The sequence below is a fragment of the Anolis sagrei genome, chromosome 3 (genome assembly GCF_037176765.1).
Source record: "Anolis sagrei isolate rAnoSag1 chromosome 3, rAnoSag1.mat, whole genome shotgun sequence".
Lineage (NCBI taxonomy): Eukaryota > Metazoa > Chordata > Lepidosauria > Squamata > Dactyloidae > Anolis > Anolis sagrei.
This window is the reverse complement of record NC_090023.1, coordinates 165,838,844-165,910,932: the sequence shown is the minus strand read 5'-3', so window position 1 is coordinate 165,910,932 and position 72,089 is coordinate 165,838,844. Positions and strand designations below refer to the sequence as shown.

Below are 72,089 nucleotides of genomic sequence, written 5' to 3'. Positions count from 1 at the left end.
TGAGAAGAAGAGAAATATAGACTTACTTTTCTTTGAATTATATTAAAATGTATTTACAAGAAGGATACTTGCTCTGGATTTTGTAGGCTACTGAACTGCGTTATAATGAAATACAAACCAAGTCTATTGTGAGTCTCATTTTAGGACTGAGGCTAGGCATAGTAGCTCCTTGTGACACTACTATGCTACAAGTTCATATCACTGGTCACTTATGACCTCATCATACAGGCTAATTAGCCCATTATAAGCTGGTTGCTCCCCTTTTGCTATGAAGCCCATCCTACTATGCCTTATATCTACTTCTAGCAGGGCTCTGTGGCAAAAGACGAAAGGAAGCAGCATACTTCATTGATGTGGCAACACGGAAGGCTTCTCTGTTACATTTGAAACAATGGGGGAAGCTAGGTAGTAGATGTTTTCCTCCGTGGGATGGGGCCAAGGATAACTTGGGCAATGCGGGATGTGGGCCGATGGGTTCCCTATGCCTCTTGCTGGGCTCCTACAGATTCGGCACAATGCGTGGTGAATCCATTGGTTAAAGTGATAAGGTCATTAGTAAAAAGTCTTACCTTTTAAGGTTTTCAAAAAGACAACATATACCCTAAACCAGACCCGTAGCCAGGATTTTGATTCGGGGGTGGGGAGGGGTGAGTTTGGTTCGGGGGGGAAGGGGCTGAGTCTGAGTGAAAGAGGGTCTACCCTAGCAAACCTTTTGTATCGTTACCCCAATAGCCCCATGCATATGGGTTATATTGAGTATGGTGATCAGGTCATGATATGAATAAACATAACAGTTTAAAAAATGTACCAGTAAGGCCTACTTGCGGACCACCATGAGAATTTCGGGGGGGGGGCTGAAGCCCCACAAGCCCCCCCCCCCCTGGCTACATGTCTGCCCTGAACAATTGCATGTCCTTTATACAAAGTTTAAAAACTTAGCATTCTATCATATGTGATGCCATGATTAGGAGCAGGAGAATTTGGGAAGATTTTTTTTTTGTCGTGTCAGGAGTGACTTGAGAAACTCCAAGTTGCTTCTGGTGTGAGAGAATTGGCCGTCTGCAAGGACGTTGCCCAGGGGATGCCCGGATGTTTTTGATATTTTTACCATCCTTGTGGGAGGCTTCTCTCATGTCCCCGCATGAGTAGCTGGAGCTGATAGAGGGAGCTCATCCGCACTCTTCCCGGATTCGAACCTGCGACCTGTTGGTCTTCAGTCCTGCTGGCACAGCGGTTTAACCCACTGCACCACTGGGGGCTCCTATTTGGGAAGATAAACACTTTTGGGTTGTTGTAGGGTTTTTTCGGGCTACATGGCCATGTTCTAGAGGCATTTCTCTTGACATTTCGCCTGCATCTATGGCAAGCATCCTCAGAAGTAGTGAGGTCTGTTGGAACTAGGAAAAAAAGGTTTATATATCTGTGGAATGACCAGGGTGAGACAAAGGACTCTTGTCTTCTGGAGCTAGGTGTGAATGTTTCAACTGACCACCTTGATTAGCATTTGATTGCCTGGCAGTGCCTGGAGCAATCTTTTGTTGAGAGGTGATTAGATGTCCTTGTTTGTTTACTCTCTGTTGTTGTGCTGTTCTAATTTTAGAGTTTTTTAATACTGGTAGCCAGATTTTGTTCATTTTCATGGTTTCCTCCTTCTGTTGAAATTGTCCACATGCTTGTGGATTTCAATGGCTTCTCTGTGTAGTCTGACATGGTGGTTGTTAGAGTGGTCCAGCATTTCTGTATTCTCGAATAAAATGCTATGTCCAGGTTGGTTCATCAGGTGCTCTGCTATGGCTGACTTCTCTGGTTGAAGTAGTCTGCAGTGCCTTTCATGTTCCTTGATTCGTGTTTGGGCAATGCTGCGTTTGGTGGTCCCTATGTAGACTTGTTCACAGCTGCATGGTATACCTTAGACTCCTGCAGAAGCGAGAGGATCCCTCTTGTCCTTTACTGAACATAGCATTTGCTGGATTTTCTTGGTGGGTCTGTAGATAATTTGTATGTTGTGTTTCCTCACCAGCTTCCCAATGCAGTCAGTGGTTCCCTTGATGTATGGCAAGAACACTTATCATCTGGATGGATCTTTGTCTTTACTCCTTCGAGTAAGCCTTTGACAATACAATAAACACTTTTCATTGAGAGTATAGGAAGATAACTACTTAAATATTTCTCTTATTAAAGTCTGATTGCAATGTATGCTTTTAATTTTAGGTCACCTTGAATCCCTATCATTGGGGAAGGTGGCTAGAACTGAAGAGGAGGAGCAGGAGGAGGAATCCTTGCCCAGAACATTCCTGATCCACATCATAAATGCCACCCTCAGTAGAGAAAGAAAACTCAATTGGTCCAGGAGTTTTAGAGTTTGGAGAGGAATAATTTTGTGATAAGGTACTAAAAAATGAAGCAGCAGGATTACAAGATTGGGGTTTTCTGTTCTGAAACAGTGAATGATCTCTAAAGAACAGCTTTCATGCTCAGAACCTTTCAACAAAGGTATGCTATGATTCCTAAAGGGAATCATACAAAACATTCTTGAGGCTCAGTTAGAAGAAAATCTGCTTTGTATATATTAACAGATAAAAACAAAATACACCCCAATGGCAATACAATGGCATTAATCATGATTTCTGTATTAAATTGCATGACACAGATTATTGTCAAAATGCTGTTCCAAATCTGGATTGTACAGTGGCATATCATGTTGTGCTGTTTTCGTGCACTAAGTGTTAGTTTTCATTGGATATATTTTGAACTTTTATTCCTACAGAGAAGAATGGGCGGGGGCAGGCATGTAGCCAGGGGGGGCCCTCGGGGGGCTTCAGCCCCCCCCCCCGAAATTCTCATGTTGGCTCGCGAAAAGGCCTTACTGGTGCATTACTTAAACTGTTATGTTTATTCATATTATGATCTGATCACCATAGTCAATATATCCCATATGCATGGGGATATTGGGGTAATGATACAAAAGGTTTGCTAGGGTAGACCCTCTTTCACTCAGACTCAGCCCCCCACCCCGAAACTCCCCCTGAAAAAAATTCAGCCCCCCCCCCCCCCGAAACAAAATCCTGGCTACGGGCCTGGCGGGGGAGAGAAGAAATACTTTAAAATGTTCTATATATGGGATAGAATTTATAGCGATATTACCTTTACAATGGCAGGGAGTGAGACTAGATAGCTTAATAGCTTAATTGTGGAACTCTCTCCTAAGGGAAACTGTACTGCTTCCGTTCTTGTTGAATATGCAACAGTCAATCAAACTACATTATTTTGTCAGCCTTTGAGTAGAGATTGGTGGTTCCCATGTCACTGCATCAACAAATATCCTCTGTATTTTAGCTTGGACTTTAGATGAGTGATGCAAACGGCTGAACTACTGCTTTTCTGGGCTGCACATAGAAGCTGTCTAGACACCCAGCATCTTTCAATGGCCACTAAATGGCTGCCCTCACTCTCCCCGGAGAGTCAGCTGGTCTGAAACCTAATGGCTAGGGAAGTAGATGTTTGCTCTTTGAGCAACTGAGTCTCGAGGGAGACATTGTGCAAGAGTATACTGGATACTCCCTCTTGGAAATAAATTAAAGAGATATGCAGTATACAGACATAACTAAAGGTTATGTACACATACTGTAGATCAAAGAGAGGATCCTAGGCCTGATCAAATTTGTGTTCTGCTTTTATATTATTTCCTGTTATTATTATTTTTTTGAGTGTAGGACATAGATTGTAGGGCTGGGCGGTTTCGTTTCATTAATTCGTAATTCGTTAATAATTCGTTAATTTTTTCAATTACAAAACGATAACGAACCAATTATTTAAAAAAAACGAATTTTCAAAAACGTTTTGTAAATGCTTCGTATTTCGATATTGTATTCGTTTCGTTATTGTTTTGAGGTCATTTCGTTATTATTTCCGCATGTCTGGGCCAGTTTTATGGTTTAATTAGTGAAAAAAATTATAATATCACACCAACAGTCAACAACAGAGGGAGAGGGAAGCTTCAGAAGGTTTTGGAGGTTTTTTAGCGTATTTCGCGGTCGCGTCCGCCATTAACGAATCGATTCGTTATTGTTTCGGAAATCGATTCGTTAATTTTTTACCATTTACGAAATTTCGTAAATATCGAACTTTTGAAAAGGAAAATTTTGTAATTATTTTAAATATCGAAACAAAAAAAACCCCCAAATACAAATCGATTTTAGAAACAAATTTTTCCATTGTTACCCAGGCCTAATAGATTGCTTTAGTTGTTGTCTTGTGTTCAAATTTGTTGTCAATTCGTCCAGTGGTTTCTGAGTTCTGTTAATCCCACAAACGAACATTACATTTTTATTTATATAGATTGGGTAAATTCCACAGAAATTGCTGAGCATCACAGACAAAGACATACAGATTTGTAGATCCTGAGCATGATTTGTAATAGGCTTGCAGAGAAAGTATCTCCCATGCCTTTGCATGTGAATGGGAATATATGTGTGTGATTTTTTTCCTGCTTTCACAACGTGTAACTTCAAGGTTCTTTTCCTTTTGCTTATATAGAAATTTATTTTTAAAAAGTGCTTCTGGACTGAAAGAAAATCTCTCTAATTTTCACTTTCCAAATTCAACTCTTTGCATCACAAAGAGGACTGGGTTATATCTGTTTACTATAGAAATGTTAAAGGTAAGGAAGCTGTCAGAAAAAAGAGAGGTCTACATGCACAAAGATCCAGAATCAGGCTTTTAAGAGTTAAACACCCAAAACCTTGAACTTGCACAAATGCCACATTTGGATTTTTTCCCATCCACACATCCCAAGAAGGTGTTTTTGGAGTATCATTCCCAGCTTTCCTTACCATTGGTTATGTTGGCTAGGGCCCCTGAGACTTGTAATCCAACAACATGGAGCATTCATACCCTGATTTGTACCCTGATTCATACCCTGATAATAGCCTACTACTAGTCCTGCTGACTTGGACATTCTAGAAGCTGTGTTCTGAAAAATATAACCTTTTAAAGCTCCCAATTACCTAGTTGGGATTATAGAGCCATAGAGTTGGAAGTGATCTTGAAAATCATCTAGTCCTACCTTCTACTTAATGCAGTCCTTGGAAGGGCAGATGCAACTAAAGCATTCCTGCTAGATGGCCACCCAGACACCTCTAGATGGATATTTGGCATATCCATCTAAAAGATAGTCTGTTCCACAGTCAAACAGTTCTTAGTATTAGGTCTATTTCTCCTAATGTTTTGCTTAAATCTATCTGCATTTTCTGCTCATTAGTTCTAGTCCTGCTGTCTGAAGAAACAGGGAACAAGCCTCTTCTTCTTCCTCTTGGCAGGCCTTCAGATAATTTAAACTGTGTCAGTCTAACCAATTGGACATTCTGGTTACGATAAGAATTGTAGTCAAACTTATCTGGAAGTCACCAGGAAGAATGACTGAAGATTATCTTGTAGGAAAATATAGTTAAGCGGCAAGAGTCCAGAGCAGACATCCCTATTGTGTTACGAAAATATCCCACACAACAGTGCTGTGTGAATACCTAAAGCAAAAAAAGGTAACCACATTTTTTTTGCTTTGCACCATTGGTTGCTGACCATAATATAGGATGTCCACATATGTTTTATGCAGTAACATTTAATAATAATAATAATAATAATAATAATAATAATAATCTTTATTTATACCCGCCACCATCTCCCCAAGGGGACTCGGGGCGGTTTACATGAGGCCAAGCCCAACAAAATACATCAGTAAAAACAACAAAGCAAACAAGCAAGAAAAACATAATACCAATATTATAAATAACATATAAGCAGTAACACACAAGAAATTTACAACACTTTGGGCAGGGCCAGATGTAGAAGATTAAAAAATTTAAAACACTGGGTGTGAACAGAAGTAGGGTATGTTTCTGTCATTTACAGAGAATACAATAAATTAGGGTATTTGGCACACAATGTCCTCGGTTTAATCTCAGGTACTTTCAATGATTTCATGATTTGGGCATTCTTGTGAATCCTGTGATATCCCAAAGATCTTTTCCAGAACTTAATTAGAATAATGAGTTGGAGCCACAACAAGCTAATTCAACATGCAAACAACCTCTTTTTGGTAGACAAATCATGAAATAAAATTGAATTTATTCAGGCAAGGGGCTAGCCATATTTTCAGCATACCTTCATCGCCATTCCAAACATCTCAGGGTTGTGGCAGGGAAGGAAGAGTCAAAGCATAGAAGTAATGTGGAAGCAGCATTTGTGAGAATTGGAGTCATCATGCATGGGTTTTGTACTAGAAATTAGAAATGTTACTGTAGGGGACCCCCTGCTTGGGGTCCTTGCTGAGTCCGTCACAGAGGGCAGCAAAATGAAGAGAGTCTAGTCTCCAGAGGTAAAGCAGAAATCTCTTTATTTCAAGTGTGGCCACACAGGGAGAAACAACCAAGACAAACCAGTGTCTTCAAAAAAGGCTGTCTCTGATATTTGGATATTTCAGTCACCTTATATACATGTCTTTTCACTGTGTCATGGGCACACACCTCTCTTATCGGATCAACCATTCAAAAACATGTTTTTCTCATATTTTGCCACTTCAGTGTCTTTCACTGCTAACCTTCTACAAACTACGTAAACACACACATTATTGTTACAGATAAGCATTTTGGGTGTTAACCCACCCTGAGTACTCCCTAGGCGAACTTGACAATACAGTATCTTGTGTCTTCCAGATTCATTATCTCCTCTTAGCTTTTGGTCTTCTGCAGGCCAGAGGAGAGGGACAAGCCTCTCTTTAGGTTTGCATTTCAGCACTTAAACACTTCTAAGTTCTGTTAACCTTTTCACTCCTCCCTTTTCTTTTTGCGAAAGCTGATCATACAGAAGCTGAAGCAAGATCAATATCTAGTTATAACATTTTTACGATACCCTGGCATTTGGGAACCGCACTTGTGGTGAACTTATAACACATCTTCATGATGATGGGAAATCACAATTATAAAAAATACAATAATCAACAGGACAATACCCAGGAACAATCCCTTTAGCCATCCGAAATCTGGTAACCCTGAGGTTAGCCAATTCCACCAACTTTCACCTGTTGGGGAGTAGATAGATTGTACCATAGCAACAATCTTCTCACAGGTGGGGTAATGTCCTAAATGTGTACTAACAGCAACTGTAGTATTTAGAGTCACACAAGTTCCTTCTTGGCACAGGTATGTCATCAGGATGCTACAGCCCAAGTCATAGAATCATATCAGAATCACATCAAGGAGAGCTCTCGTGCACACACACATTCATTCATACTCACACACACAGGCCTCCTCCGGCGAAGATGATCAGTCTTTTCTGAGGAAGCGTGGACGCTCCATTGTTGCAGTTCAGGAAGCGTGGAGATTGTCAGGGGTCCCCTGCATTTATAGGCCAAAATCCATTTTTCTTCATTTCAACAGTCAGGTTTCTCTGTCCTCTTATTAAAGGACACTATGTCTTTGTTCTCTCCAAAGTTCAAGACATTCGCATTCCAGGCCTCATGACTTATGGGGTACCTCCTGCACGTATCCTGCACTCCTTACATGCTCGGCCGCACACCTCATTGTCCATTGTTGTTCAGTTATGCCTTACTGCCTCCTCGCTTCGACTGCCAAGTTCGTCCCATATCATAACTCCACGTTGGTTTTTCTTCAGGCCTGTTTCTTCTCTTTTCCATGCATTCAAACATTCATTCCTCACATATTCCTCCCCTTGATACATAAATGCTAATTTATTGTATCACATACATGATCCATACATGATAAGCAATTCAGTGTTGGTTATACTTATAATCAAACTAGATTAAGTGTAGAGTATATATGTTTAGGTTAATATTGAACTTGTATGATTAATCAAACATCATAGTTCATAATTGTGTTTCTAAACACGTTAACTTGTTTTCAAATATAGATAATTGATTTGTCAATCCTGTCATTCGTCTAAGAGGCCATAAGATCCAAATGATTAGCAGCAATATAAGTATCCCTTTACATACTATTGGATGTATCCTGTGAAGATATCATACCAGTGGTGTTCTGTTTGTGTTTCCCCATCAGACCAATATAAATCATTAGGTGATATAACACATAGGCATTATATTCCATTGTCATATACCATGGTTTTGGGCTTTAGCTTTTGTAACCTGCAGATTGCATCTGCCATTTCCAATGCACATGGTTCAACTTGTTTTACTGTTAAAGGACATACATATCCCATTTCTCATTTATTGCATCTATCAATATCAATTGTTTCATTCAAATTTGTATATTTGGACCTTGTGCATATGGTTTTCTTGGATAACAAATATGGAACCCAGAACCATTTCCCCACATGCATAGGCATAGGAACTATATCACAAACCAAATTTTCTTCAATATTGACCATTTTTCCCAAGGTTTCCAGTTCCAATCTTAGTATATCATCTTCCCAAGAACATTTGACAAGCTTACTTCATCCTTTATAATCTGTTCTTAACCAATAATGTAATTTTGTTAATTCTAGGAAGGCTTCTGAGTGTCCTCCCATTATTAACATCAACATTTTTCTCTCCAATCTCTCAAATTTATTTCCATAGTCAAACAACTCATAGACTTACTTATTTGTTGTAAGGTTTCATTTTTAGCTTTCATTAAAGCAACCAAGGATGATTCAGCTGGTCAAATATACTTAATTGCAATCCGGCAGTAATCCCATGAGTCCTGAATGTTCCCACAAACATTTGCTGGGGGACATGAGAGAAGCCTCCTCGCAGGATTGCAAGACATCTGGGCGTCCCCTGGGCAACGTCTTCGTAGACGGCCGATTCTCTCAACCCAGAAGCAACCAGAGACGACCAGGATTACCACCTCACCCGCCTCATAGGAAACCTGCTACAAAACAGGAGCTTCTTTGTTGAGTTCCAGGGCCAGAGAAGCAGATGGCGGAAACAGAAGAATGGCCTGCCTCAGGGGAGCGTGCTTGCTCCATCCATGTTCAACATCTACACAAATGACCAGCCACTGCCAGAAGGGACAGAAAGTTTCATCTATGCTGATGATCTTGCCATTACTGCTCAAGCAGGGAGCTTTGAGATGGTAGAACAGAAGCTTTCCGAAGCTCTAGGTGCTCTTACTGCCTATTACAGGGAAAACCAACTGATCCCTAATCCATCTAAAACACAGACATGCGCCTTTCACCTTAAGAACAGACAAGCTTCCCGAGCTCTGAGGATTACCTGGGAAGGAATCCCACTGGAGCATTGCAGCACACCCAAATACCTGGGAGTCACTTTGGACCGTGCTCTGACCTACAAGAAGCACTGCCTGAACATCAAACAAAAAGTGGGTGCTAGAAACAACATCATACGAAAGCTGACTGGCACAACCTGGGGATCACAACCAGACACAGTGAAGACATCTGCCCTTGCGCTATGCTACTCTGCTGCTGAGTATGCATGCCCAGTGTGGAACACATCTCTCCACACTAAAACAGTAGATGTGGCTCTTAATGAGACATGCCGCATTATCACAGGGTGTCTGCGACCCACACCACTGGAAAAATTACACTGCTTAGCCACGAGTCGCCTTTGGGCTGAGAGTGGCGGTTAATAAGTGCAAATAATAAATAAATAAATTAGCCGGTATTGCACCACCTGACATCCACCGGGAAGTAGCAGCCAATAGTGAAAGGACCAAGGCAGAGACATCTCCAGCTCATCCACTATTTGGCTATCAGCCAGCACGTCAATGACTTAAATCAAGACATAGTTTTCTTAGATCTACAGAGACACTCGCTGGAACACCCCAGCAAGCGAGAGTCCAAAAGTAGCAGGCCCAAATCCAGCACCTCAATTCATGGGTGATACCAGATGAGAGACTCCCCCCTGGGCACTCAGAAGACTGGGCAACTTGGAAGGCACTGAACAGATTGCGCTCTGGCACTACGAGATGCAGAGCCAATCTTAAGAAATGGGGCTACAGGGTGGAATCCTCAGCATGCGAGTGCAGAGAAGAACAAACCACTGACCACCTGCTGCAATGCACCCTGAGCCCTGCCACATGCACGATGGAGGACCTTCTTGCGGCAACCCCAGAGGCACTCCAAGTGGCCAGATACTGGTCAAAGGACATTTAACCAAATACCAAATTTGCAAAATCTGTGTGGTTTTTTTCTCTTTCTTTCTTTCTTTTCTTTTTCTTTTTAATCTCTGTGTTTGTTTTGCTCTGTTAGAATTGTAATACAATGGTTGCTGATGACACGATAAATAAATAAAATCACATTTGCTATTTGAAAAATCCCATATACCAAAGCTGTACTTCTCTATTTGAAGCTCAATATTTTCCATCCATTGTATTCTCTGTCTTTCCTTCTATCACTTGGTTGATCTGATTCAAAACATCATTTCATCCTTATTTTTTTTCTATACCCTTTATACAATAAATCTTATACTTTATACCATATATTGCTTTCATTTGTGTTAGAGCAATTGTTCTTTACAAGTCATGTAAACCAATCTTAGCAAATTCTGCACTTTGATATCTCATTTGCTTTGTTTTTCAAAAAGGTCTGATGCTGAATAGCTCTGGCCTCTAGAAAAACAACTGCCAATAGGTTCTGGTACCAGATAATAATATGAGTCACCATTATTATTATTATTATTATTATTATTATTATTATTGCACTCCTTAAAAACTATAAAACACAAACAATACATATATTTACTGTTCCAATTAATAGTCCAATTGCAATTTTTTTTCATAAGTTTTGCATCCTTTTAATTGGTGGCCAGTTGCATTCCTGTTTAGAAACCAAATAAAGGGGGATATGATAGCCATGTATAAATATGTGAGAGGAAGCCACAGGGAGGAGGGAGCAAGCTTGTTTTCTGCTTCCCTGGAGACTAGGACGCGGAACAATGGCTTCAAACTACAAGAAAGGAGATTCCATCTGAACATGAGGAAGAACTTCCTGACTGTGAGAGCCGTTCAGCAGTGGAACTCTCTGCCCCGGAGTGTGGTGGAGGCTCCTTCTTTGGAGGCTTTTAAGCAGAGGCTGGATGGCCATCTGTCAGGGGTGATTTGAATGCAATATTCCTGCTTCTTGGCAGGGGGTTGGACTGGATGGCCCATGAGGTCTCTTCCAACTCTTTGATTCTATGATTCTATGAAAACTGTTAATTAACTTGCACAGCTTTCCAAGTTTTTCCTGGTTCGGATGAACCCACTTCTGTTTGTCATTAGCCTGTAATCAATAAGGATGAGGGTCTTCTGCTCAAAACTGCAAACACTTTATGAAAACTATCATCAATAAGAGTGAGACTAAATAAAATCTAAAATTACATATGTCATGAATGACTTTTCAATGATTTTAAAGCATAGGTTCTTTTTAGTGCAATTTCCAGTGTGAGAAGGTATATAAGATTACAGAAAACATTTAGACAAAGAATGACATTGGACATACAGACATACAGATTCTATGCAACTACATTGGATTCACAATTACATTGGTTAACAAACAAACAAAGGGGAATTATATTTTCACTCAACATTCATACACATGTACACGCATTCATCCACATGCATCCAAATATTACCATATCCTTTTCTCCCTCCTTGGAGAAGCATCTGTAAGGCCAGACCCTGCTTTCCTGCAGCCTGCCAATGCACAGTTCCATAACTTCCATAATGCCATAACTTCAAAACACTGAAATGCCAAAACTTCTTTCCCTAAGCACAATGCCAAGGACCAGACCTCTGTTTTCCATACAGCAGAACCTGACTTCCTGCACAAAATCTAAGACTCCAAAAGCACACTTTTTCCTCTTCCCTTGAGAAAGAAGCCCCAAAGTGTCCAGAATCATGCTTTCCCATAGCATATCTGACACTCTCTAAATACACTACCTCTGTCCTTCCCATGGAGCAGAGCATGTAAGTACTGGAGTCTGTGTCTATTTTTTCTCTGAAAGTGCCTAATGCAACCTGTCTCACTAAAAGCGGAATAAAAGAACCTATTTAATGTTTTTAAAAGTACTTATGACACATATGGTCCCTTTCTGTATCCAATTCATCCTGCCTTTCCTTCGGTTAAAACCTTACATACATTCTTGAATCTAGATGGTTGGCAGCTATGTAACGAAGGCATTGCCTTACTATTTTCAAATCATAAGTTCCGGTTTCTGGCCATCTGGGATTTGAATTAAATTTCAGCCATTCCACCTGACACAGAAATTGCAATTTCTGGGCATTGTTACATCCTGGCATCTGTTGCCTAAACTTAGAGAAATTCTTAACCATACATTCCAATGGGCTTGAGCATTTCTTACTCCCTTTTTGCCCCATTTTCCTAAGGGTGGTGCCTATTCAGTTGTATCACACTCCCAAACAGACAATACTTTCCAACCTTCCACCCTTCTGGCACCTGTTTACTAGTCTAGACTTTCCCTTTCCCCAAGAAAAACTCTACTCGCCTGGTCACGATGACTTGCGTTCCCTGACGTTCCTGGGGATGAGATTTCCAACTTTCCTCTCAAGTGGAGCGTTCCTGCTGGCGAGGGCACCCAACAAAGATGAACAAAAGGATCGGTCTGTTGTTTTGGGATCCCTTCTCGACCTCTGTTGATACATCCCAATTGGGCAGCCTTCGCCTTCAGGAATGGGTTGCCAACAACCTCTAGAATCTCATCAAACCGGCACCTCTGCTATATCTCGGTGGGACCTCCAGAAATGTAGGGGACCCCCTGCTTGGGGTCCTTGCTGAGTCCGTCACAGAGGGCAGCAAAATGAAGAGAGTCTAGTCTCCAGAGGTAAAGCAGAAATCTCTTTATTTCAAGTGTGGCCACACAGGGAGAAACAACCAAGACAAACCAGTGTCTTCAAAAAAGGCTGTCTCTGATATTTGGATATTTCAGTCACCTTATATACATGTCTTTTCACTGTGTCATGGGCACACACCTCTCTTATCGGATCAACCATTCAAAAACATGTTTTTCTCATATTTTGCCACTTCAGTGTCTTTCACTGCTAACCTTCTACAAACTACGTAAACACACACATTATTGTTACAGATAAGCATTTTGGGTGTTAACCCACCCTGAGTACTCCCTAGGCGAACTTGACAATACAGTATCTTGTGTCTTCCAGATTCATTATCTCCTCTTAGCTTTTGATCTTCTGCAGGCCAGAGGAGAGGGACAAGCCTCTCTTTAGGTTTGCATTTCAGCACTTAAACACTTCTAAGTTCTGTTAACCCTTTCATTACCTTTGGGATAAACAGTCTCAGAATCCTTCAGATGAAATCCTTTTGGGGGTTCTGTGGGTTTTAGTTCTCAAAGTAACTTACTGAAGCTCTTGAACACAGCCACAGCTGCTGAAATTTATATAATTGCAGTAACTTTAAGGGTTTCGAAGGAGCTATTGCACATTTGGTACCGGCCATTCAAATGCCTGAGGTGTTGTGGTAAGTGCTAACAAGTCCAATCAATTGAGAGTAAGATAAATAAAGCAAGTACAGCATCCCTTATCTGGAATTCCAGAATTCGAAGTACAGCAAAATCATAGAATCATAGAATCAAAGAGTTGGAAGAGACCTCATGGGCCATCCAGTCCAAACCCCTGCCAAGAAGCAGGAATATTGCATTCAAATCACCCATATGGGTGGCTGATACTTTTACTGAAGACACCACTCCCACCCCCAATAAAGAGAGAGGCATAGTTCTCCCCCCCAGGAAGTCATAGTTCCCCTAGGACTCCACTTTGGCAGGAAAAACGAAATGCAAAGATACAGAATGGGGGACAATGCCTGGCTTGAGAGCAGTACGTGTGAAAAAGATCTTGGAGTCCTCATGGACAACAAGTTAAACATGAGCCAACAATGTGATGTGGCGGCAAAAAAAGCCAATGGGATTTTGGCCTGCATCAATACGAGCATAGTGTCTAGATCTAAGGAAGTAATGCTACCCCTCTATTCCGCTTTGGTTAGACCACACCTGGAATATTGTGTCCAATTCTGGGCACCACAATTGAAGACAGATATTGACAAGCTGGAATGTGTCCAGAGGAGGGCGACTAAAATGATCAAGGGTCTGGAGAACAAGCCCCATGAGGAGCGGCTTAAGGAGCTGGGCATGTTTAGCCTGAAGAAAAGAAGGCTGAGAGGAGATATGATAGCCATGTATAAATATGTGAGAGGAAGCCACAGGGAGGAGGGAGCAAGCTTGTTTTCTGCTTCCCTGGAGACTAGGACGCGAAACAATGGCTTCAAACTACAAGAAAGGAGATTCCATCTGAACATGAGGAAGAACTTCCTGACTGTGAGAGCCGTTCAGCAGTGGAACTCTCTGCCCCAGAGTGTGGTGGAGGCTCCTTCTTTGGAAGCTTTTAAACAGAGGCTGGATGGCCATCTGTCAGGGGTGATTTGAATGTAATATTCCTGCTTCTTGGCAGGGGGTTGGACTGGATAGCCCATGAGGTCTCTTCCAACTCTTTGATTCTATGATTCTATGAGGGCAAAATGAACTGCAATGATCACTGTCTCCACCGCCATCCTCAAGCCTTCCGGGATCAGCAGCCTCCCCAACTCCATAGCTCACAACTCCTCATGGATGCACATCGGCTCAGCTATTAAGCCTGAGTCAGACAACATCTGCAACCATCCGGGGCTCCACTGGAGATCATCTCAATGCCCCACTCACTCACATCCAAACCAAGTTGCAGCCCAGACTGCTACAATGTATCACATACCTCCATTTTCAGATCCTCTACTATGCAAAGTATCTTTCTATTTTTATTCTTTTTCTCTTATATGAATGTGTACACAAGTTCAGAGGAATGAAGACCCTGTATCTGCATAATTCTATCATTCATCGTTTTGGACCTTCACTGTCTTCAGCATTCCATTGCTACACACCCTGGATGGACATCACCTCCTGAAGACCTCTCCACCACTTCCTTTGGTTCATTGGAAGCCCCAGGGCTTTCCTGCCCAGCTGGGAGGAGATCCCCAGCTGTGTCATCACCTCCTCCACCAATCAGGGTGTGCACCAGCTGAGACCTGCCTCCCAGCCAATCAGAGGCCTGGGAAATGTCAGCCAGCTTTCTGGAACTGCCCAATCAGGGGAATGAAAGGGAATTTCGAGCCATAACAATGTTAATAGATTATATTTTAATGTATAAAAACGCCTGCTTTTCCCGTATATTTTGCACTTGTACCTTTTGAGGATCCGTTGCTGTACAAGTGTCCCTTCTGTGCAGATTGAATTTTGCCTCCAACCTGGTGAGATTCCTGATTTGAAACATTTGCTGTTAGCGAAGCTTATCAGGTGTCCCTCGATATCTGCGGATCCTTGCAAAAACCTCACATTTCCTGCATTAAGAGAGTGGCAGTTTTGTGTATATGGTGTATAAATTTACTTTCAAGCTACATGTATAAGGTATAAATGAAACATAAATGAATTTTGTTTTTAGAACTGGGACTCATCTAATGCATATATGCAAATACAGATGATCCAAAATTTGGGGAGGAAATCCAAATACCTCTGGTCCTAAGCATTTTTGGGTAATACATATTCAATTTGTATAAATACTAGATTTATTCTGATTCCATTAGTTATGGAAGAAGAAAGGGGAAACTCCAGAACAGCAGCATCTTATTCCAATAAATGTTTTGCTACACAGTTCCTCTCAAGCGACTTATGACATATTGGGTAATAAGAAGGGGAATGGCCCCCCAACCTATAACATGTTTCCTTTATCAGATAGTTCATGTTGAACCAATCTAGTTGATGAACATTCTTCTCAACTAGCAAATACAAATGACTTATGGGGATAATATTTCAATACGTAATGACACAATTACTGGGAGAATTCTTTGAAGAACCAGGTTATTAAATATTAAATATCAAAGCTGTAAATTATTGTAGCAGCTTTATATTACTAAATTAAATTCAAACAAAACCTAATTTCCTTAATCATTGACTGTAATCCTCCAGGAACATATGTTATTAGCTCAGCTACAAATGGAAGAGATACTGTAAAACTTCAGATAAGTTTCCTGATACTTAGAAAATCTTTAAAGTTCACTCCCCAATCCAGACTCCATAGTGGGCACTTAAAATATCAGCATTTCCCAAACCTTGGATAGCAACTGCACTGTTTCCTTCCTACATTAAAATATCAGCGACATTGAAAAATTTCACATGAAAGATGTACATTTAGATCAGGAAAAGTCAACCTGTGACTCACAGAGAGAATGGTTTTGCCTATGTTTACTTATGGCCTCACCCACCGCTGGCACAAAGCATCATGTTTTAGAGTTTCCGACCCCTCTGATAAAGTCTTTAAGAAAAGTTATTGCTATGGGACTACAGCTCCCAATGGTCATATTGAGGGCATTCTATAAACTGTAGTCCCCAAAAGTAATTTTTCCAAGCTGTATCAAAACTCACAATTATCTGCTCTTGGAAGTGATTATTTCCTGGATTTCTTATTTATCACTCTTCTGAATATAATTCCAGACTGGAGGATTATTTATTTTGTCGTGTCAGGACAACCAGTCAAATTATATTACATTTCTAACAGAACAAAGCAAACAAACAGACAAAATACAAAATTTGTGAGTTTGGTAGTTGATGGCTCTGCATCTCGTGGTGCCAGAGCGCAGTCTGTTCAGCGCCTTCCAAGTTGCCCAGTCCTCTGTGTGCCCAGGGGGGAGTCTCTCATTTGGTATCAGCCATTGGTTGAGGTTCTGGGTTTGAGCCTGCCACTTTTGGACTCTCGCTTGCTGAGGTGTTCCAGCGAGTGTCTCTGTAGATCTTAGAAAACTATTTCTAGATTTAAGTCGTTGACGTGCTGGCTGATACCCAAACAGGGGATGAGCTGGAGATGTCTCTGCCTTGGTCCTTTCACTATTGGCTGCTACTTCCCGGCGGATGTCAGGTGATGCAATACCGGCTAAACAGTGTAATTTCTCCAATGGTGTAGGGCGCAGACACCCTGTGATAATGCGGCATGTCTCATTAAGAGCCACATCCACTGTTTTAGTGTGGTGAGATGTGTTCCACACTGGGCATGCATACTCAGCAGCAGAGTAGCACAGCGCAAGGGCAGATGTCTTCACTGTATCTGGTTGTGATCCCCAGGTTGTGCCAGTCAGCTTTCGTATGATATTGTTAGCACCCACTTTTTGCTTGACTGGAGGATGACAAGTGGAGAATACATGTAATCATCTATGGTCTAGAATAGTTTTCAAACTTTTTCAGCTGCTGGGGCCTTTTTGAAGCAAAGGTTTATTGTGAAGTGTCAAGAAATGTCTGTGTGTGTGTGTGTCAGGCATGGGCCAGGCCAGTGGCAGATAGATGAAAGGTGTTTGTGTGAACTAATTGACAAAGAGGAAAGAAAGAAAGAAAGAAAGAAAGATTCAGCGGTGTAGGAATCAGCGGTGTACCCAAATTAAGAAGTTCTGGATTAAGAGACTAGTAAAAAGATTTACAAACTTTGTATGGTTAGTGATAAATTTATTTTCAAAAGAACCTTTAAAACAGCTGTACATTTTGCTGTAAGAATTTGTTGTTTATACCACATAAGAAAAATAATTTGTGATTTAGCATGCAGTATATTTTGTACTGTTGTTGTTCATTCGTTCAGTCGTCTCCGACTCTTCGTGACCTCATGGACCAGTCCACGCCAGAGCTCCCTGTCGGCCGTCACCACCCCCAGCTCCTTCAAGGTCAGTCCAGTCACTTCAAGGATGCCATCCATCCATCTTGCCCTTGGTCGGCCCCTCTTCCTTTTGCCTTCCACTTTCCCCAGCATCATTGTCTTCTCTAGGCTTTGCTGTCTCCTCATGATGTGGCCAAAGTACTTCAACTTTGTCTCTAGTATCCTTCCCTCCAATGAGCAGTCGGGCTTTATTTCCTGGAGGATGGACTGGTTGGATCTTCTCGCAGTCCAAGGCACTCTCAGCACTTTCCTCCAACACCACAGCTCAAAAGCATCGATCTTCCTTCGCTCAGCCTTCCCTAAGGTCCAGCTCTCACATCTATAGGTTACTACAGGGAATACCATGGCTTTGACTAGGCGGATCTTTGTTGCCAGCGTGATGTCTCTACTCTTTACTATTTTATCGAGACTGGACATTGCTCTCCTCCCAAGAAGTAAGCGTCTTCTGATTTCCTGGCCACAGTCTGCATCTGCAGTAATCTTTGCGCCTAGAAATACAAAGTCTGTCACGGCCTCCACGTTTTCTCCCTCTATTTCCCAGTTGTCAATCATTCTTGTTGCCATAATCTTGTTTTTTTATGTTTAGCTGCAACCCAGCTTTTGCGCTTTCTTCTTTTCACCTTGATTAGAAGGCATGATCATCAAGTTTGCAGACGACACCAAAGTGGGAGGGATAGCCAATACTCCAGAGGACAGGAGCAGAATTCAAAACGATCTTGACAGATTAGAGAGATGGGCCAAAACTAACAAAATGAAGTTCAACAGTGACAAATGTAAGATACTCCACTTTGGCAGAAAAAATGAAATGCAAAGATACAGAATGGGGGACAATGCCTGGCTCGAGAGCAGTACGTGTGAAAAAGATCTTGGAGTCCTCGTGGACAACAAGTTAAACATGAGCCAACAATGTGATGTGGCGGCAAAAAAAGCCAATGGGATTTTGGCCTGCATCAATAGGAGCATAGTGTCTAGATCTAAGGAAGTGATGCTACCCCTCTATTCTGCTTTGGTTAGACCACATCTGGAATATTGTGTCCAATTCTGGGCACCACAATTCAAGAGAGATATTGACAAGCTGGAATGTGTCCAGAGGAGGGCGACTAAAATGATCAAGGGTCTAGAGAACAAGCCCTATGAGGAGCGGCTTAGGGAACTGGGCATGTTTAGCCTGAAGAAGAGAAGGCTGAGAGGAGATATGATAGCCATGTACAAATATGTGAGAGGAAGCCACAGGGAGGAGGGAGCAAGCTTGTTTTCTGCTTCCTTGGAGACTAGGACACGGAACAATGGCTTCAAACTACAAGAGAGGAGATTCCATCTGAACATTAGGAAGAACTTCCTGACTGTGAGAGCCGTTCAGCAGTGGAACTCTCTGCCCCGGAGTGTGGTGGAGGCTCCTTCATTGGAAGCTTTTAAGCAGAGGCTGGATGGCCATTTGTCAGGGGTGATTTGAATGCAATATTCCTGCTTTTTGGCAGGGGGTTGGACTGGATGGCCCATGAGGTCTCTTCCAACTCTTTGATTCTATGATTCTATGATTAGAAGGCTCCTCAGCTCCTCCTCGCTTTCGGCCATCAGAGTGGTGTCATCTGCATATCTGAGGTTTTTGTACTAGATGTCTATATATTGAATGTTGTAGCAATTAAGCCAAGACATAATATACATTATTGCAATTATATAATTATTTTAAGAATGGATATTCAAACCCGTATCTTTCTATCCAAGGCTAGCACTATAGTACTCTAGTTCTATTAAAGAGGGAAAAGGTAGAGGGGAAATCCTTTAAGGATGTTTGAGTGCATAAGTAAGAAGCTCTCTAATGAGGTCGCATTAAGAAACATCCATTAAGTTTTCTTAAGAACTACTCATTAAGTTCTATGGGGTTGCAGCATTCTTCTGGAATTAGGCCAATTAAAATGAGACATGAACACCACCTTATCCTGACTATGCAGATTGCAAATTCAGAAACAACCCAGTGGCACTCCTTCTCTTGAAATGCTCAGTTACAAAGGACCACATGTGGCACTGATACTTATGAAGGAAGCACGAAAGGCGCATTTTTTCAAAGAAAGTTGTGATGGTGTTCCTGTGACGTTAGCCAGTCACAGATCTTGTGAACGCATAGCCTTTAAAACCACACCAGTGCTTGGACTGCCTGGTTTTTCATTTCCCTCACTTCTCCCCAAGAGTTTTCAGGAAGTTTGGAGGAGGGACAAAGCAGTTTCTGTCTCTCTCTTTTTTTTAGTCATAACGGGCCCCTTCGTGGAGATGGAGAAGGAGGAAAGGTCTGCCCGGATCTGGATACAGAGCACCCAGTGACTCTTCCCCTCTGCTGCTAATAGGCTTTTAGGCACTGGGAGCCCTTTGCAGACAGAGGCTGGGGAAGGGGAGGAGAAGGCAGAAGAAAGGGAGGGAGGCCAGTGCAGAATGGAACTGCGGGTGCTGTTCAATGCCCTGGTGACTCGGCTGCTCTTTGTCTTGCATTCCCTACTTGCAGTCTGGAGAGTGACTGAAGTGAAGAAGGAACCCAAATATTGGCTGCTGGCACTGATTAATCTTTTCCTTTGCTTGGAAACAGCACTCACTCTCAAGTTTAAGCAAGGCAGAGGCTACAAATGGTGAGCATATAGCCCACACTTTCTCTGTGTCTTTCTCTCCTCCTTCCCTCTGGCTCTTTATTTCTTTCTGCTCCTTAACAGCACTTCGAAGTTGAGATCTTGTTCCTACTTGCAGCCTTGAACTGTTCATTGCTCTTTGTGCAGAACTTCGAAATATTGCAAAGGTAGTTTTGTTTGTTTGCTTGCTTTGCTACTACACCCTATAAGAGCATGCCACAGGCTGGAGATGACTATTGGCAATTGTAATATAGAAAAGTAACTTTTCCAAGTTTTGCAGTATTTTCAGATCTCTCCCCACATCCCTGAACATTGATTGCATTTTAAGCTGTCTGGTTCCAGATTCTTTCTTTCCTTTGAAGAAGTGGAACATTTGGATCTCGAAATGGTAGAACTTGCTGCAATAAAAAATATTGTGGCACCTTTGTGCCCAGGTAGCAATTTCTTTGGTTGCCCATACTGGGAAGACTGGGGGATTGCACAGCTGTGGTTTCCCTTTGATGACTTTGCCACCATGGCTTGTGTGAAGGTTGGTAGATTAACATTACCAAAGCGACGTGACACTGGAGAAACTCTCTGTACCATAATGTGGAGCAGGGGTGAATGGAACGAAAGGAGATTTCTAGAACTCAATGTGTTCATTCAAAACCAGAAACATCATTCGAAGCCAAGAATATTAGACAGGGAACTTGAGTTTGTTTGAGTAAAAGCTGATCAGATGGTAAATTTAACGCAGAGTTAAATTTAACACAGAACAGAATTTTGTCTGGATGGTAGATTGGTGGAAATTGAAATGAATAAATTGGTGCCAGAATTGTGTCCAATTCTGGACACCACAATTTTTTAAAATTATTTATTTATTTTGATACATCCCAACAATCAACACCACAATTCAAACCACAAGAGGGGAGATTCCATCTGAACATTAGGAAGAACTTCCTGACTGTGAGAGCCGTTCAGCAGTGGAACTCTCTGCTGTGTGGTGGAGGCTCCTTCTTTGGAAGCTTTTAAGCAGAGGCTGGATGGCCATCTGTCAGGGGTGATTTGAATGCAATATTCCTGCTTCTTGGCAGGGGGTTGGACTGGATGGTCCATGAGGTCTCTTCCAACTCTTTGATTCTATGATTCTATGATTCTATGATTCTATGAATTGAAGAGAGATATTGACAAGCTGGAATGTGTCCAGAGGAGGGCGACTAAAATGATCAAGGGTCTGGAGAACAAGCCCTATGAGGAGCGGCTTAAGGAGCTGGGTATCTTTAGCCTGAAGAAGAGAAGGCTGAGAGGAGATATGATAGCCATGTATAAATATGTGAGAGGAAGCCACAGGGAGGAGGGAGCAAGCTTGTTTTCTGCTTCCCTGGTGACTAGGACGCAGAACAATGGCTTCAAACTACAAGAGAGGAGATTCCATCTGAACATGAGGAAGAACTTCCTGACTGTGACAGCCGTTCAGCAGAGGAACTCTCTGCCCCTGAGTGTGGTGGAGGCTCCTTCTTTGGAAGCTTTTAAACAGAGGCTGGATGGCCATCTGTCAGGGGTGATTTGAATGCAATATTCCTGCTTCTTGGCAGGGGGTTGGACTGGATGGCCCATGAGGTCTCTTCCAACTCTTTGATTCTGTGATTCTATGAATGGTGCCAAATATTCCAGAATGGTGAACGGGACCTTATTTCTCATTTATGAATCTGCTCAATCGCAACAGAGAGACACAAGAGTGTATACAGTATAAAATGTAGAGTCAGCGGAATATGTAAATGGCCTTCCAAGGTTCTGTGCATCTTCATTGTTTTGACTGATGTAGCTTTGAAACAAGACAGCCACCATCCTTTAGAAAACACCAATGAATGAGTGATTAAATGAATGAATGAATGAATGAGTCATAATAAATTCCAGCGCTTGTTGCAGATATTTAATTGCTGCACCATAAATGATCCAGTGCAATAGCATATAATATATTTGGAAAACCAATGTACATATTACAACCCACCCACCCCACCCCCCAACACAATAATATGTGGTTTGACAATGCTATTGGATCAAAAAATGATTACATATGCCAGAACACAACCTAAGTACTAAATGAAGAATCAAGAGCTATTCTTTGTGCAAAAGTCAAAGAAACAAAAGCATGGGAACCCCCCCCCCCCCCCCACACACACACGAGCCACACAGTCAGCAAAAAACACTTTTGCCATAGTAGCAAGAAATACTCACAAAAAACCCCTCTATTCCCCAAAGCAAAAGAAAAGTTACATGTGAGAGGGGAGTCAACTTCTGCTCACCTCCTTTGAATTAGTCAGTCAGAATCAGGCCTGTAGCCGGTGGTGGTGGGGGGGTTTAGGGGTTCAACCCCCCCCCCTGAAAATTTTCAGGTTAAAAAACAACTTTTTGGGCCTATTTTTGGCCTTACTAACCTTGCATACCTTGTATCTTATACGTTTTACGGAGCAATAAGGGTCTTTGGTCTGTATTTAAAATGTTGTTGTTGTGTTATCGAACTACTCTTCATGATTTGCTAAAAAGATTTTTACCCCCCCCCCCCCCCTGAAAGTCATCCTTCTGATGGGACAATGATTGCAAGTGTTTTTGCATTTTTGATCATTTCTTTCTGTTTGGACTTTTTCTGCAAAGAAAATTCACAAAGCTTATGCACACATTTTTTTGGTAAAAATCTGTTCTGCACAGACATATTTTGTGCAAAATACAAGGTTTCCACCCAGGAACTATTATGTGGTCTCGTTGTTTCAGGGTTGGTCATGAAATATTAAATACATTTTTGGTCAAAATACATTTTTACAACAAAATCAACAAAAATAAGCAACCAACTACAACTACAAAAAAGCATTGGACTTTTCACTATTGTACAGTAGCAAAAAAAAAAAGGCGGGTGGAAGTTGACATTTTTTCATGGAGGGTGGTTGATGTGTCAAGTTTTCATGTCTCACCACAGATGAGAAAATCTGCAAATGTTCTTTGCATATTCTTTTTTTTTTAATAACTCATCTCATGTTGTGAAAGCTATTGGGCTTCTTTACTTTATCATCAGTAGTTTCCTTCTTGTGGATCATAAACCAAAGCAAGGCTGTATATGAAACCCTGCATGTTTATGTATGTGTATTCTCATTCCTTGCATTATCTACATTTTTAAAGCAACTAATCAAGATGGGAAAAAGAGAGGGATTTCATTACATAAGTTGCTAACTTGCAACTGAATATGGGGACTTAGAAGATATGATATGGAAAGATTATATCTTCCTTTAATATATGTGATGGCTCATTCACAGACATGAAGCTGATGCATGTGGTTGTTGGATAAATACAGTTAGTGTTCATGAATAAATAACGACATCATCTGGGCTAATTTGCCTGTTGTACACCGATTCCTCTCCCCTTTTGCCATGGACCACGAGAGGCTCCATGGCAAAAGAGGAGAGGAACTGGCATATGATGCCATGGTGGCAGCATGGGAGGCTTCCCATGTTGCATTTGCAACAATGGGGGAAGCCATGTGGCAGATGCTTTCCCCTGTGGGATGGGGCCAAATGTAAGTCGGGCAATGCAGGATGTGGGGCAAAGGGTTCTTCACGCCCCCTACCAGGACTTCACAGAATCTCAACGTTAATGTGATAAGGTCCATAGTGTATGTGTTCAATTCATTGCCCTTTCTGAAGACATAGTGAAATGTATGACTGACTTCACTCCCCAAAAATGAAAATAGTGTCTTAGTTCAATGTATTGTCGAAGGCTTTCATGGTCGGAATCACTGGGTTGTTGTAGGTTTTTTCGGGCTGTATGGCCATGGCCTAGAGCAGGGGTCCTCAAACCTTTTAAACAGAGGGCCAGGTCACAGTCCCTCAGACTGTTGGAGGGCCGGATTATAATCTGAAAAAACATGGATGATGCATCCTATGCATATATCTTATTTGTAGTGCAAAAAACACTTTAAAACAATAAAATAATTAAAATGAAGAACAATTTTAACAAATATAACTTATTAACATTTCAATTGGAAGTGTGGGCCTGTTTTTGGCTGATAAAATAGGATTGTTGTTGTTAGTTGCTGTTGGGTGCTTTCAAGTCATTTCAGACTTAAGTTGACCCTGAGCGAGGGCTGGGTAAATGACCTTGGAGGGCCATATCTGGCCCCTGGGCCGTAGTTTGAGGAGCCCTGGTCTAGAGGCATTCTCTCCTGACGTTTCGCCTGCATCTATGGCAAGCATCCTCAGAGGCAGTGAGAATGCTCACTACAGACCTCACTACCTCTGAGGATGCTTGCCATAGATGCAGGCGAAACGTCAGGAGAGAATGCCTCTAGACCATGGCCATACAGCTCGAAAAAACCTACAACCCAGTGTCTTAGTTAATGGTTGTATCTCTGGGAAGCTGGCCAGTTAAAATTCATGATTAACCAGTTAAAATTCATGAGTAAACCACAGTTTTTTAACATGACACATGGAGGGGGGGGGGGTTGAACCTTTAACGCCCCCCCCCCCCCCCCGGGTTATGGCTCTGCCTGCTACACATACCATTCTTTGTCCAGTGCAGCAGGTGGATCTTTTTAACTACTTCTGAGCCACTCGGTATGATCCTGTGATGAATTCAAGCATTCTTAATGGATAGCTGAAGTCCTGGAGCTGAGCCAGGAGGTGGAGATTTTGGAGAAGGAATGTTTAACATTTATCTTTCTAAATCCACTTTCTGAAGCTATTACCACCATGGGTAGAGGAAAATGTATGGCGTGATGCTTGAATGCACCTGAAAACATTTTCCAGAATCTTCTTCATTAGGGTATATATGCTATGGAAGATCTTGAGGTAGGGTTCCATAGTGGAGAGCCCCCGGTGGCACAGTGGGTTAAACCCCTGTGCCGGCAGGACTGAAGACCGACAGGTCGCAGGTTCGAATCCGGGGAGAGGTGGATGAGCCCCCTCTGTCAGCTCCAGCTCCTCATGCGGGGACATGAGGGAAGCCTCCCACAAGGATGATAAAAACATCAAATCATCTGGGCTTCCCCTGGGCAACGTCCTTGCAGACGGCCAATTCTCTCACACCAGAAGCGACTTGTTGCTCCTGACACGATTAAAAAAAATAGTGGAGATTATACAGTTTCATGGGAATATAAGGTGCAGAACATCTGTGAAAATAGAAAAACCATGAATAAAAATTGCCTTTTTTTTAAGCTGAGAAAATGAATATATAGGAACATCTGGGTCCCCTAGGGAAACTATACGATCAGCCTCTGGCAGAAGTTGACCATAGGGCCATACTGGTAGACCTCGAGCTTCCTAGAGAAAACATATTAATCAAATCCTATATAATCACATATGTAAAAGTTAAATTCACAAATGTGGAGGGCCAACAGTATAATGCAATCCTCCTGATGTTTCTGGGCTGTGACACTCAGAATTCTTATCATTGTCAATGTGGACTGCTGTGATTTCCAACGAAAGACCTTCTAGAGCAGGGGTCCTCAAACTTTTTAAACAGAGGGCCAGGTCACAGTCCCTCAAACTGTTGGAGGGCCAGATTATATTTTTTTTTAAAAAAAACATGAATGAATTCCTATGCACACTGCACATATCTTATTTGTAGTGCAAAAAACATTTTAAAACAATACAGTTTTAACAAATATAAACTTATTAGTGTTTCAATGAGAAGTGTGGGCGTGCTTTTGACTGATGAGATAAGATTGTTGTTGTTGTTGTTGTTGTTGTGTGCTTTCAAGTCGTTTCAGACTTAGGTTGAACCTGAGCAAGGGCTGGGTAAATGACCTTGGAGGGCCATATCCGGCCCTCGGGCCTTAGTTTGAGGACCCCTGTTCTAGAGAGCCACACCATTATTTATTTATTTATTTATTATTTGCACTTGTTAACCGCCACTCTCAGCCCGAGGGCGACTCGTGGCGGTGTACAGAACATAGAAAAGACAACAATTACAATAAATCAAGACCATAACATAACATCTTACTACTACAACAACTAATTAAACTAAAAATCCGCATTCGTCTAGTTTGGGGTTATAATCAATCTCATAATCATAGTCCATTCCGGTGGTCATTCCCAAAAACATAGCACTTAGTTGAAGGCCTTTTCGAAGAGCCAGGTTTTCAGGCCCCTGCGGAAGGCCATGAGGGAAGGCGCCTGTCTGATTTCAGCAGGGAGGGCGTTCCATAGCCCTCCATACCGTTATCAGAGGTACTGAAAACAGTAAAAAAAAAAAGACGTCATCTATTGGTCAGGGGAGCATCCATCTTTCCAAATGATTTGACCACCGCTCAGACTGACCTTTGATCCATTTCAAGGGTTTAAGTTCTGCTCATCTAATACAGTAAAAACAATCAAGTATCTTGTGGCAATTTACAAGCAATTCTTATTTGGCACAACGTTCTGTTGACTGCAGCTAAATCTATCAAACCTTAAAAAAACCTTATTTACCAAAGAAAATATACTTGTTCATCATTAGCTAATCTAAATATTTATTGCATTTAAATTTCAAATACGACCATTCATATTAGTAACACATCTTGTTACTGACCTTTTGTTTGGCAAAAACTCAGGAAGGCCTGGCATTTTATCTGGAATGACTCATCTGAGTCATCTAAGATCCAGCCAAGGGCTACAAACCCCATGCACAGTTAAACAAAATATTGCTTAAATCCCATTATTTCCAATAGAAATAAAATATGGACTATGATTGGTGTAGTCATTTCAGTAGTAGAGTAAAATCAATCTAGCATTAATGTATAATATATATTAATATTAATATATGAATTAACACATGAACGAATCAATCTCTTTGTTGATCTATGGTCTTGATAATTTCTCACAAGACCTCTGTGTCTATATATGTATGTGTGTGTATAGATAGATAGATTTTCTAATGTTGACCATTTCTAATGTTGACCATTCTAAATTTACTACCAACGATGCTAAGCTGCCACAGAGATAAGCTCCATATAAGTGAAGGTGGCAAGGAATAATAGCTTGGGAAAGTTGCTTTCTTGGACAACAACACTCAACATCTACATTAGACCCCTTGCCAGTTTAGCTCGGAGATTCGGCCTGGACTGCTACCAATATGCGGACGACACCCAACTCTTGTTGCACTTGGAGCCTGGAGTAGCGTCAATACCTGACAATTTCACCTTATGCCTGGAGGCTTTGTCGAACTGGCTACGTGCTAGCAGACTGAAGGTGAATCTGGCGAAGACTGAGATCCTGTGGCATGGCTGCCCGATAGGCACTGCTCTATCTCCATCACCTACCATTAAGAGCCTAGGTGTCGTTTTGGATTCGCAGCTGATGATGGAGGCTCAGGTCGCTGCTGCCAGCAAACAGGCCTTTTTCCATCTACGACAAGCGAGGCAACTGGCACCTTACCTGTCGGATGAGGCTCTGGCAACAGTCATCCATACCACGGTCACATCTAGGCTAGACTATTGTAACGCTTTGTATGTTGGCCTTTCTATTTCTATGACCCAAAAGCTCCGTATTGTCCAGAATGCTGCAGCCAGGTTACTCACAAAAATGCCCATGAAATGCCATATAACACCAGTGCTGCGGCGTCTACACTGGCTCCCAATTGAGTATCGTGGTTTGTATAAGATGCTGGTCCAACCTTTAAAACTTTATATGGCCAGGGTCCATTGTATCTTAGAGACCATCTCTCCTTTTCCCATCATCAGAGGTCGCCACGACTATCCCAACGCGATTTGCTCTATATGCCGGGTCCTAGGGAAGTGCACTTGGAAAGCACCAGGCGCAGGGCCTTCTCTATTTCTGCCCCTGCCTTATGGAATTCCTTGCCTCCCTATCTGAGAGCCATGCGTGACTTAGGGCATTTTATCCTAGCACTTAAGACCTGGCTTTTTACTAGAGCATTTCACCCATGTTAATTTTAATATTTGTATGTATGTGTTTTATCCTGTATAATTTCTGCTATGTAAATCGCCTGGAGCATCTCGGATGGAGGGCGATTAATAAGTAATTAAAGATGATGGTGATGATGATGAAAAGAAGTGGTCAGTTGAAACATTCACACCTAGCTCCAACGGACAAGAGTTCTTTGCCCCACCCTGGTCATTCCACAGGTATATAAACCCAGTTTCCTAGTTCCAATAGACCTCTGAGGATGCTTGCCATAGATGCAAGCGAAACGTCAGGAGAAAATGCCTCTAGAACATGGTCATATAGCCCGAAAAAACCTACAACAACCCAGTGATTCCGGCCATGAAAGCCTTCGACAAAACACTCAAAATCTCCACAGCTAACAGACTATGCTGATTCAAATGTTTTGGAAATTAACAGCCCCCCACCCCTCCAAAAAATAACTTTTTCAAGCTATTATTTCTGTGTTTTCTGTACTATTGCAATATATGGGAACTTAAATTCATTTACGTGCATGAAAATAGCCACCCTACTGTTAGTCATGAACAAAGATATGAGACTTTCCTTCTTATCCCTTCCTCACTGAAAGGTCTGGAAAGTTGGTGATGCATTAGTTTTTAACAACAGTCACTGGGAGGGAGGAATGCAATGGGGCTGGCCAAGAATGTTTTCTCAAAGCGCCTTCTCTTGAAGAGGCAGCAAAAGTCAAAGTTAGTTGGCTAAAGACCGCTTCATTAGATCACCCTCAGGAACAGTCCAGCTGGAAGAACCGTGCAAACATTGAAATCCTAGTGGGAAGATAATCATTTGGCACAATATCTCTAGCTGAGTTTGCAAAATGCATCTTCCTTGCTATGAGGGTTTTGCCGTCCGTACACCTGTGTTAGATTTCAGCAATCCAATGGAGGCCTGTTTGATTGCTCCCTGATTGAAAGGCTGGAGAGAAAAATCCAGATGTATGTAAAGATTTAAATTGGTCAGTATTTAATCTCCTACTCTGCACACATGTTTTCTTTTTAGAGAAAAGTAATGTTAGGATAATTCTGAAGTTAAAAGTGTGTGGCTGCTCTAACCCAAAAAGCTCTGAACTTCCTTACTGCCAACCGCATTATAGAGGCTGCATTGTGGTGAATCCGGTGGTGCCCGTCGGGAGGTGTGGGGAACTCACTATCCTGCATCACCCGACTCATCCGTTGCCCCATCCCATGCAGGGAGGGGAAGTCTGCTGCCTGGCTTTCCCCCATTATTTATTATTTTTTTATTATTTACTTTATTTGTATGCCGCTTTTCTCAGCCAATCGGCGACTCAAGGTGGTTTCCAACAAATCAGTACATATACACACATAATACAGATTAAGTTATTGTAGGTTTTTTGGGGCTATATGTCCATGTTCTAGAGGCATATTTTCTCCTGACGTTTCGCCTGCATCTATGGCAAGCATCCTCAGAGGTAGTGAGGTCTGTTTGGAAGTAGGAAAATGGGTTTATATATCTGTGGAATGACCAGGGTGGGACAAAGGACCTTTGTCTGCTGGAGCTAGGTGTGAATGTTTCAACTGACCACCTTGATTAGCATTTAATGGCTTGGAAGTGCCTGGGGGAAATCTTTTGTTGAGAGGTGATTTGATGTGCCTGATTGTTTACTCTCTGTTGTTTCACTGTTGTAATTTTAGAGTTTTTTAATACTGGTAGTCAAATTTTGTTCATTTTCATGGTTTTTTCCTTTCTGTTGAAATTGTCCGCATGCTTGTGGATTTCAATGGCTTCTCTGTGTAGTCTGGCATGGTGGTTGTGAGAGTGGTCCGACATTTCTGTATTCTCAAATAATATGCTGTGTCCAGGTCGGTTCATCAGGTGCTCTGCTATGGCTGACTTCTCTGGTTGAAGTAGTCTGCAGTGCATTTCATGTTCCTTGATTAGTGTTTGGGCAATGCTGCGTTTGGTGGTCCCTATGTAGACTTGTCCACAGCTGCATGGAATATGGTAGGCTCCTGCAGAGGTGAGAGGATCCCTCTTGTCCTTTGCTGAACGTAGCATTTGTTGGAATTTTTTGGTGGGTCTGTAGGTGGTTTGTATGTTGTGTTTCCTCATCAGCTTCCCTATGCGGTCAGTGGTTCCCTTGATGTATGGCAAGAACACTTTTCCTCGGGGTGGATCTTCATCTTTACTCTCGTGGCTTATTATTGGTCTTGCAGCTCTTCTGTTGTCTGAGGTGGAGTATCCATTGGCCTGTAGAGCCCAGTTGAGGTGGTTCAGTTCATCTTGAAGGAGGTGGGGTTCACAGATCGTTTTCGCACTGTCTGCCAAGGCTTTAATGGTGCTTCTTTTTTGACGGGTGATGGTTGGAGTTTTTATGTAGATATCTATCTGTGTGTGGGGGTTTTCTGTAAACGGTACAGAATTAAATACATATTAAAACACTAAACAATATAGAACATCACAAAAGCAATAAAAACAACATCATTAGCATCTCATTATTATCAAGCATTGTCCATTTCCATTGTCAAATCGTTCAATTTCCTATATTAGCTACTCTGCATTTGTAAATGCTTGCTCGAACAGCCATGTTTTAACTTGCCTCCGAAACGTTAAGAGGGAGGGAGCAGATCTAATCTCCCTAGGGAGGGTGTTACATAGCCAAGGGGCCACCACTGAGAAGGCCCTGTCTCTCGTCCCCGCCAAACGTTCTTGAGACAAAGGCAGGACCGAGAGCAGGGCCTCCCCAGACGATCTTAGAGTCCTCAATGGTTCATAAGGGGAGACATGTTCAGACAGGGCCAGAACAATTTAGGGCTTTATAGGCCAAAGCCAGCATTTTGAATTGGGCCCAGTAGCAAACCAGCAGCCAGTGGAGCTGGCTCAACAAAGGAGTTGTATGTTCCCTGAGTGCCGCTCCTGTTAGCAACCTGGCTGCTGTTCGTTGGACTAGTTGGAGCTTCCGGACCGTCTTCAAAGGCAACCCCGCGTAGAGAGCGTTGCATTAGTCTATACGGGATGTAACCAGAGCGTGGACTACCGTGGCCAAGTCAGACATCCCAAGGTACAGGCGCAGCTGGTGCACAAGTTTTAACTATGCAAAGGTTCCCCTGGTCACCGCCGAAACCTGAGGTTCCAGCCTCAGCGATGAATCCAGGATCACACCCAAGCTGTGAACCTGCATCTTCAGGGTGTAACCCTATGCTATTGTTGCTCGTGCAACATGGGAACCCTCCTGTGCTGTCGCCGCAGTGGTATATCTTGGTTCTGCAATAGTTTGGTCACAGAGCCCTGCCAGAAGTAGTATTATGTCGTGGGATGGGAGCTGACAGGCTTTGTGGCTGGAATAACACTGAACTAGGTGTATGCCACTGAAACAAGCCCCGTTTGATGAGGTCATAGGTAACACTCAAATGATACAAAATGGAAACTGGGGTTGTGCCTTTGAATCCCCTGAGAGACAAGATGGATAAAGTTTATCTCACCTGTTTTACACTCCACATTTTCATCTAGTGTCCTCCCTCTGAGCACATCTGAAGTTCTTCTTATGACAACAGGCAAAGGTTGCATAAAGGGCTTGTGCTATTGGCAGTTTAATGCAAACATCTCACTCTCTGTGTATGAAGCTATAATGCATCTGTATTGATTTAACTATAATGCCCCCAAGATTAAATTGAGAAAGACTGGAGCTGCAGAAGGCAAGGAATGTGAAGAATCGAGAGGGACCTCGCCATTGAAAATGGGATGAGGTGACTAGAACAAATAAGACACAGCACTTCCTTCGAAATCTGGGGTGAAAGTAATGCAGTCCTCCAAATTTTGCAAGTTAGGACCTCCCAGTAACATTACCCAAAGTAGACTAGATGAGAAACGATAGATTCTGTAGTCCAATGCTTTTTGGGGACCTACCTGATTCCTGTTCCATTGCCAAAGTAAAACCAAAGCACTTCACACAGTAAATATAAACCAAGGATGGGAATTACACAACCTGAGGACTGCATAGACCCACCAAATTTAGTTTTGCAGCCTCAGCATTAGACTGCATATCTGCACATCAATGTGGACATGTATGTTTCTGGCATTTTGATTCTGTTGGCCCTCCATCTGCCTGGTGACTTCATACAGATTGTATCTGAGATGAAATCCATGGTTGGTCCCCAGGAGACACAATTAGTCCCCAGACCCATGGAGTTTGCCCATCCCAGGACAATGCGTGTAAGAAACTAATCTCAAAAAATATAATACTAGGTCCAGACTGAGTCATATTTTGAGTAACTATGGCTGACTAAGTGTTGCAATAGTCCATATGGGAATTTACCAAAGAGCATGACTAATTGTCTCAAGGTCATTTCTCCCAGCCATAGCAGTTTTCTTTTCGTGTCAGGAGCGACTTGAGAAATTGCAAGTCACTTCTGGTGTGAGAGAATTGGCCATCTGCAAGGACATTGCCCTGGGGACGCCCAGATGGTTGATGTTTTACCATCCTTGTGGGAGGCTTCTCTCATGTCCCCACATGGGGAGCCAGAGCTGACAGAGGGTGTTCATCCGCGCTCTCCTCGGATTCAAACCTCTGACCTGTCGATCTTCAGTCCTGCTGGCATAAGGGTTTAACCCATTGTACCACTGAGGGCTCCAGACATAGCCATAATTAGTATATATGATTTGGGGCAGTTGGACAGTGGGACAGTTTGGACAGTGGGACAGTTTGGATGGAGGGCAAACTGTGGGAATACCCACCCCTCCCCCTCCCAGACCCCTTAGAACAGTAGTAAAATCTTACCTATCCTCCATTAGAAGCCTTGGATGGCTCTCCAGGCGCATAGAAATGACGCACCCTGAGAGGAGGGGGAGGAGGGAGGAAAATTGCCACAAGAGCTGGCTGAAAGCTTCTAATGGATGATAGGTAACTTTTTACTATTAGGTGTAGTTTGGACAGCAGATCCAAATTACACCTAGTAGTAAAAAGTTACCTACACCTTCCACCCCAATTCAAGAGTAACGTGGGGTGTGTGTGTGTGTGCCATGCGTCATGTGATGGCGCATGGCAGGCTCCATCCTTGCTACACAAGAAAACTGCAAAATGGGGCACAAATGTCCCATGTGAAGAGGTGGAAAGACCTCATCATATTCATGAAGGGCAGCAGGGTGATTTGCCAGTCTCTGCGGCAAATCCATGGGGCAGGGGGGCAATCCCCACCATGTCCTCAGGCGGCCCACCACATCCCCAGGCTGAGAGGATAGGCAGACACGTGGCTGCTGATAGTCCTCTGGAGGGCAGGAAGGACAGGAACGCATGCAGCTGGAGAGCTCTCAAGAGCCACATGTCTGCCTCCCTCATCCTTTCGGCATAAGGATGTGTCAGGTCACTACATACTTTAAGTGAGAGGACAGAGAAAAAGAGGAAGACCACAGGAAAGTGCCCACTGGGGTGCATCTGGCCCATAGGGCCTCACTTTGCCAATACCTGATCTATATACGGGCAGTTTCCAAGTTACAAACAATATAGGTTCTGTAGGTTTATTTCTAAATTGAATTAGTATGTAAGTTGGAACAGGTAAATTTGTGAAGTGTAACACACACATATCAGCCTTGGAAAGCATAGGGAAGGGTTAATACCCCTGTGGTTGTTGTTTTTTCTTTCTGCTCCTGTTCAGAAGAAACACCTAAATTTCAGTGGGTTAAACCCCTGTTCCGGCAGGACTGAAGACCGACAGGTCACAGGTTCAAATCCGGGAAGAGCGTGGATGAGAGAAGCATGAGAGAAGCCTCCCACAAGGATGATAAAACATCAAGACATCCAGACATCCCCTGGGCAATGTCCTTGCAGACGGCCTTGCAGACATCAGAAGCAACTTGCAGTTTCTCAAGTCACTCCTGACACACACACACACACACACAAACAAAAAACCTAAATTTCTGTCCCTGTGATCATTGGATTTTGAAAAATGGGGCTTTTTGTGGAAACAAGGATAGGACAGTCCCTCGATGGACTGTCACCTTGTCGTGGTGAGGGGGCTTGCGTGTTCCGATGAACCTGTGGGCACAACGACTGGAGTCATGCACTCCCAGGAGTGGCCGTCAGGGAGGTTCCAGACCAAGCACAGTCCAAAGACCCAAAGACCTGAACGGCAGAGCAGGCAGAGGATAACATGGTACATGTTACAATGGCTGTGAAGGTGGAAGAAGGCTGCAGCAGATTGAAAAGCCATGGTCATCTTGGTAAACTATGCCACCCAAGAAAACCTCACTTTGTGAAGACTGTGTGTTGATCAGTGTGCACTGAACTCCACGCATTAAAAAAAATTCATGCACAGGTGTCTTCCAAGGTGTTGGCGGGCAGGAAAAGAGATTTAAAGATGGGCTCAAAGCCAACCTACCTTGGTAGCCACCTCTCCACAAAAGTCAACATTGTCACTGAGCTCTGCGAGTGCAGCATATTTCCAAATGAAGCAAAGAGTATTTGAGGACTAGGACATCCGAAGGATACCAAGGTGCTTGTTTATAAAGCTGTTGTCCTCCCAACCCTGCTATATGCCCGTGAGACATGGACTATCTACAGATGTCACATGCAACTCCTGGAATGATTCCATCAGCGTTGCTTCCAAAAAATCCTGCAAATCTCTTGAGAAGATAAGTGGACAAATGTCAGCATGCTGGAAGAAGCAAAGACCACTAGCACTGAAGCGATGGTGTTCCACCATCAACTCCACTGGACCGGCCACATTTTCCGAATGCCCAACCATTGTCTCCCAAAGCAGTTGCTCTACTCCGAACTCAAGAATGGGAAATGGAATGTTGGTGGGCTGGAAAAGAAATTTAAAGATGGGCTCAAAGCCAACCTTAAAAACTCTGGCATAGACACTGAGAACTGTGAAGCCCTGGCCTGTGAGCGCTCCAGCTGGAGGTCAGTGCTGCAGAATTTGAAGAGGCATGAATGGGGGGCAAAAGAGAGAAATGTGCCAAGAGGAAGGCATGTCAAGCCAACCCCGACCAAGACCACCTTCCACCTGGAAGCCAAAGCCCTCGCTGTGGGAGAAGATGCAGATCAAGAATAGGGCTCCATAGTCACCTATGGACCCACCTTGGAGGATTATCTTACTCGGACAATGAGGGATCGCCTAAGTAAGTAAGTAAATTATGGAAACAAGGATTGGTGACAAAGCTTCAGTGGAGGCACCTTTCCCCCATGATAACTATGAGTCATTTGTAAGTCAGATGCTTTTAACTCAAGGGTTGATTATTTTTTTTCAAATGGATATTGAAGGGCTTTGTGGACTGGGCTGAGAACATGGGAGATTCAGTTCATGTCTCTACTGAACCATGTAGCTCCTAGGATGAACATGGGCCAGTCTCTCTCTCTCTCTCTCTCTCTTTTTTCTTTCCCCACCACCCCTTCTCTCTCAGCCTGAACTATCTCATAAAGTTGTTATGAACTAAAATGGAGAGGTTGAATTTATGTTCACTGCCTCAAGCACAGTGATGGAAAGGCAGAATATAAATCTACTAATGTTGATTCAATTTATTTCTCCAGTGTTTTGAAAGAGAAAATTGATGCATTGTGTGATTTTTTGCTATGTGTTAATAAGAAAGTAATAAACTCAGTTTCTTTGTGTTCCTTTCCAGGTTTTCACCAGCAATATTCATCTATCTGATTAGCATTGTACCATCATTGTGGCTTTTGGAGCTTCATCCTGAGATTCAGGTATTTTTCCTTTTTTTTACAATTGGGTTGGATACACACAGAGCTGATGTTACCCAAATTGCTTCAAGCAGGAAATGCAGAGCACTATCAATGGACAGGAAATTGGCTAATTGTTGAATTTTAATTCCAGAGAAAGGATGTCATTTAGATTTCCAACCTGAGGCATCAAATCTTTTTTGGATCAGCCCTAGATGTCGTTGAGGGCATCCCAGACCCCTGCCTTCAAGCTGGTTTGACCAGCAGCAGGGAGGTCCACAGTTCCTGGATGCCAAATTGGGCCAAACTGTTGAAATTTGCCCCAACAGCATGCTCAACTCTACACAGCCGTATGCTCTCTCCTTTCACTCCCTTGCTAGCCCCAACTTTGTAACAAATCCCTAAATAAAGATTGATCAAATTGCAACTTTTTAAACTCTCTAGCTTGATACTTTGTATCCCTTTCTTGCCTGAAACTATCTAAAAGCTTGAAACTAACATTTTCCAGGCCGCAGGAGACTGCAGGCCTGCCCGGAATGCCTTCCTGGCGTTCCGGGGAGGCCGAATCTGCGCTCCCCCAAACCGCGGATACGGAAACCCCCAGGGGGCCCTGTATCCGTGAGATGGCAGATCGCCTCCATTTTGATGACATATTTTTCCTGGCTAAATTCGAACACTATCTGCTATCTCACTTTTTGCATTTCGGGTTTCTACGCTCGGGGAATAACCTTTTAAGTTTTAAGAATATAATTTCAAGGAAACAGCTGATTGTCAAAAGACCGGTCTCGCTGTAACCACATGCTTTGTAGATGAATGATTGCTACATTGCATCCTTTTCAGCTGAATAGCTAATAAAAACACCTCGGTGCTGCTTCTTCAACTTTGGTGAGATTTCTTTCGGATTTTTAAGAAAATAAAATTGCTGAAAATCAGGCTTCTCTTAGCTCGCCAAAGTAGCGATCCCTCTTTGGTGGGGTCCCAGGGTCAGACTCTCCTAAAGTTCTTATCAACTTCATAGGCACAGAACATTTACATTTGTATGTGTACTTGACTCGCCTTTAAGAAACCAAGAATAAAAATATGAAAGTAGTAGCTTATTACGCTCGTGCAGAAAAGTCATAGCCTGTCATAAGTCATAAGAAATTTGTTAACTTTGTACTTACAATGAGATATCATATGCACACCCAAAACTTTAGAATCAAAACTTACCCAATACATTTTCATTTCTATTTTGTCAATCTCAGAAGGCTCCATCCCAAAGTCAGATTGATCTTCATTTTAATGGCAAGCAAGCAATGCTGTGCAGGTACAGCCGTACCAGGAGCTCCAATTTTGTTTGCTTTGCATTAAATGTTTGTTGTAGTCCTAAGTTTCAGGGACTCTGCAGATAGGTGGCTTCTCTTGGCTGCAGTCATAGGGCAAGCCACCTGTCAACTATCGTTAGGTTCCCTGGTCCTGCCCCCTTTTTGGGTTTTGGAGGGAATAGGAGCCATTTTGGGCCAGTCCATACAGACAAGCCTTTCATGCAGGACATAATACCAAGAGCTCCTGTAGAAAGCTTCGTCTTCTACAGCTTGGCCGGGGATATACAGCCCCACGGCTTGTCCGGGAGATACACAGCCTTACAGCTCCTCTGCTGAGGGAAGCTGGTCTTGCAGCACTTCAGCCAGCCATCACTGAAACCTGAACACCTCCTTTTTTTCCTTTGAGGTCTACAAAGCTCTGCTTGGTAAGGGTCACTCGCGGAAGCCAGAAGCAGTTGGTACCGTGTGTAGGGGCTCCACGTCAACATAGGCAAAGACAGACTGCCCAGATTAGAAGTTAAGGATTTCCCCATTAGTTAAATTACAGTTTATGAAGATAGTGCCTGTTCCCAGTGGACAAGATTGAGAGAGCCAATAGACTATTAAGAAAGCCTTGAAGTACCTGTTTGTTTTCAATAATAAAGAACTTTGTTGAACCTTTAAGCAATCTAAAGACTCTGTTTTAAGGAAATCCAAGGGCCTTTAATCTGAGGCAGTCCCGGCGTCCCGTTGGGCACACAGAATTTATGTTCTGCCTACAGTCTTATGCACAGGCCCAGCGTGCGACAGCACAAATGCAAAGCCAAAAACCTCCCATTCCTTTGTAAATTAATGGCCTCTCACCATTAGGAGCAGGAAAGGAGGGAGCAGAGTTTGCTGGGAAAAGCACCAAACTCTGGAAAATGTAGGAAGTGGCCCTATGCCAGAGAATTCAAAAGCCCTGCCCTAAACTACATTTCTCAGAATGCATCAGCATCAGAAAGTACTGATCAAGATTGGGGGGGGGGGGAGAGAGATTTCCCTGCGTACCCAGCCAGAGTTGGAATAAATGCAGGAGGGACATTATGCTATAGATGGGGTTACACTCCCCCTGAAGACACAGGTTCGCAGCTTGGGAGTGATCCTGGACTCATCGCTGAGCCTGGAGCCCCAGGTCTCAGCGGTGGCCGGGAGAGCTTTCGCACAATTAAAACTTGTGCGCCAGCTGCGCCCGTACCTTGGGAAGTCGAATCTCGCTCTTGTCACATCCCGGTTGGATTACTGCAACGCACTCTACGTGGGGTTGCCTTTGAAGACTGCTCGGAAACTTCAACTAGTCCAGCGAGAAGCAGCCAGATTGCTCACCGGAGCGGCGTACAGGGAGCACACCACCCCCCTGTTGCGTCAGCTCCACTGGCTGCCGATCCAATTCCGAGCACAATTCAAAGTGCTGGTTTTGACCTACAAAACCCTATACGGTTCCGGCCCAGTGTATCTGTCCGAACGGATCTCCCTCTACATCCCACCTCGAAGTTTAAGATCTTCTGGGGAGGCCCTGCTCTCGACCCCGCCAGTGGCACAAGTGAGACTGGCGGGGACGAGGAGCAGGGCCTTCTCAGTGGTGGCCCCCCACTTGTGGAACTCACTCCCCGGGGAGATCAGATCGACGACTTCCCTTCTAGCGTTTAGGAAAAAACTAAAGACCTGGATGTGGGACCAAGCTTTTGGCCATGCTGACAACTGATTAAAGGACCTATCGATAGACAAGGACAATGGAATGGAATGGATATATGGACTCTGATATATGGACTCTGACATGAGATAGTTTTTATGATTTTAATAGGTATTGATGTTTCATTTTAATTGTTGAACTGTTATATTTTGTATTGTTTGTTGTGTGATTTGGGCATCTAACTGTGCCTCCTTTGTAAGCCGCCCTGAGTCCCCCCCGGGGTGAGAAGGGCGGGGTATAAGTAGATGAAATAAATAAATAAATATAGCACATTTTGCTATAGCATTGTTGAGTCTCTACCAATTTAACATGGTTTGTGCCACAAAAATAAAGTTTCTGGAATAGAACAACTGCTTTCAATGTAAGAACTACACCATTAAACAAGAAATAATATTTTCAAACTAGTAACATATTTTCTTTATTATTAAATTATTCAGAAGCTTGATGGCCATTTGTCAGGTTTGTTCCTGGGTTATAAATTTATTTTCTATTACAAAAACATGGAGAAAGTTTATTAACCTGCAAAAACTTTATCTTTGTAGGAGGGACATCGTGCTATAGCAAATTTTGCAAAATTGGGGAGGGGAGTGAATAATTTTTTTATGGTGTTTCCAAAATTATGGGCCTAATTTTTTTTATAACTATAATGAAGTAGCTCTTTTTTGTTACTTTTTTGGTTAAGTAATTGAGCAAGTGGGGAAACTTCAGTGGTTCATTTCTCCCTAATTTTAGAGCTATCGTTATTATCTAATGCTTATTGCTATTGTTTTAAATGTTTATTGCTTTGTTTTATGAGTTTATTTATTGTTGTATTTGTTATGCTGTTGTTTTACTGATGTGTTGGGCCTCAGCCTCCTGTAAGCCGCACCGAGTCCTTTGGGAGATGTTAGTGGGGTATAAATAAAGGATTATTATTATTATTATCGTGATGAAACTTGCTATAATTGTACCACACATTTTCCACTGTTGGCCCACCAAGTTTCAGAATGTTACACTCATCCACTAATATTTGGGGAAATTTTGATTTTTTTTACAAACAATATTTTTTTAAAAAAAAAAACTACAAGAACTATCTATTTGGATTTTATATGCAATACACAAGACAATCAGGGCATCAATCGCCCCAAGTTTCAGAAAATTCCACACATCAACTGATTTTTGCGGATTTTTAAAAGTTTAGACAAAACATTTATCCCCCAAAAAGCCACAACAGCAATCCCCCTGAATGTCTGTCTAACGGTGTGTCTATATCACAGCCCCATTGGTGTTGTCTGATGCTGAGCACTGCATTCTGGGAAATGTAGTTTAGGACAGGGTCTTTTGAATTCTCTGCCACAGGGGGGCTCGCCTTCCCAAACTACATTTCCCAGAATGCTATGTTCTTGGTCTCCTGCCCAGATCAGCTAGTTCCGCCCCAGCTGCCCTTCCTTAGGGTGACCAGCAAGCAGCCTGGATCTTAATTTAAACAATAGCAATGGCCTCTTTGGCTTTACCAAAGTTGCTTAATGCTTATACTGAAAATTAAACTGTCTTTGGGAGACTTCCGAATGTTATAGAATTTTAACTAAGATTATTGGTGAGTGTTTTGATTCTTAATTATTTTCCTCTCTCTTTCCTGCATATTTCTTAATAGCGAATTGTTTGCATGAATCTAATGAGTTACTAATGACTCACAAGGACTAACAATAGTTTTACACAGCCCTAGTACCTACATTTGAATGGCACCAGCTTTTGTTTGTGAGGGTGGAGGACAGAGCATTTTTCACACGACACACCTAAGGACTGGAGCCTTCGGTGGTGCAGTGGGTTGAACCCCTATGCCAGCAGGACAGGTCGCTAGTTTGAATCCGGGGAGAGGCGGATGAGCTCCCTCTATCAGCTCCAGCTCCTCATGCAGGGACATGAGAGAAGCCTCCCACAAGGATGATAAAACATCAAATCATCCGGGTGTCTCCTGGGCAACGTCCTTGCAGACGGCCAATTCTCTCACAATAGGAGCAACTTGTAGTTTCTCAGGTCGCTCCTGACACGAAAAAAAACAACCCTAAGGACTAAATGTAACACACTAGTGTGTCTTGACATACAGTTTGGAAAGCTCTGTATTAGACACATGAATGACCATAAGAAGGTGCTTATCAGTGTATCAAATATTAAATAAGATTTTTTTTCTGCTACATCCCACTAAAGAACATGGTCAGATACCTCCTCCAACCACTGATTTTAGAGACAGGCCTCCCATTTCACGCAGAATGAGTTAAAATGTTTACCAAACTGGAAAGGCATTTGTGGCTAAGCTGTACCATGTCATTGAAACTGTAATCCATCTCTCAATTGCATGCTAGTCTTCACCAGGAAATTTTCATACAGCATCGCTTGTTAGAATCCCATTAAAAATGGCAATTTGTGTTTCATTTACATTTCTTCTTTTCCTGCTTTATTACATGCGGACAGCTATGATTACATTAATGTTGTTTCCCTTGCTCGTCGTCATGGCTCATTTACACTTTACATCCAATGTGGCAGTCAAATTGTAGTACATAATTGTGTGACATTACGTTAATGTTTGGACCAATACACTAAAGACACACAAACATAAAAATTACGGTATTATCTAATAGTTGTTTATTTAGGAATGGGTTCTGCTATGCTCAGTGGGACTTCTCCCCAGGTAAATATGTGCAGGATTAAAGCCAATTAATGTAATTATTTGTATTCAGGAACAAGTATATCAAGTGATATTTATTTATTTCTATTCTATCTTTTTGCTGGAGTGGCATCAATTAAAAGCCAACAATACAAGAATTAAAAATAATTACATTAATCAGATAAAATTATCTTAAAAGTACATAAAAGCACACACTGTAATAGCAAGCCTCTTTGGGCATATTTACACTAACCAGGTAGCATAAAGAGCTGGCAAATCTGTTCCATGGTGGCTAAACAGCGCACTGAGCTGGACTCCGTTAATGCAAGCGTGACCGCATCTCCGTATATGAACCCACACGATCTCTTCGTTCATCTGGTGAGGCCTTGCTCACGATCCCACCTGCATGGCAAGCGCAATTGGTGGGAACGAGGGACAGGGCCTTCTCGGTGGTGGCCCCACGACTCTGGAACTCCCTCCCCAAGGACATCAGGCACTCCCCAACAAGAAGGAGCTTGAAAACATGGATGTTCCAGTGTGCCTTCCCAGATTAAGGAATCCCAAGCAATGTCCCTAATGCACTTTATGAGAGAGTTAGAATTGTCTGCACACCCTCTTATTTCCAAAATATTCATTCTACCTCACCTGGACTTGCCCAGCATTTTTAGAATTTTAACCATTACATTTAGCCCTGCCACAGGTTTCTAATAGTGTCGTGTTTTTGTTAATGTTCTGCTTTGTTATGAGTTATTTATTTTTGCATTGTATTGTTGTTGTTGTGTTTTTGCTAATGATGTACTTTGGGCTCGGCCTCTTGTAAGCCGCACCGAGTCCTGCGGGAGATGGTAGCGGGGTACAAATAAAGGTTTATTATTATTATTATTATTATTATTATTATTATTATTTAATCTCCTTAATGCTTGATGTGCATTAAACAAATGCACATCATGAGCTTGCTCCAGGTTCTGGGGTAGAATTCGGAGCAACCATGTGGGTTGCTCCGAATTCTACCCCAGAACCTGGAGCAAACTCATCTTAGCACCTATGTAAAAAGTTCGGCCAGTTCCAAGATGAAACTGGGCATAATTCTTGACATGGCTCTCACCACCCACATCTGTGATGCCAACCAGAGCAAAGAGCTAATCGGAGAAAGAGGAGGGAGATTCCTCAACTCTCCCCCTTTCCACATGGCTCTGGCACCCTGATAAACATCACTTGAGAAGATGAGTGACCAGTACTACCCATGTTGGGCCCACTCACCACCATGATGAGGAGAACAGGATAGGACGGTACAAGTAGCCATCCAGTGTCCCCAAACCAGACTGGGTAGCATTGGATGTTCAGAACTCTCGTCCATCTATACAGCAATAAGGAGATGGTGGTCTAACCTATCCTGGGCCAATCCAGCATTTGCTATGTCAGATTAGCCCTGGAATAAGGGTCCGTGTAGATCAACCCCAGGCATGTAGCGGGGGGGGGGGGACTTGGGGGGCTTCAGCCCCCCCCCCCTGAAATTCTCATAGTGGTCCGCGAGAAGACCTTACTGGTACATTATTTAAACTGTTATGTTTATTCATATCATGATCTGATCACCATGCTCAATATATCCCATATGCATTGGGGTAACGATACAAAAGTAGACCCTCTTTCACTCAGACTCAGCCCCCCCCCCCCCGAATCAAACTCAGCTCCCCCCGAAACAAAATCCTGGCTACGGGCCTGATCCACCCTTAGAATCAAAGACCTATAAGAGTTCCACAGCAAATACAGCCTGTCTGGAAGGTCCCGTAGACTCATATAATCCAGTTCAAAGCAGACAATGTGGATTATCTGCTTTGATAATCTGGATTAACTGGCAATGTAGAGGGACCCTGAAACAGTCTGTTCCACTGGCTTGTTGTAGGTTTTTTGGCCTGTATGGCCATGTTCTGGAAGCCAGTAGTTCCGGCCATGAAAGCCTTCAACAATAGTCTGTTCCACTGTTGGAGAGCATTCACAGTCAGGATGTTCTTATGATGTATCTCAAGACTAAAAATTGAAATAGTGGTGCAACTTGTTAGGTGCAAGAAAAGTAGCTTGTTGGTTAAATGGACATTACAGTTATTAGGAGACTGTACGTTTTAGCATCAGAGAAGTTAGAATAACTACTGGCTCTTAATGCTTACAAATGTATGAATTTGTTCTGTCCTGAAAACTATGGAGATTGGTTTTTCATGCATCACTGCAGATATAGCTGGGGATGTGTCATTATTTTAATGTAAAAAATTGTGGTTTGGGATATTTCATTGAAGATGTGAATCTAATTTATTGTATGTTTAAAAATTTATCTGCCGTATTATTAATAATAAAAAGACTGAGAAAAAGACCACATTTTATAACTACATTAAAGAGTTGGGTCTACTGTACAACTTTTGTTCACAAAAGAAAGATAAACAGGCATACCTCAGTTAAGAAACAGTCTGATAAAGGAACTCATTTTATATCATCCAGTTCATTCTTTTCCTTCTTGTCATCTATTTAGCTTGAAATTCTTTAGCAGCTCCAGCATGGAAGATGGTGAAGGAAGGCCAGGGAAACTAGCTGAAAAGAATGGGATACTACTTTAGCCAATCCAACTTTGTGTGAAAACAAAAGGGAAGGAATTCAGAATTCAGAAAGCAGGGTTTGAATCTGGGGGTCTTTCCAGACAGGCTGTTATCCCAGGAACATTCACGTTTAAATACACGGATGTTCCTGCGGACCTGTCCATACCCACCCCAGAAAGCGCGTGCTTTCTAGGGTGGGTTTCCAGATGTTCTTCCAGGACTGATCCAGCAAAACATCTGAAGACCCTCCCCCAAAGCCCTTTAAAAATTAAAATAAATTTACTTGGCCTCCATTACAGTGTTGCCAGAGCTCTCCCGGCAAGTAGAAATGATACAACTGGGGAGTTGGGGGGCAGGGGTTGCAGCACCCCGTCGGAACAAATCTTGCCAAGAAAATACCATGATTTTCTTTGGAGTGCCATAAATTGGAAATGACTTGAATGCACAAGACAACAACAGAGAAGTGGAGAATATTTACATTTCCTGAATTGTCTTCTTCTTGTAGTTTTGCTCTAACAAAACTGACTCGATTGCACAGAACAATGGTAACCAAGATCAGCATTATAATAGAACTGAGACCAGCGACAACCTTCTATTAGAGAAGGTAAGTGGTTTTCTTTACGCTTAAAAATCTTTAAGGTAAAGGTTTTCCCCTGACATTAAGTCTACTCGTGTCTGACTCTGGGGGTTGGTGCTCATCTCAGTTTCTAAGCCGAAGAGCTGTCGTTGTCCATAGACACCTTCAAGGTCATGTTGTCAGCATGACTGCATGGAGCACCGTTATCTGAGGTCATCTGCAATAATTTGAATTCTGTTGCAGTAATCTTCTTCCCTGAATCTACAATTTGGTGATGGATCTGGGCATTGTATGTTTTTACCCTGTTCCCCCTTCTGCTCCCTCACCCATATTGTGTTTTTAGTAGTTATATTTATATTTTTAATGTACCAAACATGCCAGGTTTGTCTGGAAATGTGACACTATTTCCTGTGCTGGTCAATGACCGAAATAAATATTTTGATTTGATGTTCTGTTGTTAGTGTGGGTTAGGGTTACAGGCTACTGACGGGAGCAACCAGGCTACTGACGGGAGCTGGGTACAGGGAGCGCACAACTCTCTTGCTGCACCAGCTCCACTGGCTGCCAATTAGCTTCCGAGCACAATTCAAAGTGCTGGTTTTAACCTATAAATCCCTATACAGTTCTGGCCCAGTTTACCTGTCCAAACGTATTTTCCCCTATGAACCATCAAGGACATTAAGATCTTCCGGAGAGGCCCTGCTCTCAGTCCCACCACCTTCTCAAGCGCGTTTGGTGGGAACGAATGATGGGGCCTTCTTTGTGGTGGCCCCTCAGCTATGGAACTCTCTCCCGAGCGGGATTAGGTCTGCCCTCTCCCTCTTGTCCTTCAGGAGGCTAGTGAAATCCTTGTTATGGAATGAATCATTCCCAGAATAATGACTGAGACTGATTACAGACCAAAGTGAGTGACCACATATGTAGACTGAGTTGAACATGATTTTACCTTGGCGATTTGGTATATATGTATTTTATCTATATGTATTTTAATCTTGTATTGTTGTATGATGTTTTAACTTGTATTAGTAGCATTGAATCCTTGCTGTAAGCTGGTCTGAGTCCCTCTACGGAGGTGAGAAGATCAGGATATAAAAGTTTTTAATAATAATAATAATAATAATAATAATAATAATAATAATAACATACAAATCTCACCATTATATCTGGGAGGAGACAATGGGGAAGAATCCACCACAAAAAAATGTTCAATTAGCCTATTAATTCACACAGATCAAATTAGCTTCTTCCAGGTTCTGGGTTTCTGACTTCGGGTTCTTTTCACTCTGTTTCTTTTTCATGGTAAGTACAGAATAGGATTGCATACCTATTCATGCATTTGCCTGATGATGCACAAAGCTAAAACAAGGGATGGGAACATGTGCGGCATGTAAGCACTTCCTCCAATGCAGAGTAGGGCTGGGTAACCATGGAAAAATTTGTTTCTAAACTCGATTCGTTTTTAGGGGGTTTTTGCGTTTCGTTTTTTAAAAGAATTCCGAATTTTTTCTTTAAAAAAGTTCGAAATATACGAAATTTCGTAAATTACGAAACAATTACGAAACAATCACAAATCGATTCGTTAATGGCAGACGCAATTGCGCAATATGCAAAAAAACCCTCCAAATAGGACAGGGGGAACTTCTGAAGCTTCCCTCTCCCTCTGTTGTTGACTGTTGGTGTGATAATTTATTTTTTATCACTGATAAAACAAACAACAACCCTAAAACTTGCACCAGACATACGGAAATAATAACGAAACATTTCGAAACGATTTCGAAACGATTTCGAAACAATTACAAAACAATTACGAAATAAATTGAAAAATTCGTTTCGATTTTTAGTTGCTCCTGCATGGCTCAATATCGGATCGTAAGCTAATTTAAATACAAATCAATAACGAATTACGAAATTAACGAACGAAACCACCCAGCCCTACAGAGTATATATTAACCTCTAAAGAGGCTCTGTAACTGTACAAAGTTCTTGTGGGGAGGGTCCTATTCATTAGAGTTTTTCAATCAAATAAGCCTTTATTGGCGTAAATAACAAGACAGTATAAAATACATTATGAATTATAGAGTAGGAAACTTCACATTTGTTACACATTCAGAAGCTTTCAGATTCAGAGCTTTAGCTCTCAGTGTTTCTGACTACAAAGAATCCACTCCCCATGTATATGCGCACCACACTGTACTTATGCCTTTCAGTGGACAGGAAGCAAAACCTGCCAGTTGTGAATCCAAGGTACAAATTGATTAAAAAGGGCAGTTGCCTCAGAAAAATACAGACAAATGGAAACTCAGTAGCTTAGTCCAAGCTGCATGTAATTATAGGGTTTTGGATTGACCCCCAAACCATATTTCCCATGGCACATGTGTAATTACTTTAAAAAGCAATGCAATACCAGGCATTAAGAATTTTAAGCTGTACATAAAATTGTACACTGACTACAGCATTATGTGTATTAACTGAATTGGAAAGGCAAATACATATAAACATACTTCAGAGATAGAATTGGGGGCATCTAATTTTTTAAATACACTGAAGGAATACTAAACCCTGGATAATGTAATCTAAATATCCAAAAGATTCCAGACCCTGCTTAGTACAGACAGTCCCCATGTGATGAACAAGATAGTTTCTGTAGGTTTGTTCTTAAGTTAAATATGTATGTAAGTTGGAACAGTTACATTTTTATTATGGTTGTGTATAGTAGGGCTGGGCGGTTTCGTTTTGTTAATTTGTAATTCGTTAATAATTCGTTAATTTTTTCAATTACAAAACGATAACGAACCATTCTGGAGCAATTATTAAAAAAAACGAATTTTCAAAAACGTTTTGTAAATGCTTCGTATATCGATATTGTATTCGTTTCGTTATTGTTTTGAGGTTGTTTCGTTATTATTTCCGCATGTCTGGGCCAGTTTTATGGTTTAATTAGTGAAAAAAAATTATAATATCACACCAACAGTCAACAACAGAGGGAGAGGGAAGCTTCAGAAGGTTTTGGAGGTTTTTTAGCGTATTTCGCGGTCGCGTCCGCCATTAACTAATCGATTCATTATTGTTTCGGAAATCGATTCGTTAATTTTTTACCATTTACAAAATTTCGTAAATATCGAACTTTTTAAAAGGAAAATTTTGTAATTATTTTAAATATCGAAACAAAAAAAACCCCAAATACAAATCGATTTTAGAAACAAATTTTTCCGTTGTTACCCAGGCCTAGTGTATAGTTACATGGAGAGGGGGAATATTTAGAAGGAGATAGAAAAGTAGGAATAATAGTAATATAGTTCACCACGAGGTTGGACTATATGCCGGCCTTCCGAAGTCAACAACCCAGAAGATTCGGATGGTCCAAAATGCGGCAGCCAGGCTGTTAGTGGGATCATCTATAAGATCCCATATCACACCGATTCTGCAACAACTGCATTGGCTACCAATAGAACATCGGATCTCTTACAAGATACTGATCCTGACATTTAGAGCTCAAAATGGCCAAGGATCTTTATATCTTAGGAACCGCCTCATTCCTTTTCTCCATCAGTGGTCACCTCGATCCACCCAGGAAAATCTCCTATACATACCGGGCCCTAGGGAGGTACACCTGGAAGCTACAAGGCATAGAGCTTTTTCGATCTATGCTCCAATTTTGTGGAACTCATTGCCTCCATATATTAGAGCAATGTTGGAGTTGCGACCTTTGTAAAGGCACTCAAGACTTAGCTGTTTGGTTGTGCATTTAAGTGATCAGATCTAATTTGCCAAATAGCCACTGTTGAATATTTTTATGTTGAATGTTTTTATATTGTGTAAATGCTATTTTAGACTGTAAGTCGCTCGGAGCACCTTGGTGGAGAGCGACTAATTAAGAAATAAAGTGAAGTGAAGTGAATATATAACGAAAACAGAAAAAAGAGAGATAGGAAAAAAAAGGTTGACTTCCATGCCATCCTCAGATTCTTTCTCTCATTTATTTTCTAATTCTTATTCAAAACTTCATTTTCTCTTGTTCTCTTCTGTGTTTGTCATAGTCATGAAAGAGGCCCCAATCAGTCCTCTTTATCAATTTCCCGGTATTCTTTTTTAATAAAAAAGTTAATTTGTCCATATCTCTTATCTCTCTTTCCTTATCCAGCCACTCATCAAGGGCTGGAATTTTTTCCTGTTTCCAAAATTTCGCAAAAATAATTCTTGCCGTCATCGTAACATATGTGAAAAGTTTGTTTTCATTTTCATTAAGCTGTAACTTCAAATCTGTAAAGCCTAACAAGTAATATTCAGGTTTCGTTTTAAATGTCCTTTTCAAAAAAATTTGTGTCTCCTCCAATATTTCGTAGTTTCCTTACAAGTTCACCACATATGATAGAATGTACCTACTTGTTCGCAGCCTTTCCAACATTTGTCGGAAATATTTTTATACATGTGACCCATTTTTTTTGGAGTGGTATACCACCTGTGGAACATTTTAATCCAATTTTCCTTCAAGTCTGTTGCATAAGTATACTTTAATTTCCTGTTCCACATCTGTTCCCACAGCTAATCACCTCTCAACAAAAGATTCTCCCAGGCACTAACAAGCCACACCAAAAAACTGCCAGGCCATCAAATGCTAATCAAGATAGTCAGCTGAAATATTCACACCTAGCTCCAGCAGACAAGAGTTCTTTGTCCCACCCTGGTCATTCCACAGATATATAAACCCATTTTCCTAGTTCCAACAGACCTCACTACCTCTGAGGATGCTTGCCATAGACGCAGGTGAAACGTCAGGAGAGAATGCCTCTAGAACATGGCCATATAGCCCGAAAAAACCTACAACCCATTATTATTATTATTATTATTATTATTATTATTATTATTGAGAAGTCTTGTGAACTGGCCTTAAAAGGAGGATGGCCTGCAAGTTCCCTTTGGTTACTTTTCCATGGAATGTCCAGATGAGCCCCGCAGCTTGGTTCTTAAAGCTCTGAAAACTTTTTATCTGTCTCTTCTATCAGTTCCTGTACTGATGCTTCATTTTTTGTTGTTGCTCTTGGAAATAGGCCCTGGATCTTGTGAACACCCTCTCCGCCGTATGTGATCCAGTCTGGACCTTGGGACTCCATCAGACCTTTCTACTGCTCTTAATTATTGGGAGATGGCTGCTTCCCATTGGTGGTGAAATTACCCGGGACCAGTTGTCACAACTGCTTCTTATGTTTGTGGGTACTGCGGCAGATTTACTTGAATTCACTAGTGAGACATTGGAAATAGAGAATGTAAGGTAGGTAAAAAATTAAAGCATTCCAGTTATTCTAGATCAGGGGTCCTCAAACTAAGACCCGGGGGCCAGATACGGCCCTCCAAGGTCATTTACCCGGCCCTTGCTCAGGATCAACCTAAGTCTGAAACTACTTGAAAGCACACAACAACAACAACAATCCTATGTCACCAGCCAAAAGCAGCCCCACACTTCCCATTGAAATACTAATAAGTTTATATTTGCTAGAATTGTTCTTCATTTTAATTATTGTATTGTTTTAAGTGGTTTTGCACTACAAATAAGATATGTGTAGTGTGAATAGAAATTCATTCACTTTTTTTCAAACTAGCCGTCCCCTGCCACGCGTTGCTGTGGCCCAGTCTGTGTATATGTGTTTTGTGAGCCTATATGTGTGTCTGTATATTTGTGTATATATGTGTGTTTGCATATATGTGTGTGCTTCTGCGCATGCGTTGTTCAGTCCCCACGAACTCCTCCCCCACAAATGTACCCTTTTCATTTCTATCTCATCCAGAGTGCATTTGGCCCGCCCACTGTGTTTGATATTCCATTATGTTATTTTGTACTGTTGATTTACTTGATTGGTCTATTTATTTTAACTGTGATGTTATTTTGTTGTTTATATTTTATATTGCTGTAATGTATCATTGGGCTTGGCGAGTCCCCTTTGGGGAGATGGTGGCGGGGTATAAATAAAGTTTATTATTATTATTATTATTATTATTATTATTATTAATTTAATTTTTGTTTATTGGCTTTTTTAGTTCCTTCCGCTGTGTTTTTTGGTGTTTTTATGAGTGATGGTCACTAAGTTGGCCTGATAGGTGTCTTGTATCCAAATTTGGTGACAATTCGTCCAGTGGTTTTTGAGTTCTGTTAATCCCACAAACTAACATTACATTTTTATTTATATAGATTATAATCTGGCCCTCCAACGGTTTGAGGGACTGTGACCTGGCCCTCTGTTTAAAAAGTTTGAGGACCCCTGTTCTAGATCTTGGTCCATGCCAGTCTCTGGAGAACTTCACTTGAAACATTTCAGTGGCTAAATGGGAAGAGGCAGTATTTGTCCAAGTAGGAATTTAAATGTAATACTCACAGGCACTTGTTAAAAATGAAAGCAATCAAGCTGAATAAACAGAAATAAAATCACATCAATCTTCCTAAATACCACTGAAAAGCAATGGCACTTTGAAGTAAATCTCAACTAGCTTGTTCCTTTAGTGCCAGTGGGATTTCCAAATAAGGTGACTCACTCGAACATGTTGCTTTTAGGAATAATAGGGGCACAAGGACTAACTTTGAACAAAATGCTAAAGTAACTGGTAGCATCATTGCTCTCTTTTTTAATGAAGAGGGGAACTTTTTAAGGCAGGGTAGGCAACTTGCAATTCATAATGTATTTTTTAAAGCCTTTTGCGAGCAGTAAGTTAAAAATTTGTTGCAAGAACAATCTATCTGCTTGTGTACAAATTTGAACCCTTGAGCCTTATTGCCTTCTTTCTCTCTCTGGCTGTTGTGACATCTGCCTGACTTAATAAATTCAGTCACTAGCACCAGTACTGTCCACACATAACAGAAGTGTAAATATCGGAATATTATAGAACGCAATAAGTGGTATCTATAATTGACTATTTAATCAAAATATTTTTCTATAGTTAAATAAGAAAGGCTCCAAACTGCTTGTTTCAGCAATAATACTACTTTGCAGAATTTTCAGACCAGAATTACTCACTTATAGCAATACAGGACCTCATCACATTAAGAAATATTCTGTTTCAATCGGTATGCATCCTGTATTTTTTGACGACTGAATACACACTGTTTTCAGACAGGATGCATACCGATTGAAACGGAATATTTCTTAATGTGATGAGGTCCTGTATTGCTATAATCGACTCCATCACACCCAATTACCACAATTCCTACTTTCAGAAAATACTACAGCAAGTAGCTGGTTCCTTAATCTCAGAGATCTTTCCCCTTCGACATCCAAAATAGAATTGGCAGCTGCTTCCAAAATGAATGATATGCTATATCATTAATGATGGGGTGCATACTCATTTTCCATTCATATAAAGGCAGCACTTCAGCAACAAAAGCATAATAAAAATGGTTTATTATTATTATTTAAAACCATTAGAATCCCATGTGGACATAATCCGTTTCTGCAACATTTTGCTGATGGATTCTGACTGAGAGGGTCCACCTTCTCTCGAAAAAACCAAGCCTAGACGCCGCCATACCTAGTAACTATCGCCCAGTTTCAAACTTTCCATTTTTGGGCAGGGTGATTGAACGGACAGTGGCGGGGCATCTACAGCAATTCTTAGATGAGACTGCGGGTTTGGACCCCTTTCAATCAGGCTTTCGTTCAGGTCATGGGACAGAGACTGTCTTGGAAGCTATTACTGACGAAATTCGTCGTCAGTTAGACTGAGGCGGATCAGCGCTGTTGGTACTCTTGGACCTCACAGCTGCATTTGACACCGTGGACCATGAGTTGCTGATTCATCGATTGGTTATGTCTGGTGTACGAGGTTTAGCCCTGAAATGGTTCAATTCGTTCCTCCGGGACCGGAGACAGAAGGTGGAGTGGTCAGGCCAAAGCTCTGAGAGCTCCTGCCTTTGCTGTGGAGTTCCCCAGGGTGCTATCCTCTCGCCCCTGTTATTTAACATCTACGTCCGGCCACTTGCTGGACTGGTGCGGAGCTTTGGCATAGAGTGCTACCAGTATGCAGATGATGCCCAGCTACTCTTGCGTCTCGAACCAGGGACAACCACGATTCCTGAGAACTTTAGGCTGTGTTTGGAAGCAGTGATGAGTTGGCTGAGAGCGAGCAGACTAAAAGTGAATCCTGCAAAAACTGAGATACTCTGGCCCGGCCAGCCGCCAGAATTAATCCAGTCCCTGCCTGATTTCGATGGGGAAGCTCTGGTTCCGTCTTCCACTGTTAAAAGCCTTGGGGTTGTGCTGGACTCATCACTGACAATGGAGGCCCAGATCACTGCCATAAGTAAGCAGGCCTTTTTTCATCTTCGCCAGGCAAGGAAATTGGCATCCTACCTTTCGGTAGAAGCATTGGCAACAGTAATCCACGCAACAGTCACCATGAGGTTGGACTATTGCAACGCCTTATATGCCGGCCTTCCGAAGTCAACAACCCAGAAGATTCGGATGGTCCAAAATGCAGTGGCCAGGCTGCTAGCGGGATCATCTATAATATCCCATATTACACCAATTCTGCAACAACTGTATCGGCTACCAATAGAACATCGGATCTCTTACAAGATACTGATCCTGACATTTAGAGCTCAAAATGGCCAAGGGCGGTATCTTAGGGACCATCTAAATCCTTTTCTCCATCAGTGGTCACCTCGATCCACCCAGGAAAATCTACTATACATACCGGTCCCTAGGGAGGTACACCTGGAAGCTACAAGGCGTAGCGCTTTTTCAACCTATGCTCCAATTCTGTGGAATTCATTGCCTCCATACATTAGAGAAATGTCAGAGTTGCAACCTTTTGTAAAGGCACTCAAGACTTGGCTATTTGGTTGTGCATTTAAGTAATCAAATCTAATTTTCCAAATAGTCACTGTTTTTATGTTGAATGTTTTTATATTGTGTAAATACTTTTTTAGATTGTAAGTCGCTCGGAGCACCTTGGTGGGGAGCGACTAATTAAGAAATAAAGTGAAGTGAAGTGAATATTGACAAGATGGGGCAAATGTCATGGGATGGGATCCATTTGAAATCATTCTCAAACTTTCTCAAAACCAATTTCCTAATGTGATGAGGTCAACAAGACTTACGTTCTCTCGCTTTCTCTTTGTCTATATCTATGTCTCTAGCTGCATCAGTGTTTCTCTCTATATTATATTTTAGTCAATGTCCTGAAGCTGATTTTGGTGGGACACTTACCTAGATTGCACAGACTTGCAGTTAAAGAGGACATGTTAGAGAGCGTACTGGATAAAATGTATAAAAACTTTAAAAATAAAACATTTGTTTTGTAAGACATCCCTTCCCGCAAATATCCCATTGATGTCCTTGCCACTTACTTCATGGTTTGGAAACTGGGAATATCATTTTACAAATAATGGCATTACCAGTACAACATTGCTTTGTGGAATATTGAGGGCATCAAGACTGCCCTTCAGCAAAATATTAAAGTGATGGCTAATCTTATTTTTTTTAAATGAAGATGATTTTTGTAATTGAGGTTTGCTTCATTCTTTATCTTTCTTTTATCTGTTATGCTTGAAATGATTTTAATTCAATTTCACTTTTAATATGACTAAGTTTATTTAATTATTGTTTACAATTATTATTATTATTAATCTGAGTGACAAACAGCCTTGGATCCAATATTAGGAGAAACACGAGATTTAAATTAAAAAAATAAATGAAACTGATAAAAATTATTTGTTAATTTAAAAAATAATAATTGTGGGTTAATATTGGATTTGTTTTTGTAATTTTAGGACATTTTTTAAAAATGTATTTTTATAAATAATAATGAAGTAACTAGGTGGCACATGCATCACTATTAAAGTGACAAACAGTGAGCACTAATGGACTCCTTACATTGAAAAAAACTCAAGTATTGACCATATAATTTCAATATAATCCTCGACAAATTGGTCAATAATTGAGGATTATATTGAAAATAGGTACAAAGATCTATAAATGGACTATGCTTATAATTAAGAAGTACAAGACTGAATATACAAAAATACAGACAAATAGAGACTATACGGGCAGAATTAGCAGGAAGTCCACTTTTTGAGTGTGGTTTTTTTGTGTGTATTTTTCATATGTGTGTATATATATATATATATATATATATATATATAATTTTTTTAAGTTTTTCTTTGTGCTTTTTACATTTGTCTTTACTCTCTTTTTGCTTCCACAATTTTCCTACTTTTCTATCCTCTTGAAAATATTCTCCAACTTTTGCTGTAACTTATAATACTTCAATAAAAACTATTTCAAAACAAAGTATTGACCTGGAGCCCCCGGTGGCGCAGTGGGTTAAATCCCTGTGCCGGCAGGACTGAAGACCGACAGGTCGCAGGTTCGAATACGGGGAGCGGCGGATGAGCTCCCTCTATCAGCTCTAGCTCTTCATGCGGAGACATGAGAGAAGCCTCCCATAAAGATGATAAAAACATCAAATCATCCAGGTGTCCCCTGGGCAACGTCCTTGCAGATGGTCAATTCTCACACACCAGAAGTGACTTGCAGTTTCTCAAGTCGCTCCTGACACGACAAAATAAAAAGTATTGACCAACGTTTTTTTTTAAATGTTCCAGACCTTGATCTATTTAGCTTTTGAATTATTTTCTTACTGGAGATATGAGCAAGATTTCCTGGCCAGCACTTTACTTTGTGAAAAGTTAAGAAGAGGGAGAAAGGATGGAAAATTGGACCATAGATTGAATGCACAATATTGGCTGGCTATCCCTCCATTGTCTGAGCATAAAATCCGGGAAGTATTCCGTTAGTTTGTCACTCAGGAATGTAATAATATACAATAGCTACAAAATCCCAATCAGACACATGGGCCTGGTTTTGTTAATAGAACTTCTTAAGATGGTTACAAGCTTTTAAAAAAAACACATTAGAAACCTATTATTTGGTCTTGTGAAATGTTCTTGAATAATAGAATCATAGAATCAAAGAGTTGGAAGAGACCTCATGGGCCATCCAGTCCAACCCCCTGCCAAGAAGCAGGAATATTGCATTCAAATCACCCCTGACAGATGGCCATCCAGCCTCTGCTTAAAAGCTTCCAAAGAAGGAGCCTCCACCACACTCTGTCCGGGGCAGAGAGTTCCACTGCTGAACGGCTCTCACAGTCAGGAAGTTCTTCCTCATGTTCAGATGGAATCTCCTCTCTTGTAGTTTGAAGCCATTGTTCCGCGTCCTAGTCTCCAGGGAAGCAGAAAACAAGCTTGCTCCCTCCTCCCTGTGGCTTCCTCTCACATATTTATACATGGCTATCATATCCCCTCTCAGCCTTCTCTTCTTCAGGCTAAACATGCCCAGCTCCTTAAGCCGCTCCTCATAGGGCTTGTTCTCCAGAACGTTTTTCATTTTAGTCACTCTCCTCTGGACACATTCCAGCTTGAGATTATATCCATACCTAGATTCCATACATTTAAACTCAAGATTGTTTCTTTCCATTATTAGATTGAAACTTAAGATGTTGCATACCCTGCCAGCTGGATTTCATATCTCTTTAATATAATGGCTTCCCAAAATAAATTTTACTCATTTTTTCCTTGTTCCAGGAACAACCATGTTCTTGTATATGCAATTCTAGCAGTATGGACTTGGAGCATGCTGCAATTTCCCCTGGATCTTGCAGGTTAGTAATGTATAGTATTTCACCAAAAAAGGGGAGGGGGGAGAATGCAGAAAGGACTATGATTAACTGATCCATTTTAGCATGAGCTTTTGAGAATTTTTCTTCCGATGCTGTACAATATTCAAGCTACACTTTTAAAATGTGTGGTAACGGGATCGGAATACAACAAAATACAAAACGATACAAGTTCTGACACCAGCTATAAACCTTGAAATGTTTGTGTAAGACGATACGGATCTGTCAAGCAGCTGGCCTGTTAATACTGAGACGTCGAAACAATATCCTGTGCTTACCCTAAAGTTAGTTTCCTTGAAATAAAATACTTGTCTAGGGAGGATTCTTTTGTAACAATGCAACAGTAATGAGAACTAGCGTATGCTTGTAGATAGCCAAGGCATGCTAATGCCTGTTCATATTTCTGCTAATATCTCTCAGTTCAGTTGAAACAGACTAACTTTACCAAAGAATGTGAAGGTTCTCTCTACTCATTTTAAAGTCTTTTTAAATGCTCAAGTGATACCAAATGAGAATCAAATACCGTATTCAGTGATGTCGGCTATAAGACTATTTTTCTTTAGTTATCAGCATCAGAGATAATAATAATAATAATAATAATAATAATAATAATAATAATAATGTATGCAGAACACATCATGCGATGTGCGAGGCTTGATGAATGCAAAGCTGGGGTGAAAATTGCTGGAAGAAACATTAACAACCTCAGATATGCAGACGACACCACTCTGATGGCCGAAAGCGAGGAGGAGCTGAGGAGCCTTCTAATCAAGGTGAAAGAAGAAAGCGCAAAAGCTGGGTTGCAGCTAAACATCAAAAAAACCAAGATTATGGCAACAAGAATGAATGACAAGTGGAAAATAGAGGGAGAAAATGTGGAGGCCGTGACAGACTTTGTATTTCTAGGCGCAAAGATTACTGCAGATGCAGACTGTGGCCAGGAAATCAGAAGACGCTTACTTCTTGGGAGGAGAGCAATGTCCAGTCTCGATAAAATAGTAAAGAGTAGAGACATCACACTGGCAACAAAGATCCGCCTAGTCAAACCCATGGTATTCCCTGTAGTAACCTACGGATGTGAGAGCTGGACCTTAGGGAAGGCTGAGCGAAGGAAGATAGATGCTTTTGAGTTGTGGTGTTGGAGGAAAGTTCTGAGAGTGCCTTGGACTGCGAGAAGATCCAACCAGTCCATCCTCCAGGAAATAAAGCCCGACTGCTCATTGGAGGGAAGGATACTAGAGACAAAGTTGAAGTACTTTGGCTACATCATGAGGAGACAGCAAAGCCTAGAGAAGACAATTATGCTGGGGAAAGTGGAAGGCAAAAGGAAGAGGGGCCGACCAAGGGCAAGATGGATGGATGGCATCCTTGAAGTGACTGGACTGACCTTGAAGGAGCTGGGGGTGGTGACAGCCGACAGGGAGCTCTGGCGTGGGCTGGTCCATGAGGTCACGAAGAGTCGGAGACGACTGAACGAATGAACAATAATAATAATAATAATAATAATAATAATAATAATAAACCTTTATTTATACCCCACTAACATCTCCCGAAGGACTCGGTGCGGCTTACAAGAGACCGAGGCCAAATACATCAGCAAAACAACAACATAACAAATACAACAATAAATAAACTCATAAAACAAAACAATAAACATTAAACGATAGGAATAAACATTAAACAATAACACCATGACGCAATTAAAAACTATGGTCGGGCCAAATGTAATGATTAATTTTTAAAAAAAATGCTGGACATGACCAGGTGAAACTGATGATTTTGGCAATAGGTGCAGTGTACAGACAATCTTAAATCTCTGGTAAAGTGCATTGGAACATGATGCTTGGAGTTTCCTATTCTGGGAAGGCACACTGGAACAACCATGTCTTCAAGCTCTTCCTAAAGACTGCCAACGTTGGGGCTTGTCTGATGTCCTTGGGGAGAGAGTTCTAGAGTCGAGGGGCCAGCCCTGTCCGAGAAAGCCCTGTCCCTCGTCCTCACCAATCACGCTTGCGACGCAGGTGGGATCGTGAGCAGGGCAAAACAAACAAACCATCAGGACCAACATAAACCATTGACTCAAGGACTGAGACCACTGTTCATAAATGGAGTCAGGGCTCACAGTTGTCAAAGTTCTAGACAATTTCTGGGAGATTTTGAATAATTTTCATTACTGTGTGTCAGTATGACATATGTATAACTGTGTTATCGGAAAGGAGTTACTGTATGATAAACTTTTGTGGCAGACTTCAAAGGGCGCTTCCAGACAAAGTAACCCACTTCAGTGTGGATTCTAGGCATGTGCAATCCATGGTTCTGAATGGTTCTAAAGTACTTACAGAACTAAAGTTCTGGCTGTGAAAACTAGGGGGCGCTGGTGCTTTGCTTCTACAGTGTTGTTAAAGTTCTGGTGGTGAAAATTTCAGAACTCTAACAAAACTTTCAAAATGTCATTATTATTTCATTATTGGTGATTTTTTAATGACAGAAACTATTAGGAACTGCCATTTATAATGAAATTTTGAAAGTTGTGTTCGAGTTCTGAAGTTTTCACCACCAGAACTTTAGCAACACTGTAGAAGCAAAGCATCAGCACCCTCTAGTTTTCACCACCAGAACTTTAGTTTTCTAAGTACTTTAGAACCATTTAGAACCATGGATTGCACATGCCTAGGGGATTCCAGCCCCCAGCCCCCAAGCCAGACCCCGGACTTCCCTTAGGGGTGGCTACATGCTATCCTGATGACACCACATCCCTCCCACCCACATCTCCTCACAAGTCATTTTCTCCATTCAGGATGATACGAGGAGAGACTTAATGTCTGCCAGGGATCCTTTTCAGCAAGTTTTAGGGGACTTGTAGAGCAGGGAGGGGTGGGCGCCATTCCACTCCTCTGTGCATTTCAAAGTCCAAAGAAGCAGGATACCTGTGGGGACTGACCCCAAGGACTGTGGAAGCAGTCCAGGTAGTCAGTTCCCATAGGTCCAGTACCTCATTAGATCTGGATTTTTCATTAAGATCTGGATCTCATGAGGCAGACATGTAGCCCGGGGGGGGGGGCTTGGGGGGCTTGGGGGGCTTGAGCCCCCCCTCCCCGAAATTCTCATGGTGGTCTGCGAAAAGACCTTACTGGTACATTATTTAAACTGTTATGTTTATTCATATCATGATCTGATCACCATGCTCAATATATCTCATATGCATGGGGGTTTGGGGGTAACGATACAAAAGGTTTGCTAGGGTAGATCCTCTTTCATTCAGACTCACCCCCCCCCCCCCCCCGAATCAAAATCCTGGCTACGGTCCTGTAATGAGGTATTCAATTAATACAGAGTATACTTGGGGAACCTCATTTTGGAATTGTTCATTTTGAGATGTTTTCATGACTTACACAATGATGTTGTGTTGGCCTTCCTTGCCTTGTATCCAGTCTTTTCTTTTAATGAAGGCATTCTCATCTCACCACCCTATTGAATCATAGTTGCTCCCTAACATAAAGACAAGACAACCTGAAAAAAGAAGTGACAACAATAATAATCTGCTACAAGGCTGCTCATGCCCCTAGGTAGAGTGAAGCAACTGCCTTGGGCAGCAGATGTCAGAGCAGCAGTGGCAGCCTACTTCCAGCTGTTGCTCATACATTTTCCAGTCATTCACATCCGTCAGGGGACATTATTATGTATGTCCCTAAACTAGCCTCATACCTCAATTGTGGGGGATTCACTTGCCAATCCAGTCAGCTGCAGCTTGTGGGCTGGGGAGGGAAATCTTTCTTGTACTTTGTCTTAGACAGAAGAAAATCTTGCTTGGGCACTGTTCCTCTTAGTTTGGAGTCCCGTGGCAAGGCCAGGTGAGAGAAATGGCAATGAATATGTTGACACAGGTTCCAAGATTATCTCACAGTCATAGGGATAGCACAATCAAGGAATGAAAAACCCTTTAAAAAATAGAAGTTTGCCACTAATAATAATAATATTAAAAAAAAAACTTTATTTATATACCGCTCCATCTCCCTGAGGGGACTCCGAGCGGTTCACAGCTAACATCACAAAACATACAAAGTAAAAAACAACATAACCATAAGATTAACAAAACAAAATATAAGCATAAAAATTGTCGCCATAAAACACACATATTAAAATAATCCTGCTTGTTCAAGGCAATTAAAAAAATTAAAAAGTCTGGGCCAAGATATGTGTAAGCCCAAAAATTCTAGGGTCCCCGGGAATTAAGTGCAATGCTATGGCAGGCAACAATAATATTAGGTACGGGTCTGTGGCTGTTCATTCTGGCACCGATTAGAGGAAATGATGTGGGCAATTGCTAGGAAGAATAAGGCCACATTCGACAATGTGTAGGGCTGAGTTAGAATTGGCCATTTTCAAAGGCTTGTTGAAACCACCAGGTCTTCAAGCTCTTATGCAAGGAGGGGAGGGATGGGGCCTGTCTTATTTCCCTTGGAAGGGCATTCCAGAGACGGGGGGCCACCACTGAGAAGGCCCTCTCTCTCGTCCCCACCAACCGCTGACCATTAATGAGGTGTAATTGGTTTGTATTGGTTTGTATTGGTTTTATTGTTGTAATGCAGGAACTGTTTGTTAACCGTTAATTGCTGCTATAATGTTTTATACTACTGTTATGTGATGCCGGCATTGAATTGTGCCTTTGTAAGCTGCCCTGAGTCCCCTCCGGGGTGAGAAGGGCGGGGTAGAAGTAACCGAAATAAATAAATAAATAAATAAACCGCGCATGAGACGGTAGTGGGACCGAGAGGAGGGCCTCCCCGGAAGATCTTAGAGCTCGTGCTGGTTCATAGAAGGAGATGCGATTGCGGAGATAGGTGGGACCCGAACCGTTTAGGGCTTTATAGGTCATGACCTGCTAACTGCTAACAGGTCTTAATTATGTAGTAGATATATTGTGCAGGACTAACCATGTTTATACTTTTAAGACACAAATATGACCTGAATCTGATTGAATAACAATTAAATCATGCTACCCTCATACAACTGGTTCTGTCCTTCAGTTTAGGACCTGATTCACTTGGTTGATAGCATGACAGTAAAACAAAAACACATTTTTTAAAAAAATATCCTTCTTCATTTGCAGTGCAACACGTAGGGTGTGGACCCTCCAACTCCTCCAAGAAAGTCTTCCGTTTGCTGCTCTGCAGACACAGCGCAGACCTCTGGAACATTGGCATCAGCTTATTCATCCAAGATGGCCCTTTCCTCGTTGTGCGCTTGATCCTGATGGGTTACTTTAACGTCATTACCCAGATGCTGGTGTTTTTCACAGCTAAGAATATCTTAAGTGTGATGTTACAGCTGTACCGTCTTGCAGTATTGTCATTAGACTTTCATGCCTCCCTACAGTATCAGTCAAACAGCCGGAAAGGAGGAGTTGCCTGCTGCCCTTGTGAGCCTAACAATATCAGCCTTCCACCCAACAATTGTGATACCGATGAAAAGGCGTGTGCTTCCATTCCTCTGGAAGATTCCATCCCTGCTGAATGCCTGTGAACTAAGATCTTTTATTCTTGATCTTCAGTCGTTTCCTCCCTGGACCATTTTTGAAGGGATCGGCATTATCTAATGGCCCATTCAGTTCTGACATATTTCCTGTCCACTACATTCTGAATGTTTGATTCTGACAACTAGGAGGAAATGCTGGAGCAGCAACTTGCCTGAATGGAAACACTTCAATCCTACTGACTTAGCGTGGGCCGACACAAAATCTATAGTGTATTTATCCAACAGGATTAAGTAGAAGCAGTTTTGTACAACTTTTTTTTATTAAAAATGTGATGCATTACCAGACTTGGTCATCGACTATGGACGCTAGCAAAATATACCCCCGAAATTCAGGCTTGGCTCTGTGGCAAATGACCTCTCTGGAGAACCATTTTAAATGTGACAACTGCACTGAAGTGCAAGTGAATGAAAAGAAAGAATTCCTTTTGCCAATCTGACAATGGAAATTTCACATTCAGTGAACACAAAGCCAGCTGGTTTACAATTACGTCTTTCTTGGCTGGACTGAATGTAATAATATTGAGCCGTGGAAGAATTTCAGAAGATCGTGGAATTCTTTCTTCCAGATATAATCAAAGAAGACATTTTGCCTCAGATCTTGCTTGATGTTGGTCATGTTTGATTTAAACTTATCATGATTCACTTTACTAAAGAATTTTCACAGAAGGCATTTTCCTTTTACATTTTAGGGCAATTTAACCATTTGCCTAGAATGATCTAGCTCAAGATTGGCAAAATGTGCCTCTCCGGATGTTGCTGATTGCAATTCCCAGCATTCTCACGGCTGATGGGAATTGCCATCCAATAGCACTGGGAGGACTATACTTTCTCCTTGGACCTGTACATAATTAAAGATTTTTTTAAAAAAACATGTTGGTAATTGGACTATTAGACTGACGTCTGGCTGTGTCGGACTGAATTAATGAAAGAAGTATTCATTATTATCATAATCACTACTAAAAGGATTGCATGCTGACAATATATTTTTAAATGAAAACATGCAAAAAAGATAAATTGATTTCTTCAACAATTTTCATATTAAAATAGAAATAAAATGAAGCTGTATGTAGTGTAAAATGACCTTTAGAGCTAGAAATGACTCATTTGGGCTGTAATGAAAAGTTTTCAGTCCTCTTCATAAAGAGGAACCAAACTCAGTAGCCTTCACCTTGCTTTCCTAGAGATCAGAGAACAGTCTGTCTAGTCCAGGGGTCCTCAAACTAAGGCCCGGGGGCCAGATATGGCCCTCCAAGGTCATTTACCCAGCCCTCGCTCAGGGTCAACCTAAGTCTGAAACAATTTGAAAACAGGCAACAACAGCAACAACAACAATCCTATCTCATCACCAAAAGAAGGCCCACATTTCCCATTGAAATATTAACAAGTGTAGATTACTGCAGATGCAGACTGTAGCCAGGAAATCAGAAGACGCTTACTTCTTGGGAGGAGAGCAATGTCCAGTCTCGATAAAATAGTAAAGAGTAGAGACATCAGACTGGCAACAAAGATCCGCCTACTCAAAGCGATGGTACTCCCTGTGGTAACCTACGGATGTGAGAGCTGGACCTTAGGGAAGGCTGAGCAAAGGAAAATCGATGCTTTTGAGCTGTGGTGTTGGAGGAAAGTTCTGAGAGTGCCTTGGACTGTGAGAAGATCCAACCAGTCCATCCTCCAGGAAATAAAGCCTGACTGCTCACTGGAGGGAAAGATACTAGAGACAAAGTTGAAGTACTTTGGCCACATCATGAGGAGACAGGAAAGCCTAGAGAAGACAATTATGCTGGGGAAAGTGGAAGGCAAAAGGAAGAGGGGCCGACCAAGGGCAAGATGGATGGATGGCATCCTTGAAGTGACTGGACTGACCTTGAGGGAGCTGGGGGTGGTAACGGCCGACAGGGAGCTCTGGCGTAGGCTGGTCCATGAGGTCACGAAGAGTCGGAGACGACTGAACGAATGAACATACACATACATATACTTGTTAAAATTGTTCATTTTAATTATTGTATTGTTTTTAAGTGGGGTTTTTTTTTTTTTTTTGCACTACAAATAAGATATGTGCAGTGTGAATAGGAATTCATTCATGTTTTTTTCAAATTATAATCCGGCCCTCCAGCAGTTTGAGGGACTGTGACCTGGCCCTCTGTTTAAAAACGTTTGAGGACCCCTGGTCTAGTCTGTCAGTAGAGCTGTAAGGTGAAACTCATCTCTTCTAAGAAAACTCTGAGCATTTTTTCTTGATATATTCCCTAACCTACATTTGTTCTGATAATGTGAATATGTGTGTTTACACTGTTGACCCTCCATATCCATGGAGTCAACCATCCATAGCTTGATTTTTTTAAAATCCACAAGCAAACCTTGATTTTGCAAATTTATGTAAGGGATACCATTTTATGATGCCACTGTATAAAATAGGACTTGAACATCCATAATTTTTGGTATCCATGGGGAGCCTGGAACCACATCATAGTGGATACCAAGATCCCACTGTCTTTATAAGGAAAGAGTGACAATTGAATAAAACATGAAAACTGTGATATCAAAAATTACAATGTTGTTCTGGAATTTAAGAGAGCGAGATTCTAAGCCCCACTTATTTTTATTTATTTATTTTGCGTACTTCTACCCCGCCCTTCTCAACCCTCGAGGGGGGACTCAGGGCGGCTTACAAAAGGCACAATTCGATGCCTACACAATAGTACAAATAAACATATATAAACAGCAATTAAAACAGTTATAAACAGTTAAAACAATCAGTTATATATCACAATCAATAAAGCCAATCTCATGCTCAACGTTCGCCAGCTCAGAATCCATAAATTCATTCCACATTGTCAATTCCTAACAGTTCTAGTCACCATTGTCCTTTATCTGTCTGCCAGATTACCCAAATGCCTGGTCCTAAATCCATGTTTTTAATTTCCTTCTAAGGGAGAGGAGGGATGTCGATGACCTAATTTCCCCAGGGAGTGAATTCCACAGGTGAGGGGCTACCACCGAGAAGGCCCTGCTCCTCGTCCCCGCCAATCTCACTTGTGATAGAGGTGGGGCCAAGAGCAGGGGCTCCCCAGAAGATCTTAAACTCTGAGGCGGGACGTAGAGGGAGATGCGTTCGGAGAGATACGCTGGGCCGGAGCCATATAGGGTTTTGTAGGTCAAAACCAGCACTTTGAATTGTGCTCGGAACGGGATCGGCTGCCAGTGGAGCTGACACAACAGGGGGGTGGTATGCTCCCTGTATGACACTCTGGTGAGTAATCTGGCTGCCGCCCGCTGGACTAATTGAAGTTTCCGAACAGTCTTCAAAGGCAACCCCACATAGAGTGCGTTGCAGTAATCTATTCGGGATGTAACAAGAGTGTGGACCACTGTGGCCAGATCACTGTGTGACCTTGGGCTGGTCACATAGTCTCAGCCTAGCCTCCTTCATAGAGCTGTTGTGAGGATGAAATGGGAACAAAGGGAAACCATGCATGGTGCCTTGATCTCAGTGGAGCAAAAGTGAGAAATAAATGTAAGAAATAACATTAGTTAGCATTAGTGTTAAATATCTCCCATGCCCATCTAGGGCTTCTCGCCTCACGAACCTGCAGCCTATATCCCTTCTAGCTGTGCTTTAGATTAGGAGTGAGAAGGTTTTTAAAATGACCTCACAAACACTAGTGGCTGTGAGAGTGGTGAATCTACTCTTTTCTTTCCAAATAGTCCTGCAGCTGTTCCAGTTTGTGCCAGTCATCCAGGCATCAGATGCCCATTCCCAACAGAGAGTTGGCCCCAGGAGAGCTCCATATGGTGGATGCTCCTTCTTTGGAGGCTTTAAAACGGGCTGGATGACCATCTGTCGGGGGAGCTTTGAATGCGATTTTCCTGCTTGGCAGGAGTTTTGGACTGGATGACCCACGAGGTCTCTTCCGACTATGATTCTATGAGTCTATGATTCTATGGCCTGGGATAGCTGCAAAACAAGCTAATAATATAATAATAACACTTTATTTGTACCCCGCTACCATCTCCCCAAGGGACTCGGTGCGGCTTACATGAGGCCGAGCCCAAACACAACAATACAAGCAATAACAACAACAACAAGCTGCTACAAAATGAACGCTGAATTTCCCACGCCAACACAATGGATCCACCATTTGGAGAAAGCAAAACTGACAGGTTCACTTACTCAAGCTATCAAGATTTGAGTCCTTAAGTCTTTCAGAAATCTGAATTTGCTCAGCCATGTTTTTGGTACTAAAATAGGGCTGCCATTTCTTTATTTTTCAACAGCTAAAATGTGAATTCCCAGTCCTGTATTCATCACTTACTGTATATACTCAAGTATAAGCCTAGTTTTTCAGCCCTTTTTTTAGGCTGAAAAAGTCTCCCTTGGCTTATACTCGAGTCAAGGTTATTTATTATTTTACTCTATTATTATTATTATTATTATTATTATTATTATTATTTTCATTACATTTATTATTTTATTCTATTTATTATTATTACATTTATCATTTTACTCTATTATTATACATTTATTATTTTACTGTATAATTGTTATTGTTACATTCATTATTTTACTCTTTTTATTATTGTTATTATTAAATTTATTATGTGACTCTATTATTATTGAAAGGATATGTAAGCACATTTACACTGAAGAAGGTAAATAATCATTTAATCAGAGTTGGACAGTCTTATTTTAAATTACCATTTTTTTAATATTCAAAAGTATATAACCTACTGATTCCTTAATTAATGTAATTTAATTGGTATCTATTTTTATTTTGCAATTTACGAGTGGCGGCTGCCTTTCCCACCCTCGGCTTATATTCGAGTCAATCCGTTTTCTCAGTTTTTTGTGGTAAAATTAGGTGCCTCGGCTTATATTCGGATTGGCTTATACTTGAGTATATACGGTATATGAAAATTAAGTCTAAAGTTGGGGTATCTAATGGGTGGTGGTGTCATTTTTCTCCGTTATATCTGCTTACAAAGTTGTGTTACAGCTGTTTTCACTTTACAAGCTTAGGAAACAAAATGGAAAGAAGAAGGAGTAGGCAGGTTTTGGGTTCAGAAGAACTCCTTTCTCCATTCTTTATCCCATAGTAACTTCTCCCCTATAAGAATCATGGAATAATAGAATTGGAAGAGACCACATGGGCCATCTAGTCCAACCCCCCTACATGCAGGAAAAGCACAACTAAAGTATCCCTGACAAATGGCCATCCAGCCTCCTTTTTGCAAATGTCCAAGGAAGGAGCTTCTACTCCAAGTCAGAGAGCTCCACTGTTAAACAGCTCATACAGTCAGGAAGTTCTGTCTAATGTTCAGGTGGCATCTCCTTTCCTGTAATTTGAACCCATTGCTCTTAGTCCTAGTTCCAAGGGCAGCAGAAAACAAGTCTGCTCCCTCTTCATTATGACATCCTTTCACATATTTATATAGCGCTATCATGTCTCCTCTCAACCTCTTCTTCTGCAGGCTAAACATATCCAGTTCTTTAAGATGCTCCTTATAGGGTTTGTTCTTCACACACTTGATCATTTTAGTCACCCTCCTCTGGGCACCTTCCAGCTTGTCAATATCTCTTTTGAACTGTGGTGCCCAGAACGGGACACAGTATTCCAGGTGAGGTCTTAAACAAAACAGAACACAAAGGCACCAAGACTTCCCCTCAGTCTAGATGCAATAGTCCTTTTGATGATGCCTCAGGGGAGCGTGCTTGCTCCATCCATGTTCAACATCTACACAAATGACCAGCCACTGCCAGAAGGGACAGGGAGTTTCATCTATGCTGATGATTGTGCCATTACCACTCAAGCAGGGAGTTTTAAGATAGTAGAACAGAAGCTCTCAGAAGCTCTAGGTGCTCTTACCGCCTATTACAGGGAAAACCAGCTAATCCATCTAAAACACAGACATGTGCCTTTCACCTTAAGAACAGACAAGCATCCCGAGCTCTGAGGATTACCTGGGAAGGAATCCCACTGGAGCATTGCAGCACACCCAAATATCTGGGAGTCTGGACCGTGTTCTGACCTACAAGAAGCATGCCTGAATATCAAGCAAAAAGTGGGTGCTAGAAACAATATCATACGAAAGCTGGCTTGCACAACCTGGGGATCATAACCAGACATAGTGAAGACATCTGCCCTTGTGCTATGCTACTCTGCTGCTGAGTATGCATGCCCAGTGTGGAACACATCTTACCACACTAAAACAGTAGATGTGGCTCTTAATGAGACATGCCGCATTATCACGGGGTGTCTGCGCCCTACACCGCTAGAGAAATTACACTGTTTGTCCGGTATTACACCACCTGACATCCGCCGGGAAGTAGCAGCCAATAGTGAAAGGACCAAGGCAGAGACATCTCCAGCTCATCCCTTGTTTGGGTATCAGCCAGCACGTCAATGACTTAAATCAAGAAATAGTTTTCTAAGATCTACAGAGACACCTCAGCAAGCGAGAGTCCAAAAGTGGCAGGCTCGAACACAGAACATCAATCAATGGCTGGTACCGAATGAGAGACGCCCCCCTGGGCACAGAAGACTGGGTAACTTGGAAGGCGCTGAACAGACTGCGCTCTGGCACCATGAGATGCAGAGCCAATCTTAAGAAATGGGGCTACAAAGTGGAATCCACGACATGCAAGTGCGGAGAAGGGCAAACCACTGACCACCTGCTGCAATGCAACCTGAGCCCTCCTACATGTACAATGGAGGACCTTCTTGCGGCAACACCAGAGGCACTCCAAGTGGCCAGATCAAAGGACATTTAATCAACTACCAAGTTTGCAAATTTTGTGTTTTGTCTGTCTGTTTGTTTGTTTTGTTCTGTTAGAAATGTAATACAATTGTCTGGTTGCCCCTGACACGATAAATAAATAAGCCCAAAATCCCATTTGCTTTTTTATCACACTGTTGATTCATGTTGAACTTGTTGTCCACAAAGACTCCAAGATCTTGTTCACAAGGACTGTTGACAAGCTAGGTATCACCCATCCTGTATCTTTGCATCGAGATTCCAGTATTATGTTTAGACTACAACTCTCAGAATCTTCCAGGATTTTGGAAGCTTTAGGTAGCTTCCAGGCAACCTTCCCAAGCTCTGACTGTTTGCCACTTAAGGCTATTTCCAGCTTCTGATTTAACAATAATATAAGCTTCCTTCCCACAGAAATCACACATGCAAGGAGGTTAGATTGATAACCAAAGGAACTACAAAAAAAAAGAGGCTCTGACAAGAATTTTTAAACATCCAAGAGAAGAAAAAAGATGTTTGAATAAGACATTGTCCAAATACAATGGCAAGGAAAAATGCATTTTTGAATTTTGTTCCTTGTTACAACTTTTACTGTGAATTCACTGGGAGGCATTAGGTCAATTGCTATTCGTGCAGCCTTGACTCCGGAAATAAACACTATTTGACCATGCAATATGAGGTTTTGTTTTAATGTGTGTGTGTGATAATACTAAGGGAAATCCTACTATTATGCAAAATGAGGCAATTGCCTCAGGGAGCAGATTTGGGGTATCATGTAAGCAAACTGTTGTGATTGCAATTTTACTGCCAGGAAGGTTCTGAGATATTTGTAAGATTTTCTGCCTCAAGTGCCAAGGTAACATGTCTGGCTATTGCTCTTGCACAAGTGCAGGTGTGTATAGGTATAGGGGTGCCATTTGTTGCTCTGTCTCAGACTGCAAAATGCCTCAGGCCAGCGCTGGAAAAGATAGTCATTACTGTTGTGCTGCGACACACTAGAGTTACTTGAGAGGAAAGTCTATTTTCTGAATGCGTTCATTACGGGCTTTGGTGGGGTCCTGGATGCCAGGGAGTGCTGCCTGAGGCAATAGTCAAGATTGCAACCCCACTCCCCCCACTTCCATTTGTAGCAACAAAGTAGACTAGAAATTAAATCCTTTTTCACAGTTGGTGGGACAGCATCATCAGTTGTACTTTAGGGGAGCAGTTGGTATATACACAACCCTGTCTTCCAAGCTATCACTGCTATTCCTCCCTAATAATATCTTCCTCTCTCAGCTAGACGATTTATTTTACTTTAATAGGAGGGCTGGTCCTTCTAATCTTTTTCCTCTGAGAGCAAGGTCATTTTATAGTGTTTCTATGTTCTGGTACAGCCGCACCAGGAGCTCCAGCTTATCTTGCTATTTGTTGAGTACTGCATGTATTTTAAAGTTCTATGCCTTTGCAGTTAGATGGTGTGACGATGTGTAAGTTTTATTCTTTGGTTATGTGTAGTTTGGACAGTGGTTTAGGGATGGTAAGTATAGGAGATTATGTATTGTCGAAGGCTTTCATGGCTGGAATCACTAGGTTCTTGTGGGTTTTTTCGGGCTATAGAGCCATGTTCTAGAGGCATTTCTTCTGACGTTTCGCCTGCATCTATGGCAAGCATCCTCAGAGGTTGAGAAGGTCTGTTGGAAGTAGGAAAAATGGGCTTATATATCTGTGGAATGGCTGGGGTGGGGCAAGGAGCTCTTCCCTGCTGCAGTTAGGTGTGAATGTTTAGCTGATCACCTTCATTAGCATTTGAAGGACTGCCTGAGTCTGGGAAAATCTGTTGCTGGGAGGTGTTAATCTGTGCCTGGTTTTTTCCTCTCTGTTGTTTAGCTGTTATAATCTTTGAGTTTTTTTGAGTTTTTTAGCTGTTTTTTAGCTGAACAAAATCTGGCTACCAGTATTAAAAAACTCAAAAATTATAACAGCTAAACAACAGAGAGGAAAAAACCAGGCACAGATTAACACCTCCCAGCAACAGATTTTCCCAGACTCAGGCAGGCCTTCAAATGCTAATGAAGGTGATCAGCTAAACATTCACACCTAACTGCAGCAGGGAAGAGCTCCTTGCCCCACCCCAGCCATTCCACAGATATATAAGCCCATTTTTCCTACTTCTCACAGACCTTCTCAACCTCTGAGGATGCTTGCCATAGATGCAGGCGAAACGTTAGAAGAAATGCCTCTAGAACATGGCTCTATAGCCCGAAAAAACCCACAAGAACCTATAGGAGATTATATTTTGTTAGAGATGGTGGCTAGTGGCTTGAGCTGAGTTGCCATAGCAACGGGGGCGGAGCCAACTATCACTTCACGGCGCAGCTTTTTGAAAGTGGCAGTCTGTGGCCGGTGAGCTACAGGAAGGGACTGATTTCTCCAGTGGGAGAAACAGGGAATTAGTCAGTACGCCAGCGAGCTACTGAGTGAACTGGATCTTTTGGTGGAGATTCAGGGAATGTGTCTATAGCCAGTGTGCTATAGGGAAAGACTGAATCTCTTGGTGGAGATTCAGGGAATCAATTGGTGACCAAGTGGTTGCAGAGAAGGACCCGGTACAGGGGGTTGTTGATTCTGAATTAAGAATCAAGGTTTGGCTGGGTTTAAGCCTGTTGTGCCAGCTGTGAAACCTTATGAAGTGTTTGCCTGAGTTTACTCATGAAACCTTTCCAATGTATCCATCAAGATTTGTGCCTCTTTTGAAGAACAGTTATACATTGTTATACTCCTGTTAAAATAAACTTGTTACTGTTTTCCTCAAGCCTTGCCTGATACAGTTGCTCCTAAGTTGAACAGCCTACAATAATAAAGTCAAGCCAAGAAAGTAAACGCTACGCTATCAAGTGAATAAAGCCTTCTGTAATTAACAGTCCCTTTATAAAATAGTTCCTAGGCTGATATTGATCGTTGCCTGGCTTCCCTCATAGATTAGGTGGCAGTGGGTGTTTTACCACTCGCACCTTCACATTTGGTGGCATTCGGTGGCATTAATATGGTCTTCTTTACAATTGGTGGCAGCAGTTTAACGACTTCGTTACAGATGGCTTTCCTTACTTTGCAGTTATTGGGTCAATTGTTTGTCAGTTATCATTAGGTTCCCTGGTCTTGCCCCCCTTTTGGGCTTTGGAGGGAAGTGAGCCATTTTGTTAGTTAGTCTCAGCTAGGTTAGCTTTTGTATAGGATGTGTGTAACTTCCCCTGTACAAAGGCTTCAAGCTTTAAGAATTACCAGGATTACAGAAATTCCAACAGAAACAGAAAGGAAAGAAATCCAGAGCAGAACAGCTTTAAGAGTATCCTAAGAACTCCAGGGAAGCATTCCCACAGCTTTGGGAATTTCCAGGAAACAGCCCTAAAGACTAAAGAACTCCAGCTGAAGAATATCCACTGCCTTGTTGGTAGGTCCACTCGGCGTCTGAGA

At 41.9% G+C, this 72,089-nt stretch overlaps 1 protein-coding gene across 1 annotated transcript; it reads left to right on the top strand.

Annotated features, from left to right (window-relative positions):
- The first annotated feature begins 19,837 nt into the window (after positions 1–19,837).
- Positions 19,838–62,742, top strand: TMEM26 (transmembrane protein 26). Its single transcript, XM_060768942.2, has 6 exons — positions 19,838–20,323; positions 35,809–35,887; positions 44,613–44,711; positions 49,733–49,953; positions 56,257–56,333; positions 61,459–62,742. The coding sequence occupies exons 1-6, from the start codon at positions 20,133–20,135 to the stop codon at positions 61,869–61,871; spliced, it is 1,080 nt and encodes a 359-aa protein (XP_060624925.1). The 5' UTR covers positions 19,838–20,132; the 3' UTR covers positions 61,872–62,742.
- Positions 62,743–72,089: the final 9,347 nt, after the last annotated feature.

What these genes read in the sequence shown, in the direction of transcription:
- TMEM26 (XM_060768942.2), top strand. Translation starts at nt 20,133, where the DNA reads ATGGAACTGCGGGTGCTGTTCAATGCCCTGGTGACTCGGCTGCTCTTT. An exon ending in ACAACCTTCTATTAGAGAAG is followed by an intron (nt 44,712 to 49,732) that starts GTAAGTGGTTTT and finishes TCTTGGAAATAG; the next exon opens with GCCCTGGATCTTGTGAACAC. An exon ending in ATTTCCCCTGGATCTTGCAG is followed by an intron (nt 56,334 to 61,458) that starts GTTAGTAATGTA and finishes CTTCATTTGCAG; the next exon opens with TGCAACACGTAGGGTGTGGA.